Source organism: Zea mays, chromosome 7 (assembly GCF_902167145.1).
Source record: "Zea mays cultivar B73 chromosome 7, Zm-B73-REFERENCE-NAM-5.0, whole genome shotgun sequence".
Taxonomy (NCBI): Eukaryota; Viridiplantae; Streptophyta; class Magnoliopsida; order Poales; family Poaceae; genus Zea; species Zea mays.
The window spans coordinates 86927711-86999799 of NC_050102.1; the positions used below are offsets into that span (position 1 = coordinate 86927711).

The window sequence follows — 72089 nt, forward strand, 5'->3', positions numbered from 1 at the left end:
GACTTAAAGATGGAATGATCTTTTAGTCCATAAGGGTCTGAGTCATTGTTGTAAACTTTTATAAGGGGTATGATTGTAATTCCTTACAGGCTGTGTCCTGTGCATATAAATAGTGAACAATATTCCTTTACTATTCACACAATCCTGTAATTGCAAACACATTGTTCGGGAATTATTATTTTCTGCCAAGGTGAAGGTACAAATGTATCTAAACATTATGTTTTGATATTTAAGTTCATATAATAAAATATGTGAATAAAGTTATCTATTTTTGATACATCTTTCTCTAATGTTTCATGTTTTATATTTTATTTCATATTATTTTGTAAGTCTGATCACGAAGGTGTGACCTTCGTGATATTCTACTCATGGTCTTCGTCCGTAGTTCATTAAATCCTTGGGGAGATAATGCTTCAGCGGACGAAGGGCATTAATATTTAACATTTTATGTTGCCTTGTTCTTAATTCATAGCATTTGAGAACAAGTCCCCAACAGCGTCTTCAGCGCGCGATCCCTGGCGTTCCCGTCCCGGCGTGGCGCACGGCTCCCTGCGCGCATCTTCTTCACATTCGCGGCATGACGCAGCCTGCTGCTCGCGGACGCCCTCGCGCGGATGCCTGGCGCGGCCCGCCCGCGGCTGCTCGCGCGCCCTGCCTTCGGCGTGCCAGGTGCGGCTGACTCGGCGCGGACCCCTGGCCTACGCATGGTCCCTACCCTAGCTCCGTGCTCGCCCGTCCTCGCCCCGGCATGCTCGCCCTGGCGCGACGCGGCTTGGAGCTCGGCCCAGCGCGCTCATGGCGCATGGCCTGGAGCTCGGCCGACCTGCCCGCGGTTCTCCGGCCCCTTGCGCAGCCCTGGCGTTGTCCCTATTATCAGTATTATTATTTACTTGATGTGGTTTATGTCTTGCGAATGAAACACCGATGGACCACTTAAATGATTTAGTTCTTTTATATCTATAGTAAGAATAGCACTTGTACGTTCACAACATTAACCTGACCTGCTCTAACGCATTCTTCCACAAGTTATGTAATTACTTGTTCGTTCAATAAATAATTTGATAGAGACTAGCTTATGTGTAGTTAGATCCCCTCACGTGTTTTAACTTGATAAGATATGAATGTGTCGTCAAGCCGGAAGTTCCTTTACGTAGCACGTGTGGTCTCACAAGTCGTCGCGTGCCTTTCCGCTAACACTAATCTGGCGTGGTCATAAGCGCGAGCTCGCTGTCATGTGCGCGTGTAACTGATTTGTTTCCTTATATGGTGTACTATTCCTTTTCTGATTTAAGATGTAAATGTATGTTTGCACTCGCATAGAGAACAGTTTGGTTGAGGAATCCGAAGAACTCGCAGGAGAAGCCCCTGAGCAGCAGCTGGTTGGTGGAGGCAAGTGTCCCTTGACCTATCTCTGTCCTATACATTCTTTAATTCACCTCCCGCATTTCACAGTTATACCTAAGGATTGACTAGCTTTTGTTATCCATGTCCTTGTTTACCTATTTGAGTTGGATTATTATTGTTTAGCTTTATGCTACTGCTCAACTCTAATCAATGAACATGATGAGATTTATCAACGATACGATGTTCCCTTCTTTATTATTGATGTTATACTTGAGTCATTCAAGGGGGCTCGAGCGGTTTCTCGAGTGCCTCTCCGTAAGGACCTGTTCGTTGGATGACCGCCCAGGAAAACAGTGCAACCATGAGGGTGGAATGGGGTGCCCTTAGCTGAATAATTAGAGGATCCGTGGTGTAGTTCGCTTAGCAGTCGTGCCGTTAACGGGGCTCGGTGTATGCGGCTCGCTCTGCCAAGCTTGGGTTCGCCCTCTTGGGGAGGAGTGCGGTGCATTTAGGAAACCTAACGGGCGGCCACAACCTCGGGGAATCTTTGTAGTGATGCCCTGCTAGGCCACCTAGGTAGTGGTCAATGGGGAGTAGCTCTCTCCGGGTAGAAAGGGAATCACGGCTTGTGGGTAAAGTGCACAACCTCTGCAGAGTGTTTGAAACTGATATATCAGCCGTGCTCGCAGTTATGAGCGGCCAAGGGAGCTCCAGTGATTAGTGGTACTTGATCAGAGATGTTCGGATTTGTAGGTGGCAATGAGATTGATGGTTCTTGGTATTGACTCTGGTAATGGTAAGTGGTACTCTTTCCGTTTGGAAAAGAGTATGTTTGGGTTAATAACGTGGGTTAATTCTAAAACTTGGCCTTTTCTACTAGTAATAACAATCTGACCAACTAAAAGCAACTGCTTGACTTACCCCCACATAAAGCTAGTCCACTACAGCCAAACAGGACACTTGCTGAGTATGTTGATGTGTACTCACCCTTGCTCTACACACCAACCCCCCCTTCCCCAGGTTGTCCGCATTGCAACCACTGCTCAGGAGAAGATGAAGCCGTGGAAGGAGACTTCCAGGAGTTCCAAGACTACGACGAGTTCTAGGTGTGGGTTAGCGGCAACCCCCAGTCAGCTGCCTGTGAAGGCCGTGTTTATCTACGTTTCGTTTTCGCACTTTGATTATTGTAAAGACTATGTGGATGTCTTAGACATATGATGTAATCGACTATTTCCCCCTTTTTAATACTATTTGAGCACTGTGTGATGATGTCCATGTTATGCAACTGCTGTGTACGTGAATTGCTGATCCTGGCACGTACATGGTTCGCATTCGGTTTGCCTTCTAAAACCGGGTGTGACATAGGTGGTATCAAAGCCATGCTAACTGTAGGACCACTAACCTAGAGTAGAATGGTCGTTCTAAGGATTATAGACCTCTGTCCCTGCCTTGACTTTGGTATCCCTTCAAAAGTTGGTCACATCGACCAAACCTATGTTCTACTATATATTATACCTTGCTTAAAATTGTATTTTATTCTAATCCTTCATTTATTTGTGGTTCATTACTTGTTGGTCATAAGTTCTGTTTTCACTCTTATGCTTGCGGTGTCTTTTGTAGATGGCTCGTCTTAGGCACACTGCACGGAAGTCTGTCATCCCCTTCTTACCCTCCCGTCTCGCGGAGCGTATGCTTCGCCGTCCCGTGGCCGGTCAGACCAGCCACTTGGAGAGGCTGCACCACCGCCTGCATGAGGAGCAGGAGCGTCGACGATAGGAGTAGCAGGGCTCTTCTTTCTCGCTCCAGCAGGAGATAGAGTCCGTGAGGAGCTGCTCCCCGTACTTCCCCTGGAGGCGCCCCCTGCACCACCACTGAGCGCCCCAGCCGCTGGAGTAGCTGTTGGAGGAGACCCAGACGATGGAGGTGGCAACAGCAGCTCGAGCCACGACACCGACTTTTCTGCTGACCAGGAGCCGGAAGGATGGGTTGCTCGACCCATCACTCGTGACGCTGCTCGCGGGTGTCACTTCCATGATGCGCTCGACACCCTACTACGTCGAGTATCGCTGTGTGGTCTTCTAGCACAGTCGCGGGGTCTACCCGGACCGCTGGGAGGCGATCTGCTTGGTGCACCGTCCGGAGAACAGTCTCCAGGGTGCGGAGGTCTGCTTAGAGCACTATTCCATCTCTGAGCGGGACTCAGCTGAGGCGGCCATGCAAGATGCCGCACGGCGTGCGCTTTCGCACTACTGCTCAGTTTTCGGTGGGGTAGCTAACGGTCTCAACCTGAAGTATTACCCCCGCCGTCCATCTGGCAGCACAGGAGGCGTGATTGTTTCACCTATCGGTGAGGACAATCCTAGGTTGAGCAGCACAGTCAACCTAGCCGTCGTGCTAAACACGGAGCTGGACCATGCATTAGATGAGCTGAGTAGGGCTCGTGCTGAGATCGCCCTGCTGCGGGCTGAGCGCGCGGAACGTCGTCACCTGGATGATGGTTCCCCCGCTCCCGTCGGGACTCAGCACCCGTACCGCTCACCTCGGCGTGGACACCAGCCTTATGGCAATTCCGACTGCAAAACCAAGATAGACTTAGAACCATATATCGTCAGTGTTGAATCTTGTAATAAATGCTTAATATAGAAGTTTTAGTCTTAGTCTCAGTCTCCGTCTTAGCGTTAGTCTCGCTCTTAGTCAGTCTTAGTAGACAGGGTAGTTTGCTTATCCTGTTCATTTATGTTTGTCATGATGAACTATGTTTGATTTGGATCTTTGTAATGACTGTCACCAGAGTGTGGGTATCCCCTGCATTTTGGTTTACCTGTTATATGTTAATGAAGTTGGTTATCTAGTTGGGAAGCCTTTTATTCTACTTTCCTCTTTATCTGAGAAGCTGTGTTGGTCTGTGTTGGAGATCAGTGAAGATGTTCATCTGTTCAGTGTTGTGGAGAATTATATACTCTTTTCTTATGCTGCAAGATTTACAAGATCAGTTCTGATGTGTGGTTGCATTCTGCAGATGTCAGAAAACAGGCGCAGAGGAGGAAGGCGTGCTCAGCAGGAGTAGTCAGCTCAGCAGGATGAGGTACCCCAGCAACAGCAACTGCCGCCCCCGCCCCCGATGTCCATCGAGCAGATGTTCCTGATGCAGACCCAGGCAGTTCAAGCCATCGGTCAGACTCTGGCCGCCATTCAGCAGCAACAGCAGCAACAACCACCACCTCAACCTTAGATGCCTCAGATGCCCAGGGACAAGCGTGCTAAATTCATGAGAGGTCATCCCCCAATGTTTGCTCACTCTTCTGACCCCAGGGATGCTGAAGACGGGCTGCACGCAGTGGAGCGAGAGTTGCATACCGCTCAGTGCGATGACAGGGAGAAAGTTCTGTATGGTCCCCGTCTGTTGAGAGGAGCAGCCCAGTATTGGTGGGAGTCTTATCTCACCACTCATGGCAACCCCGACACCATCACCTGGGAAGAGTTCAGATGTAGCTTTCGTCAGTACTGTGTTCTTGCAGGTCTGATGACAGTGAAGAAGGAGGAGTTCCTGGCCCTCAAGCAAGGGTCATCGTCTGTCAGTGAGTACCAGGACAGATTTCTGCAGTTGTCTCGCTATGCTCCTGAAGATGTCAATACCAACGCCAAATGACAGTATCGTTTCTTGAGAGGCTTGGTTGACCCTCTGCAGTATCAACTGATGAATCATACCTTCCCGACGTTTCAGCACCTGATTGACAGAGCAATCATGACAGAGAGGAAGCGTAAGGAGATGGAGGATCGCAAGCGCAAGATCAGTGAACCCCAGTCTGGAAGCAGCAATCGTCCTTGTTTCTTAGGCAATCAACCTCAGCAGTTCAGGCAGAACCAGCGTCCACCTCAGCAGTAGCAGTTCCAAAGGCAGTATTCTCAACACCAGTATCAGAATCGCCAGAACAATCAGTCAGGAGGAGGTCAGTTCCAGAGGCAGAATCAGCAGGCACCTCGTCTTCCTGCCCCAGCAAGCCAGCAGAACAGTCAGGCAGCACCAGCTCAGGTTGGAAGCAGATCATGTTTCCACTGTGGAGAGCAAGGCCATTGGGTGATGCAATGTCCGAAGAAGGCAGCCCAGCAGCAGTCAGGCCCCAATGCCCCAGCAAAGCAGAATGTGTCCCAGCCTGGAGCAGGCAACCGCTCTCAGCCACGCTACAATCATGGAAGACTGAACCACTTGGAGGCTGAAGCAGTTCAGGAGACCCCCGACATGATAGTAGGTATGTTTCCAGTCGACTCCCATATTGCAGAAGTGTTATTTGATACTGGAGCAACACATTCATTCATTACTGCATCATGGGTAGAAGCACATAATCTTCCAATAACTACCATGTCAACCCCCATTCAAATTGACTCAGCCGGTGGTAGAATTCGAACCAATAACATTTGTTTGAATGTAAGTGTGGAAATAAGGGAGATAACATTTCTTGCTAACCTCATAGTAATGAGTACTCAGGGAATAGATGTCATCCTAGGGATGAATTAGCTAGATAAGTATCAGGCAGTTATCAGTTGTGATAAGAGGACAATCAAAGTGGTGTCTCCACTAGGAGAGGAAGTGGTGACCGAGTTAGTCCCGCCTGTGCCGAAGAAAGGAAGTTGTTATCAGATGGCTGTCGATGGCAGCGAAGCAGACCCAATTGAGAGTATCAAGGTTCTGTCCGAGTTCCCAAATGTGTTTCCAAAGGACTTACCAGGTATGCCACCAGAGCGGAAAGTTGAATTTGCCATAGAGCTTCTTCCTGGAACCACCCCCATCTTTAAGAGAGCTTACAGAATATCCGGACCAGAGTTGGTTGAGCTTAAGAAGCAGATTGATGAACTGTCAGAGAAAGGTTACATCCGTCCAAGCACCTCGCCTTGGGCCGCCCCTGTCTTATTCGTGGAGAAGAAAGATGGCACCAAAAGGATGTGTATCGATTATCGAGCTCTGAATGAGGTCACCATCAAGAACAAGTACACCTTGCCCAGAATAGAAGATCTGTTCGACCAAGTTGAGAGGAGCCAGTGTGTTCTCCAAGATAGATCTGAGGTCAGGTTATCATCAACTCAGGATCCGACCTTCAGACATTCCGAAGACGACATTCATTACCAAGTATGGGTTGTATGAGTTCACAGTGATGTCTTTCGGTCTAACAAATGCACCAGCCTTCTTCATGAATCTGATGAACAGTGTATTCATGGACTATCTTGACAAGTTTGTGGTGGTATTTATTGATGACATTCTGATATATTCTTAAAGCGAAGAAAAGCATGCAAGTCATTTGAGGATGGTATTGCAGAGATTGCGAGAGCACCAGCTGTATGCAAAGTTGAGCAAGTGCGAGTTCTAGATCAGTGAAGTCCTGTTCTTGGGTCACATAATCAACAAAGAAGGATTGGCTATGGATCCAAAGAAAGTGGCAGACATTCTGAACTGGAAAGCGCCAACAGATGCTCGAGGAATCAAGAGCTTCATTGAAATGGCTGGATATTATCGGCGATTCATTGAAGGGTTTTTGAAGATTGCGAAACCAATGACAGCTTTGCTAGGCAACAAGGTTGAGTTCAAGTGGACCCAGAAATGCCAAGAGGCCTTCGAAGCGCTGAAAGAGAAGTTGACTACAACGCCTGTCTTAGTCTTGACTGATGTGCACAAGCCCTTCTCGGTGTATTGTGATGCTTGTTACACAGGTTTGGGATGTGTGTTGATGCAAGAAGGAAGAGTTGTGGCTTACTCGTCCCGACAGCTGAAAGTTCATGAGAAGAATTACCCAATCCATGACCTAAAGTTGGCAGAGTGGTTCACGCATTGAAGACATGGAGGCACTATCTGTATGGACAGAAATGTGATGTTTACACAGACCATAAGAATCTGAAGTACATATTCACTCAGTCAGAACTGAATATGAGGCAACGAAGATGGTTAGAGTTGATCAAAGACTATGAGTTGGAGATTCATTACCATCCAGGCAAAGCGAACGTAGTGGCAGATGCTTTGAGCAGGAAGAGTCAAGTCAATCTGATGGTCGCTCTTCCGATGCATTGTGAGTTGGCCAAAGAGTTTGACAGGTTGAGTCTCGGATTTCTGAATAACACGCGAGGAGTCACAATTGAGTTGGAACCTACTCTGGAGCAGGAAATCAAAGAAGCGCAGAAGAATGATGAGAAGATCAGCGAGATCCGGCGACCGATTCTAGACGACAGAGGCAAAGATTTTCGGGAAGATGTAGAAGGTGTGATATGGTTCAAAGACCGCTTGTGTGTTCCTAATGTCCAGTCTATTCGGGAATTGATTCTCAAGGAAGCTCATGAGACAGCTTATTCGATTCACCCTGGAAGTGAGAAGATGTATCAGGATCTGAAGAAGAAATTCTGGTGGTACGGGATGAAGAGGGAAATCGCAGAGCATGTGGCTATGTGTGACAGTTGTCGATGGATCAAGGCAGAGCACTAGAGACCGGTTGGATTGTTGCAACCGTTGCAAATTCCTCAGTGGAAATGGGATGAAATCGGTATGGACTTCATAGTCGAATTGCCTCGCACTCGAGCCGGCTACGATTCCATTTGGGTAGTGGTGGACCGCTTAACCAAGTCAGCCCACTTCATACCTGTCAAGACCAACTACAGCAGTGCAGTATTGGTAGAATTGTACATGTCTCGGATTGTTTGTCTTCATGGTGTGCCAAAGAAGATAGTGTTAGACAGAGGAACGCAATTCACCTCTCATTTCTGGTAGTAGCTGCATGAAGCCTTGGGTACACATCTGAATTTCAGTTCAGCTTATCATCCGCAGATAGATGGTCAGACCGAAAGGACCAATCAAATCCTTGAAGACATGTTGAGAGCCTGTGCGTTGCAGGATCAGTCCGGATGGGACAAGAGGTTGCCTTATGCAGAGTTCTCCTATAACAACAGTTATCAGGCCAGATTGAAGATGTCACCATTTCAGGCGCTCTATGGAAGGAGTTGTAGAACTCCGTTGCAATGGGATCAGCCTGGAGAAAAGCAAGTGTTTGGGCCAGACATTCTGCTTGAAGCTGAAGAGAACATCAAGATGGTTCGAGAGAATCTGAAGATAGCGCAATCAAGGCAGCGAAGCTATGCAGACACAAGAAAAAGAGTGTTGAGTTTCGAGGTTGGAGATTTTGTCTATCTGAAAGTGTCACCGATTAGAGGAGTCAGTAGATTCGGAGTTAAAGGCAAGCTAGCACCTCGCTAAATTGGTCCGTATCAGATTCTCGCAAGGCATGGAGAAGTGGCCTATCAGCTTAGTCTGCCAGAGAATTTATCTGTTGTGCATGATGTCTTTCATGTGTCTCAGTTGAAGAAATGTCTGCGAGTGCCAGAAGAGCAGTTGCCAGTGGAAGGTCTTGAAGTATAGGAGGACTTGACCTACATTGAGAAGCCAACGTAGATCCTTGAGACTGCAGACAGAGTCACCCGAAGGAAGACCATCAGAATGTGCAAAGTCAGATGGAATCATCATTCTGAGGAAGAAGCAACCTGGGAGCGTGAAGATGATCTGATGGCTAAATACCCTGAGCTCTTTACTAGCCAACCCTGAATCTCGAGGGCGAGATTCTTTTAAGGGGGATAGGTTTGTAACGCCCCGATTTTTGGAGTTGAATTTTTTCTTTCCCCTTCACTCGCCAAATTCGGGTGTTACCTCTCTTTTCCCATTTCTTTCCACTACACCTTACCCATTCTCAAAATTCTAAAGAGAATTAACTTTATGTCGTATATTAATAAATCCTAGAAGTGGATTTTCCCTTTGGTTGTTGCATCATGCCGAGCCACACATCTTTTCTTTTGTGTGTATTTGCTTGGCCTTCGTGAAGTATTCATTTATTAAGAGAGTTTAGAGCTAATAGAAAACAAGAAAATCCCAAACCCCCCCTCTCTCTTGGGCCGGTTCCCCTGGCGCGGCCCAGCCGCGGCCTGCCCTTCCCCCTCCCCCCTTCTCTCTTGTTGTGGGCCAGCTCGGCGCCCTGCGGCCCAGCCACCTCTTTTTCCCCCTGGCCTCCCTTCCTTTTTCCCTTTTTTTCTTTCCTTTTCTCCACCGATTTTTCCTGCGCAGGCCCACCGGATTTCCTCCCCCGCGCGGCCCAGCTGGGCTCCTCCCGTGCCCCCACGCTTCCCCATCTTGGGCCGGTCGCCCGCGGCCCACTCGACGCGCACCCTTTTCTTTTTTGGAGCGGCCCAGCTCCTCCTTCCCAGCGCGGCAGCCAGGTGTGCTGGCTCGTGCCCTGCGCGCAGCGTACAGCCACCAGGCGCGGCGCGATGGCTCAGCCGCCATGCAATCCGGCGGCCGTTTCTCCAACTTCCGCCCGCATATCTTGCGCCCACATCGGGAGAATCGCCCACGACGCCCTAGTCCAAGAAACCGGCCTCCTCTCTCTCCCCTACTCAACCCAAAGCCTCTCTCTCGCTCGACACCGCACAGGAAGAAACCGAATCACCGATTGGAGCTCCTAGGGACCTCGCCGGCGACCGTCGAGGTAAAGCCCCCCACCCTCCTTTCTCCTTCCCTCCCTTAGCGTCTTTAGCGCGCAATCCCTGGCGTTCCCGTCCCGGCGCGGCGCACGGCTCCTTGCGCGTGCATCTTCTTCACGTTCGCGGCATGACACGGCCGGCTGCTCGCGGACGCCCTCACGCGGACGCCTGGCTCGGCCCGCCCGCGGCTGCCCGGCGCGGTCGGCTCGGCAGCCTGCCCGGGGCTACTCGCGCGCCGTGCCTTCGGCGTGCCCGGCGTGGCTGACTCGACGCAGACCCCTGGCCTGCGCATGGTCCCTGCCCTAGCTCCACGCTCGCCGGTCCTCGCCCCAGCATGCTCGCCCTGGCGCGACACAGCTTGGAGCTCGGCCCGGCGTGCTCATGGCGCACGGCCTGGAGCTCGGTCGGCCTGCCCGCGGTTCTCTGGCCCCTTGCGCAGCCCCGGCGTTGTCCCTATTATCAGTATTATTATTTACTTGACGTGGTTTATGTCTTGCGAATGAAACACCAATGGACCACTTAAATGATTTAGTTCTTTTATATCTATAGTAAGAATAGCACTTGTACGTTCACAACATTAAACTGACCTGCTCTAATGCATTCTTCCACAAGTTATGTAATTACTTGTTCGTTCAATAAGTAATTTGATAGAGACTAGCTTATGTGTAGTTAGATCCCCTCACGTGTTTTAACTTGATAAGATATGAATGTGTCGTCAAGCCGGAAGTTCCTTTACGTAGCACGTGTGGTCTCACACGTCGTCGCGTGCCTTTCCGCTAACACTAATCTGGCGTGGTCATTAGCGCGAGCTCGCTGTCATGTGCGTGTGTAACTGATTTGTTTCCTTATATGGTGTATTGTTCCTTTTCTGATTTAAGATGTAAATGTATGTTTGCACTCACATAGAGAACGGTTTGGTTGAGGAGTCCGAAGAACTCGTAGGAGAAGCCCCTAAGCAGCAGCTGGTTGGTGGAGGCAAGTGTCCCTTGACCTATCTTTGTCCTATACATTCTTTAATTCACCTCCCGCATTTCACAGTTATACCTAAGGATTGACTAGCTTTTGTTATCCATATCCTTGTTTACCTATTTGGGTTGGATTATTATTGTTTAGCTTTATGCTACTGCTCAACTCTAATCAATGAACATGATGAGATTTATCAACGATACGTTGTTTCCCTTCTTTATTATTGATGTTATACTTGAGTCATTCAAGGGGGCTCGAGCGGTTTCTCGAGTGCCTCTCCGTAAGGACCTGTTCATTGGATGACCGCCCGGGAAAACAGTGCAATCATGAGGGTGGAATGGGGTGCCCTTAGCTGAATAATTAGAGGATCTGGGGTGTAGTTCGCTTAGCCGTCGTGCCATTAATGGGGCTCGGTGTATGCGGCTCGCTCTGCCAAGTTTGGGTTCACCCCCTTGGGGAGGAGTGCGGTGCATTTAGGAAACCTAACGGGCGGCCACAGCCTCGGGGAATCTTTGTAAATGCTACGTAGTGATGCCCTGCTGGGCCACCTAGGTAGTGGTCAATGGGGAGTAGCTCTCTCCTAGCAGAAAGGGAATCACGACTTGTGGGTAAAGTGCACAACCTCTGCAGAGTGTTTGAAACTGATATATCAGTCGTGCTCGCGGTTATGAGCGGCCAAGGGAGCTCCAGTGATTAGTGGTACTTGATCAGAGATGTTCGGATTTGCAGGTGGCAATGAGATTGATGGTTCTTGGTATTGACTCTGGTAATGGTAAGTGGTACTCTTTCCGTTTGGAAAAGAGTACGTTTGGGTTAATAACATGGGTTAATTCTAAAACATGGCCTTTTCTACTAGTAATAACAATCTGACCAACTAAAAGCAACTGCTTGACTTACGCCCACATAAAGGTAGTCCACTACAGCCAAACAGGACACTTGCTGAGTATGTTGATGTGTACTCACCCTTGCTCTACACACCAACCCCCCTTCCCCAGGTTGTCCGCATTGCAACCACTGCTCAGGAGAAGATGAAGCTGTGGAAGGAGACTTCCAGGAGTTCCAAGACTACGACGAGTTCTAGGCGTGGGTTAGCGGCAACCCCCAGTCGGCTGCCTGTGAAGGCCGCGTTTATCTACGTTTCATTTTCGCACTTTGATTATTGTAAAGACTATGTGGATGTCTCAGACATATGATGTAATTGACTATTTCCCCCTTTTAATACTATTTGAGCACTGTGTGATGATGTCCATTTTATGTAACTGCTGTGTACGTGAATTGCTGATCCTGGCACGTACATGGTTCGCATTCGATTTGCCTTCTAAAACCGGGTGTGACATTAATAGAATCACTCGGTGGTTAGTGTAGGTGCTTTGCGAAGTGCTTTGGTTAGTTAGACCGCTTTAGCTCTTGCTCTAGGTGAATCCTAGTTAGTTGAGTGAGTTTAGAAAAACCACACAACCCCTCAGCTCTTACGCGAGCCGTTGTAATTGTACCGAGTGGGGCGAGAGTCTTGCGAGACCTTGACAACCGCATTTGTGTCACGACCGCCACCGTGTACCAGAGGGAACGAGGCCCGTAGCATTTTCAGCCGGAAGCTCGATAGTGGAAACGGCGGGGATCATCTGAGAGGAGCCGGAAGCGGAGCACCACTTGCGTGTGGAGAAGGCCTGTGTCTCTCTACGGAGTTACTCGACCGTGGTGCTTGGCCCTCGCGTGGGCTTCCCTTTGCATAGGGGCACCAACGAGGATTAGTCAGGACCTTGCTCGGTTCCGGATACCTCGGTAAAAATACCGGTGTCATCCACGAGAGTTTGCATCTCTACCTTGCTCTTTAGCTTCCGCATTTATATTAAGCATTTAAGTTTCAATCTTGTCTTTACACTTATATTGTTTTAGATTGAATCTTAGCCATTGCGATAGAGATAGCAACACTTAGACAAAACCTAGTTTGCACATTTTAGTTTGATTATTTGCAAAGGTTTTGCTCTAGGGATTTATTTGTGGCCTAGTTTAGAGAAAGTTTTAGAAGTCCTAATTCACCCCCTCTTAGGCGTCACCTGTTTCATTCATCAGGTGATGCTCAATAACTCTCTCCCATAGCTTCATAGTGTGGCTCATGAGCTTAATCCCTCGATAGTTGGTACAATTTTGAATATCTCCCTTCATAGTGTGGCTCAATAACTCTCTCCCATAGCTTCATAGTGATATGCGTCATTCCACTCATTGGGCATCCTGTTTGATCAAAAAATATGGTTGAACAACTTGGTTAGCCAAACGATAGTAATATCCCCAAGGCATTTCCACACCTCTATTGGGATACCATCCGGGCCTATCGCCTTGCCCTCTTTCATCCTCTTTAAAGCTTCTTTAACCCCTGATTCTTAGATCCTACGTACTAAGCATCTATTTAAATCATCAAAGGAGTCATCCAATTGGACATCCATAGTCTCATTCTCACCATTGAAAAGATTGTCAAAATACCTCTGCCACCTCTGTTTGATGTCTTGTCCTTTCACCAAGAGTTGATCCATCTCATCCTTAATGCATTTAACTTGGTTGAGGTACCTCGTCTTCCTTTCTCGAATCCTAGCTATCTTATATACATATTTCTCCCCTTCCTTTGTACTTAGTCTTCAGTAAAGATCATCGTTGGCTTGACCCTTTGCCTCACTCACAGCTCGCTTTGCAGTCTTCTTTGCCACCATATACCTCTCTATGTCGATCATGCTTCTGTCATGGAACAAGCTCCTGCAACATTCTTTCTTCTCCTTTATTGTCTTTTCAACATCCTCGGTCCACCACCAAGTATCCTTAGATTCACCACTGCTCCCTTTGGTCACTCCAAACACCTCTGATGCCACCTTCCTAATACAAGTTGCCATCTACACCCACATGTTGTTTGCATCTTCTTCTTCGGACCAAGCGCCCTCCACAAAAACTCTTCCCCTAAAAACTTTGGATGTCTCCCCTTTGAGTTTCCACCACTTCATCCTCACAATTTTGGCTTGTTTAACCCTATGTGTACTGATCCGAAAACGGAAGTCAGCCACCACAAGATTATGTTGGGGCACAACACTCTCTCCATGTATCACCTTACAATCCAAACAAGCTTGATTATGTTCTCTCCTTATGAGCACGAAGTCGATCTGGCTCGAACGATGGCCACTGCTAAAAGTCACGAAATGAGAATATCTCTTTCTGAAGAAAGTGTTGGCTATCACTAGGTTGTAGGCTACAGCAAAGTCCAAAATATCCTCTCCTTCTTGATGCCTACTACCATACCTGAAACCTCCACGAGCCAGCTCATAACCTACATTTGTTGAACATACATGACAATTGAGATCTGCTCCTATGAAAAGCTTGTCATTGGTGGGTACCGCTCTAACCATGCCATCTAAGTCTTCCAAGAACTTCCTCTTCTCGCTCTCACTGAGACCAACCTGAGGGGCATATGCACTTATAATGTTCAAGACTACATCCCCCATAACTAGCTTGACTAGGATAATCCTATCTCCTTGCCTTTTGACGTCCACCACTCCATCCTTGAGGGTCTTATCAATCAGGATACCTACTCCATTTTTGTTTGCCACTATTCCTGAGTACCATAGTTTGAAACCAGTGTTCTCCACCTCCTTCGCTTTTTGCCCTTTCCATTTTGTCTCCTGGACACATAGAATACTAACACGCCTACTTCTCGCTGCATCGACTAACTCTCTTAGCTTACATATAAGGTACCCTACGTTCCAACTACCTACACGGATCCTAGTCGGTCAACTAGCTTCCTTACCCCTCACACCCGTTGAGACAGATGCGAAGACCTTTGCACATTTGTCACTACACCGGGCGCTGATGTAGCGCACCACTAAGGAAGCGACTACTCGAACCTTGCTCACTTGACACCGTATCCAGATCACGACACGGCACGCCACCAAAAGGGTGGCATCTCGGCCCTTGCCCATTTAACACCATACCTGGGTTTTGATATGGCGCGTCGCTAAGAGGGTTATGCCCAACGGTTTTCTATTGGGTTTCATCTCCATTTTGAGTGGCTAAGTTTTTATAGCTAGCTTGCCACACCTAACGCAACCCTCCTCCTTATACCTAGACTTGGGACCAGGCTATGTTGCACCAACATATGCTGAGACAACATAGGCGGAGTTTGTAAGCTGCTGGAGATAGCATAAAGAACTCATCTATCCTAATAATAAAGTTATTTGACTTGAATGATCTTATAATAAGAGCAAAATTAGCTAAATGGATGGGGCATAATTATTATGGAAACTTATATGGCCTAATAATCTTGTATACAATTTTCAAGCAATAATTTTAGACCTATGAATGGTTGGTGACTCCTTTGAAAATATTACTTGAGTGGTACTTTCTCACATTTCAAATACTTTGCATAGTACAATAAGTCATTGGATGTTTTTTTAGACTATCTTCAGTGATTTACCCATCATATTGTCCATCTCATCTTCTATTTCAAACTCCACCCTGCGAACAGTTCAGTGTACAGTGCAAAACATTGCTTTAGGTATCCATATGAGTAACCTACTGGACAAGGTATTAATGGTTTCTATGCCAACATGCTTATTGATAGTACACTTTCTAAAGAATGTCAAATAAATTCTAAAATTCATCTCGTTGCCTAGCTACAATAGTTTTTTAACCGGTAATGCAATAGCTCTTTGGTTAGGTGTTTAAGCAACATTACCCATTAATAAAGGTTAGGGCGTTTTCGAGTTGATTCATTCTACCGTGAAGTCCCTTGCATGAGTATCTATGAAATAATTACTTCCAAGTTAATCTTTCCTAGATGCATAAAATTTATTTATTATGATCCATTTTGTGAAAATATAGATTGTGCCAAAGATGAAAAATCGCTTCCTTTTTTTCCTTTTATTCTAACTTAAAAAGAGAAATTTGCAATGATTTAATCCGAGAACTTGTTCTTAGGTAAATAAATTGGGAGATGCTTCTCTAGAGTGTCCCATATCGGTTTTCTATTTTCCATTCAAAAATCATTAAATACATATCACTCTTACCGAAAAGGTCCAATAGTGTATGTATATTGACCATTTTGTGAGAATTATACATTCTAGAAGGTAATTCTAATTGATCAATAAAAATACAATTCAATAGAATTCCTTTTTTGTTTTTCTTTAGATTAGTTAACCTTTTTAAAGGTTAAAAGGGTTGGAGTTAAACTGTTTTTTGAACGTGCATGAGAGTTGTACGTCATTTAATGTATGTCGATGGAATTTACTTTGGTAAAGTTTATAAGGAAAATGGACCTTAACCAATTTGATTTTGGGATCTCGGTGTTTTATGATCAACATAACATATGGACTAATGTGTTTGCTAGTGTTTATGTTTATAGTTCACATGATGCAAAGTGGTTTTGGGCTATGGCATTTAATGAGTAACACCTCAAAGAAAACATTAGAAGACTCATTGAAGACTTACCAATATCAAACAAAGTCCAAGATAGAAGACAAGAAAAGACTAAGTGAAGATACTTGAAAAAATGAAGATTGTGCTATTTTTGGGTGCACTGGACTGGGGACCGGACCAAGTGCGCAGAGAGCGCAAATTCGGCACCCTATGCATGCTAGCACACCAGACCAGTCTAGAGCGGCACATGTGGCATGACAGACTGAGTACGCAGAGAGTGTATTCTTCGGCATACTAAGCTTGGCGCATCAGACTAGCCCAGTGAGGCATCGGTGGCAGGATGGACAAAAGGCTCAACGATCGCCAATGGCTATCTGACGTGGCGGACTAGTCTAGATACACATTGGACCTCTAGCGTGAAGTAAAGAATATGCCAGAGCAGCAACAACTAGCTGACGTGAAAGGTCACCAGACCAGTCCGGTGTAACCCAAATGGCGACCTGAAAGTCACCTAGAGGGGGTGAATAGGCGAAACTGAAATTTATCACAAAAACTTTGATCCTCGATTAGGCATTAAAAAGAGAGGTAAAACAAATTGGAGTAAGGGAGATGAGTCCTTCTTGCTAGTGTTGCCCCTTTTATGATTGTGGAATTATCTTGGAGCAACACAAAATGATTCAGACGACAATCAAGCAAGAGAACTAAGAGAGGGAGAGGGGGAAATAAATCACAAACAAAACATCAAAAATGACATGACGATTTATTTACCGAAGTTTGGTTTCCAAATAAAACATATATCTTTGTTGAGGTGTCACAAATGATTAGGGTCTCTTTCAACCCTTTGAAGCCCCAACAACCAAAATAGTCATTGGTATTGAATGCCAAAATCTGCATTTTCTGCGTCTACACTAGACCTTGAATAGTACCGGTCCGATATACCACCAGACCTCTCTCAGACTGCTGTTGCAGGTGACCATTCTGATACAGAGAAATCTTGTCAGGGCCACTATAGACCGGTTCGGATAGCCACCGAACCCCTCCACATCAGCCACCACGTCAGCTAGCCGTTGGATCTAGAATTTCGACTGTTGAACTCTGACAGATCTGGTGCGCTACTAGACTAGTCCAGTGCACTAGCTCGTTCAAACCTCCAAAATAGCTTCTCTATGTAAGTGGTCTAGAAAGCCACCAGATTGGTCTAGTGCAGCAGCCGACCAATGCCCATTTTTAGTACTCTCTACGTACTCGGTCCGGATAGCCAACAGACCGGTCCAGTGCGCCATAGATCAGCACATTTAACTACATTTTGGGCAATTATTCTTCATTTTGATTTAGCTTTGTTTGAGGGGGTTTCTATGACTTAGAAAAACATATCTAGAGACTAGACAACTAGTCTAAGTCACGAAACTTGATCATTTTTATTTCTCTAACTCATATTCCAATTCTAGATTAAACTTAGCTCCAAGAGTACCGAAACTTAAACTTGAGCATTTCAGCTTCTCTAATTGAATATGTTCCAAGTGGTGTTTAGATCTTATCCAAGATGTTGAACTACCAATAGTTTGTCATATCCAAAATGTACCCCTTTCTGGTTGGGTTTGAATTATTTCTGACTTAGAATCTCAATTGTTGATCTTATGAAGATGTGATCATATACTTAGCAAACTAGTTAGTATATATGGTTGTGATGGTTGTCAAGAACCAAAACTAATCGAGAAATGGCTTGAAGCCCATTTTCCTTTCAATCTCCCCCTTTTTGGTGATTGATGCCAACACAACCAAAGCAAATATAAAACTAAGATCAATTCTAAGATGAATAAGATACTAAGCTAAGATCAATTCTAAGTTAAGATCAATCTCCCCCTTTCAGGTGTTCATAAGATACTAAACTAAGATCAGTTCTAAGCTGAATATAAGTTGTTTGTAATTTTAACATATTGGGCCACATTTGCACCACTTGATATTTGGATTTTGTAAGGTTTTGAAATTCTTTTGGAAGGTGTTCCTTATTAGCAAGCATTTAATAAGTTTGAAAACATTCCCCTCTTTTTTAAATGTTTTTGTTTTGCCCAAAACAGTTACCCCTTTGTCATGAAAGAGTTTTCCTCCTCTAAGCTGTCAAGAGGATTTTTCATGAGCCAATTGGAATGACAAAAAAATTAAAACTTGGTGGTGGTGCGGTCCGTTTACTTTGGCCTAATAATTTCTCCCCATTTAGCATCGAGCACCAAAGCGAAGACAATTTGTATGTCCTTTTCAACAAGGATATGACAATTTAAACTAAGTCAGAGCAAAAGATCTTTGATACTGGTCAAATATGCAGTGGAAGCGCTTTCCTTGCCCGAAACTTCATTTCCCTTTCAATTTGAGACTAAGCACAATATAGACTTGAAACAACATTTGTCTCAAAGATTTAAAGTGTATAGTATCATGCCCCCTAAATATGTGCATACAAGTGATGAATATTTATCTAAGTAATGCACTTGGACTTGCGAGGTCTGGGGAGACAACTTCTACAATTTAAACCTTGGTACAAGGAAGAATATGAAATAGGAATTTGTACCAATTGAAAGAGCCATGATTGATCAAAGGCATAACAAATACACAATGTGTACAAAATTTCAATCAATTGCAAGAATCAAGAACATTTAGTTCACTCATCTTCTCATAAAATATTTTATCATCTAAGGGCTTGGTGAAGATAATGGCTAACTATTTACAGGTGCTTACATGGTCAATTATGATATCTCCCCTTTGTGCGTGATCTCTCAGAAAGTGATACCAGATGTCTATGTGTTTAGTGCTGTCGTGAATAACAAGATTATTCGTCATGAGGATTGCACTCTCATTATCACATAGGAAGGGGACTTTGCTCAGATTGTAGTCAAGGTCCTTGAGGGTTTGCCTTATCCAAAGTAATTGTGCATAATAATATCCTGCAACAATATAACCAGCCTCAGCAGTGGATAGAGCAACATAATTTTCTTACTTTGAAGCCCATGAAACTAGGGATCTTCCCAAAATTAGCAAGTCTCGGATATGCTCTTCCTATCTACCTTACATCTAGCAAAAATCGACATTAGAATAACCAATGAGATCTGAAAGCATCTAGGCCCCTAGTTGGTTTTAGTGATAAATGACAACGTAAGATTATTGTGACTAACGTGTGTCTTGTAGAGTATATGGTAAGTGCGATAACCTAGAGAGGGGGTGAATGATCCTGCAAAACTTGCTTCAAACACACAAACTTGGTCTAATAAATGAGTTAGAGTGAAGTAAAGCCAAGTTCGGATGAGAAGAGAAGATAGAAGAGAACTCTTCAGTTGATTGCTCTCTTAATATGAGTATTAAACTAGAGCAATATCACAAGTGAATATGAGCACTAAGAAAGACAAGAATCACAATAAAGTAAAGTGGACAAGAGACACAACAATTGTTCCTGTGGTTCGGCCAATGCCTACTCCACGTTGTGGTGACCTCCTTTGGTCAAGGGTTGCACTCAACCCTTCTCAAGTGATCCAAAGATCAAACTTGAGTGCCACATATGTCTTCCTTATATCTTGATCCTGTTTGTGAGGAATCTTCACAAGTTGGAGAATCTCACGCCTTACACAAATGATCACAATCAAAACTGGAGTAAGGAAGGGAGTAAGAATACACACACAAGAGCACAATCGTAGCAACAACACGCACACAAGCAAAGAAGTGAGTGCAAGAACAAAATGACAGAGTGACAGCTTAGAAACACGCTAAAATCTCTCTCAAACACTTCGAAGGCGTGGTCGCAGAGTCTCAAAGTTGTAGTGTGCTCTTAGAAAGCTTGGTGTACTGGTAGAGTCGCCTAGGGGCCTCTTTTATAGCCCCAAGGGGCCAAGGAGCCGTTGCTCGTTCATTTTCGGTGGAACGAGTGATTGACCGCCTTCCTTTTTGGGTGGGCATCAGACTGTCCGGTGACCCCTCCCGATCACTAGCACGCTGTTGTGGCCGGCGAGCCGACCGTTACGTCGCCTAGAGAGCCGTTGGCCGCTTGGCACACCGGACTGTCTTGTGAACACAGGACTGTCTGGTGAACACCAGGTTGTCGGGTGATTTTTAGCTAGTGAGCCCGCCAAAAACCAGAGTGTCCAGCTGACCAGGCTGGGTATCGGATTGCTCGGTGCAGCCCACACTGGCCCATGTTTAGCTTTTTTGAGCCAAACTCCTTCCCTTTTTCTCGACTCTTTTTGAGAGGTTCCCTAACATTTAGACAAACATAGTTAGCGATTAAAACAATTGACTAAGTGGTAGAGTCATTACCTTTTTCATCTCTTTTAAAAAGGATTTGCAATATGCCCAAACTCAAGCCCAAAAAGTGCTTTTCTCTACAAAATAGGTTAGATCCCTGTAAGGCCCAAAATGTGTATAAGAAAAAAAAATATAAAAATAAAATAAATATACGAAGAAATAAAATAGCGAATTCAGAAATCTCAAATTATACTTTAGTGTTGAAAATTTAAGGACTGAATTTTGAAAACTAAGAATTATATTAGAAATGAAGTAATAGAAAAGTTTTCTATTCAACTAAATGATTTTGCATAACATTAAATGATGCACCATAAGCATTTCTTTACATGAATATTTAATTTTCAAGTAACTTTTAATTCTTATCCCACTTTCAAAATATTATATTTCTAAAAAGAAAGTAATGTGAGTGTGTCACATAATTCAAACATCTACCAAACAAATAAAATAATTAAAATAAATATATAACTATTGCATCATAATTGTTTTTGGAGTGGGTATTAAATTTGAAGTCTTAAAACTTTATCTTGGATTGGGATTTGAATTTTGTAAATCAAAAAGGGAATAATATGGGAATATTTCATTGACTAAGTAAATACTGGATATATAAAATAAAATAAAATAAACCAAATGTAACAGGTTGGAGTGTTTGTTAGAGCACTTAAAAAAATACTTTAAATTTGAACTACGTTTGGATTTAATTTGAATCTGAGTTTGAATCAAAAAGGGAATTAAATCGAGCCGTGCTGCCGCCCTTACCCCCTTCCCTACTCGTCCAGTTGTGTCCAGAGGGAGAAGAGGAACCCTCGTCGCCATTAGCACTCGACGGAGATAGAGAGAGAGATTAAGGGGAGGGTCTGAGGATTGGTGCGGCCGTCGAAGCGCGGGGTACACGGGGAATCCGAGAGCGAAAGTCAGGCAGGGACGCTCCGCGGCGGCCCCCTTCGACGGTGGTCGTCTGAGCGCCGGTGCGTCGGGGAGCTGACACACCGCCGGGGCGCTCCATCGCGCTGATCTTCCGTGGGCGACTCGACCTACGCTGCTGTCGGCGGTATGATTATTGGATTTCGCCGTCTTTCCTATGTTGCGTGGATTCGGGTCGTGCTCCAAACGGTAGACTAGATTTCCGCCCGATCGCCGCTCGTCGGGCCTAACCGGCTTTCGACCATGGCGCGAGCTCGGGGAAGAAGAAGATGGTGCATCCATTGATCTTCGCGCGTACGGGCGAGATTAGAAGTAGGGTAGCGATTCACTCAGTTAAATCCCAGTCGTCCGATGGTGGATGGACGTATGTGATGGGATCACGTAGTATTGAACTCGTGGCCGTTAGATCTGGATCCTAAGGTTTAGATCATGTACCAGTTCGGTTGATTGCGGATCTAATCCTAGCGGCCGGATGTTTATCGGATGGCTTAGATCCTCTGGTACCCCTTCGCCACGACAGAATAGCATAAGAGACCCTGGAAAATGTATGACTCAACCCGCGGTCCAGTGACTAGCGTCCTATGTCTTCGAACATTTTCTGTGATTGCCCCTAGTCTTTCTAGGATTTGTGGCGCAGTCCACAGAGTTAGAAAAATCAGGAAAATGTTATAGGAATGGAATTTTAGGTAAAAATAAATACTAGAATGTGTTTAATTCATAAAAATGCATACTTAGTCCAATTTCTATAATTTTATAAAATTGTTGTTTATCATTTAGTGTCACTGCTTTGACACGAAAACTATATTAAAATCCATCTCTTAATTAATCTTGTATCAAATACGTAAAACCTTAGAAAATTCATAACTTTCCCGTTTTAACTCCGATTTGACCCGTTCGAGTTGCGTTAGTCTCGTATAAATATTTACTACGCAGTAACAACATTTATTATACCATGTCTTGTTATTTTATAAATTAGATCTGTATTTAACTTATGTTGGTTAGTCTTGTTAATTTGTTTATCATTATAATTTACTAAAATATGATCTAAGATCAATTTATCACTTAGATTAAAGTTGAGATAATTATTTATAGAATAACCTCTTATATGATTTATATTAACCAATTTATAATATAGTTTAACATTTTAATCACATAAATCCTCTATAAAATACTAGCTCCTTCATCGTAACTCCGACCTTAGTAGTTCTCGATCCCGCGATCTCGTAGCTTCACGTAGATCATTATTGTTCAGTTTGTTCTTATGTTTGGTGTGATGTTAATTTTATCTATACCATGTTTGTTTGTATTGCTACGACTAGCGCGAGGTTTTGAGGATCTGAAGTTTCACCCTGGTAACTGGAATCTCAAGTGCCAGGCAAGTTATGCCCTTGATCCACTTTTGTTTTCCAATAATGTTCTTTATTATCATTATTCAATGCATAGGTTTAATTTTGATGGGACCCATTAGGTCACCCTAGTCTGTTTATCCTTTTTACCTTGTTACCCCTGAATCACTTGGGTAGTTTTTGCTATTGCTTTAAATGGTTTTGGGACTAATATTTCATTATATCCATGTTCCAATTATTCTGTTATTTTATTTATGTTCATGACAAGATCATTATCTTTAATTGGAACATGGAGCTTAACTTGAGAAACACGTGCCACCACAAGGGTTTAATGGGACGCCCTTGGCTAACTAACTAGGAAAGCTAGTGGAAGACTACCTTACCCGAAAGGGGCAAGGGCAGTAGGGGATTGCATGCAAGGAGGTTCTTGGGTTGATTTTGCTGCGATGGCGGTCAGACGGGGGATTCTTGCAAGTGCTCTTCCCATAAACTGTAGCGGGTTTTCGGAAGCTAGTGGAACTTTGTAAAGGCCTCGTAGTGGATCCCTAGCCATTCACCTCGGTAGTGTCTAAGGGCCTTGCAAACCCTGGCGACATGGGATACACGACTTGTGGGTACAGGGTACAACCTCTGCGGAGTGTACAACTGGTATACTAGCCGAGCTCACGGTCATGAGCAGCTCAGGACTCTCGCATGATTAAATATGGAACCTAAACTCAATTTGTCATTTGCATTTGCATGGGATTTACTTATTAATTTTGTTCTATTATTATTTATTATGGTTTGGTATTTACTTACATTTAGTAATTGCTAATAAAATTTTGACCAACTTTAAAAGCAATGCTCAGCTTTAACCATCCTCTTTGGTAAGCCTTACACTTCACATGAACTCCCACCTTTGATGAGTTCATGCACATTATTCCCCACAACTTGTTGAGCTATGATCATGTGTGAGCTCACCCTTGCTGTCTCACATCCCCCACAGGAGAAGAACAGGTGGTTCAATATATGAGCCACTCATCAAGGAGTTCGATTCGATCTAGGTGGCGTCTCCCAGTTGACTTTCTGGCGCCAAGGATGGATTTTAGATCCTGTTATATTTGTCTTTTATTTTGTAAGACTTCCGCTATGTAATAAATACTCTGATTATATTGTGACATTTATCTCTATACACTCTGATTATTTTGTAAGACCAAATTGTTTTTTACTCTAATTTGGCATATTTGGATCATTCTTTGCCACCACTTGGTTTGTTTTTGCAAATCAAATTCATTTTCCTATCTCTAAGTCAAACTCACTTGTTTGGAAATAAAGAGAGATATTCCAAGAGTGAAATTGATCAAGATCCAAAAACTCCCCCTTTTTCCCATAACCGTAAATTCTCCCCGCAAGAGACCAAATTTTGAGATAAGTGTATTTTGGACAAATCAAAAGTTCTAACTCTACTATTTTCAAAATTCTCAAGTGGTAGCTGATCCATTTGCTTTGGCCTTAATTTCTCCCCATTTGGCATTAAGCACCAAAACGGGATCATTTTTGGCCCTTTAACCCCATTGCCTCACCAAAAATGTCAATTAAGAGCACAAAGGCAATAAGAGCATAAGAATGAACTTGGAGGTGAGTACACTAATACCGGAGTGCAGTGGAAGTCTTTGCATGGTCCAAGTTCACCTTTTCCCTTTCAATGCACCTTTGAGACTACATCAAGTACACTTAAACACAAATGTTAATCTCAAAGGGTCAAGTTGTGGCACATCTCCCCCTAAATATGTGCATCATTCACACATGGACTTTTGAGGTCCAGGGATCCCTTGCACAACTTGAGCACCATAAATAAGCAACAAATTGCATAAATGTATAAAGTAACATGATCAAAGGCATAAAACACATGTATGTTATAGATCAATCCAAGTTACGTGAATCTAAGACATTTAGCTCACTATGCAGCCTGCAAAAGGTTTTCTCATCTAAAGGCTTGGTAAAGATATCGGCTAGCTGGTTCTCGGTGCTAATATGGAACACCTCGATATCTCCCTTTTGCTGGTGGTCTCTTAGAAAGTGATGTCGGATGTCTATGTGCTTAGTGTGGCTGTGTTCAACAAGATTATCTGCCATGTGGATTACACTCTCATTGTCACATAGGAGTGGGACTTCGCTCAGATTGTAGCCAAAGTCCCAGAGGGTTTGTCGCATCCAAAGTAGTTGCGCACAACACTGTCCTGCGGCAACATACTCGGCCTCAACGGTGGATAGGGCAACGGAGTTTTGTTTCTTTGAGCTCCAAGACACCAGGGACCTTCCTAGGAATTGGCACGTCCATGATGTACTCTTCCTATCAACCTTGCATCCAGCATAATCGGAGTATGAATATACAATTAAGTCAAAGGTAGACCCCTTTGGATACCAGATCCCGAAGTAAGACATAGAAACTAAATATCTCAGAATCCGCTTAACGACCACAAGGTGACACTCCCTTGGGTCGGATTGAAATCTAGCACACATGCATACGCTAAGCATAATATCCGGTCTACTAGCACATAAATAAAGTAATGACCCTATCATAGACCGGTATGCCTTTTGATCAACGGACTTACCTCCTTTATTGAGGTCAACATGTCTGTCGGTTCCCATAGGTGTCTTTGCGGGCTTGGCGTCCTTCATCCCAAACCGCTTGAGGATATCTTGAGTGTACTTCATTTGGGAGATGAAGGTGCCATCCTTGAGTTGCTTCACTTGGAACCCAAGGAAGTAGTTCAACTTGCCCATCATCGACATCTCAAACTTTTGAGTCATCACCCTGCTAAACTCCTCACAAGGCTTTTGGTTAGTAGAACCAAATATTATGTCATCGACATAAATTTGGCACACAAAAAGATCACTGTTACAAGTCTTAGTGAAAAGAGTGGGATCGGCTTTCCCAACCTTGAAAGAATTAGCAATTAAGAAATCTCTAAGGCATTCATACCATGCTCTTGGGGCTTGCTTAAGTCCACAGAGCGCCTTAGAGAGCTTACACACATGGTGGGGGTACCTGTCATCCTCAAAGCCAGGGGGTTGTTCCACGTACACCTCCTCCTTTATTGGCCCGTTGAGGAAAGCGCTCTTCACATCCATTTGAAACAACCTGAAAGAGTGGTGAGCGGCATAGGCTAATAATATTCTAATTGAAAGGGAAATGTGCCTTTGGGCCATTTCTAAGTATTTTGGTGATTGAGTGCAAACACAAGTGCTTAAATGTGAAAATGTGCCCATGGTTGAACAAAGTGCAAATCACAAGTAAAGGTATGTTTCTAAGCCTTAGTACATTAGTTTTGTGTACTAATATCTTGTCTAAGTGTTAGAAACAGGAAGAAGAAGAAAAGAAAAGAAGTGGAGAGTGGCTGTGTACAGGCAAAGGCTGTTTCGGGCTGGGGCACCGGACTGTCCGGTGTGCACCGGACAGTGTCCGGTGCGCCAGACCAGCGCGGGGCAAACCAGCCGCTCTCGGGTTTTTCTCCGGCGACTTCGGCTAAAATTCACCGGACTGTCCGGTGTGCACCGGACTGTCCGGTGAGCCAACGGTGGGCCGGGCCAACGGTCGGCCGCGCGATCGGCGCGCGACACGTGGCCGAGCCAACGGTCGGAAAGGTACACCGGACTGTCCGGTGTGCACCGGACATGTCCGGTGCGCCAACTGTGCGCAGATCTGCATCAGAAAGCAACGGTCTGATGAGCTTTTTATGGAAACAAATCGGGCACCGGACAGTGTCCGGTGTGCACCGGACTGTCCGGTGCGCCACGAGACAGAAGGCAAAGATGGCCTTCCAGATTTGTTCCCAACGGCTCCTAGCTGCCTTGGGGCTATAAAAGGGACCCCTTGGCGCATGGAGGAAGATACCAAGCAACCTTAGAGCAATCTTGATCATCCACACTCAGTCTTTGCGCATTTGTTTGTCATTCTAAGTGATTCGAGCTCCGTTCTAGTGAGAATTTGGAGATAGTCTTTTGAGCTCGATTCTTGGCCGTGTGTGTGCGCAATTTGCTGTGGATTTGTGTGTGTTGCTAATCCCTCCCTTGCTCCGTGATTCTCTGTGAACATCTTTTGTAAGGGCGAGAGGCTCCAAGTTGTGGAGATTCCTCGCAAACGGGATTGAGAAAAGAAAAGCAAGAACACCGTGGTATTCAAGTTGATCATTGGATCACTTGAGAGGAGTTGAGTGCAACTCTCGTCCGTTGGGATGCCACAACGTGGAGTAGGCAAGTTTTGTACTTGGCCGAACCACGGGATAACCACCGTGTCATCTCTGTGATTGATTTCTTGTGGTTATTGTGTTTTGACTCCACTCTAGCCACTTGGCCATAATTGTGCTAACACTTAACAAGTTTTTGTGGCTTAAGTTTTGAAGTTTTACAGGATCACCTATTCACCCCCCCTCTAGGTGCTCTCAATTGGTATCGGAGCTGTTCTCTTCAAGAAAGGGACTAACCGCCCGAAGAGATGGATCCTAAGGGGAAGGGAATCGTGATCAACGACAAGGAGAAGGAGTCCTTCGTCAACGAGCCCAAAGATGACAAGCCTACCGACTCCGGCTCGGGTCATAGACGAAAGGAAGGGAAGAAGAAGAAGACGAGGCGCATCAAGGAGATCGTCTACTACGACGACAGTGATGAGTCTACTTCTTCCAAAAAGGACGACGACAACGACTACAGGAAGACGGTCAATTCGAACTTCTCATTTGATTATTCGCGTATTCCACATAGTTCGAATTCGCATTTGCTTTCCATTCCTCTTGGCAAACCTCCACACTTTGATGGGGAGGACTACGGATTTTGGAGTCACAAAATGCGTAGTCACTTATTCTCTCTCCATCCAAGCATATGGGAGATAGTAGAGAATGGAATGAAATTTGATAGCTCGGATAGCCCTATGCTTATAAATGAACAAATTCATAGAAATGCACAAGCTACTACTGTTCTCTTAGCATCTTTGTGCAGGGAAGAGTACAATAAGGTGAGCGGCTTGGACAATGCCAAGCAGATATGGGACACCCTCAAGATCTCTCACGAGGGGAACGACATCACCATGCTCACCAAGATGGAGTTGGTGGAGGGCGAGCTTGGACGATTCGCCATGATAAGGGGAGAAGAGCCTACTCAAACTTACAACCGGCTCAAGACCCTTATCAACAAAATAAGGAGCTACGGAAGCACGCGTTGGACGGATCACGACGTCGTCCGCCTAATGCTCAGGTCCTTTACCGTTCTTGATCCTCATCTCGTGAACAATATTCGTGAGAATCCCAGGTACACGATGATGACGCCCGAGGAAGTACTTGGAAAATTCGTGAGCGGGCGGATGATGATCAAGGAGGCAAGATACGTCGACGACGCGTTGAACGGTCCACTCCACGAGCCTCAACCCATTGCTCTAAAGGCAACAAGGAACAAGGAGTCGCTACCTAGCAAGGTGGCACAAGTTGAGGCGGCCGGGCTCAATGATGAAGAGATGGCACTCATCATCAAGAGATTCAAGACGGTGCTGAAGGGTCACAAGGGGCAGCCAAGCAAGAACAAGACAAAGGGGAAACGCTCATGCTTCAAGTGCGGTAAGATTGGTCATTTTATCGCTAACTGCCCCGATAACGATAGTGACCAGGAACAGGGAAACAAGAGGGAAAAGAAGAAGAATTACAAGAAGGCCAAGGGCGAGGCGCATCTAGGCAAGGAGTGGGATTCGGATTGCTCCTCCTCCGACTCCGACAATGAGGGACTCGCCGCCACTGCCTTCAACAAATCGGCCCTCTTCCCCAACGAGCATCACACTTGCCTCATGGCAAGGGAAAAGAAGGTAATCACTCGTAATGCTAATACTTATGATTCTTCTAGTGATGATGAATCTAGTGAGGATGAAATTGATTACTCTAGTTTATTCAAGGGATTGGATAGAACTAAGATAGCTAAGATTAATGAGTTGATTGATGCCTTAAATGAAAAGGATAGAATCTTAGAGAAACAAGAAGACCTTTTATATGAAGAACATGATAAATTTGTTAGTGCACAAAATTCACTTGCTCTAGAAGTTAAAAGAAATGGAATACTTTCTTGTGAACTTTCTACTTGTAATGAAACCATTTCTTCTTTAAAAGGTGAAATTAATGTTTTAACTGCTAAACTAGAAGTAGCAAGTAACTCTTGTGTTGAAAATATTACAATTTGCACTAGGTGTAAGGATTTTGATGTTAATGCTTGTAGTGAACACTTAGTTTCAATTTCTAAACTAAATGATGAAGTGGCTAGTCTTAATGCTCAACTTAAGACTAGCAAAAGTGATTTTGAAAAACTAAAATTTGCTAGGGATGCCTACACGGTTGGTAGACACCCCTCAATTAAGGATGGGCTTGGCTTCAAGAGGGAAGCCAAGAACTTAACAAGCCATAAGGCTCCCATTCCCGCCAAGGAGAAAGGGAAGGCCCCTATGGCTAGTAGTGCAAAAAGGAACCATGCCTTTATGTACCATGATAGGAGACATGCTAGAAATGCTTGTAATGATTTTGATTCATATGTTTATGATTCTCATGCCATGTTTGCTCCTAGTTCTTCATATGTGTATGATAGAAATGTTACTAGGAAAAATGTTGCTCCTAAAAAGAATGTTATTCATGCTCCTAGGAAAGTAGCAAATGAACCTTCTACCATTTATTATACTTGCAATGCTCCCTTTGCTATTTGTAGAAAGGGCAAGAAGGTAATTGCTAGGAAGTTAGGGACAAGATGCAAGGGAGATAAAACTTGCATTTGGGTCCCTAAGGATATTTGCACTAACCTTGTAGGACCCAACATGAGTTGGGTACCTAAGACCCAAGCCTAAATTTGCCTTGCAGGTTTATGCATCCGGGGGTTCAAGCTGGATTATCGACAGCGGATGCACAAACCATATGACGGGGGAGAAGAAAATGTTCACCTCCTACGTCAAAAATAAGGATTCCCAAGATTCAATTATATTCGGTGATGGGAATCAAGGCAAGGTAAAAGGGTTAGGTAAAATTGCAATTTCAAATGAGCACTCTATCTCTAATGTGTTTTTAGTAGAGTCTCTTGGTTATAATTTGCTATCTGTTAGTCAACTATGCAACATGGGGTATAACTGTCTATTTACAAATGTAGATGTGTCTGTCTTTAGAAGAAGTGATGGTTCACTAGCTTTTAAGGGTGTATTAGACGGCAAACTTTATTTAGTTGATTTTGCAAAAGAAGAGGCCGGTCTAGATGCATGCTTAATAGCTAAGACTAGCATGGGCTGGCTGTGGCATCGCCGCTTAGCACATGTGGGGATGAAGAACCTCCATAAGCTTCTAAAGGGAGAACACGTGATAGGTCTAACTAATGTTCAATTCGAAAAAGATAGACCTTGTGCAGCTTGTCAAGCAGGGAAACAGGTGGGAGGCTCTCATCACACCAAAAATGTGATGACGACATCAAGACCCTTGGAGATGCTGCATATGGACCTCTTCGGACCCGTCGCCTATCTGAGCATAGGAGGAAGTAAGTATGGTTTAGTTATTGTTGATGACTTTTCCCGCTTCACTTGGGTGTTCTTTTTGCAGGAAAAGTCCGAAACCCAAGGGACCCTCAAACGCTTCCTCAGGAGAGCTCAAAATGAGTTTGAGCTCAAAGTGAAGAAGATAAGGAGCGACAACGGATCCGAGTTCAAGAACCTTCAAGTGGAGGAGCTCCTTGAAGAGGAAGGGATCAAGCACGAGTTCTCCGCTCCCTACACACCACAGCAAAATGGTGTGGTAGAGAGGAAGAACAGGACGCTCATCGACATGGCGAGGACGATGCTAGGAGAGTTCAAGACCCCCGAGTGCTTTTGGACGGAAGCCGTGAACACGGCTTGCCACGCCACCAACAGGGTCTACCTTCATCGCCTCCTCAAGAAGACGTCGTATGAGCTACTAACCGGTAACAAACCCAATGTATCGTACTTTCGTGTATTTGGGAGTAAATGCTACATTCTAGTGAAGAAGGGTACAAATTCTAAGTTTGCTCCCAAAGCTGTAGAAGGGTTTTTATTAGGTTATGATTCAAATACAAAGGCGTATAGAGTCTTCAACAAATCATCAGGTTTGGTTGAAGTCTCTAGCGACGTTGTATTTGATGAGACTAATGGCTCTCCAAGAGAGCAAGTTGTTGATTGTGATGATGTAGATGAAGAAGATGTTCCGACGGCTGCTATACGAACGATGGCGATTGGAGAAGTTCGGCCACGGGAACATGATGAACAAGAACAACCTTCTTCCTCAATTATGGTGCATCCCCCAACTCAAGACGATGAACAGGTTCATCAACAGGAGGTGTGTGATCAAGGGGGAGCACAAGATGATCACGTGGTGGAGGAAGAAGCGCAACCTGCACCTCCAACCCAAGTTCGAGCGATGATTCAAAGGGATCATCCCGTCGACCAGATTCTGGGTGACATCAGCAAGGGAGTAACTACTCGATCTCGATTAGTTAATTTTTGTGAGCATTACTCCTTTGTCTCTTCTATTGAGCCTTTCAGGGTAGAAGAGGCCTTGCTAGATCCGGACTGGGTGTTGGCCATGCAAGAGGAGCTCAACAACTTCAAAAGGAATGAAGTTTGGACACTGGTGCCTCGTCCCAAGCAGAATGTTGTGGGAACCAAGTGGGTGTTCCGCAACAAACAGGACGAGCACGGGGTGGTGACGAGAAACAAGGCTCGACTTGTGGCAAAAGGTTATGCCCAAGTCGCAGGTTTGGATTTCGAGGAGACTTTTGCTCCTGTGGCTAGGCTAGAATCAATTCGTATCTTGCTAGCATATGCCGCTCACCATTCTTTCAGGTTGTACCAAATGGATGTGAAGAGCGCTTTCCTCAATGGGCCAATCAAGGAGGAGGTGTACGTGGAGCAACCCCCTGGCTTCGAGGATGAACGGTACCCCGACCATGTGTGTAAGCTCTCTAAGGCGCTCTATGGACTTAAACAAGCCCCAAGAGCATGGTATGAATGCCTTAGAGACTTTCTAATTGTTAATGCTTTCAAGGTTGGGAAAGCCGATCCAACTCTTTTTACAAAGACATGTGATGGTGATTTGTTTGTGTGCCAAATTTATGTCGATGACATAATATTTGGTTCTACTAACCAAAAGTCTTGTGAAGAGTTTAGCAGGGTAATGACACAGAAATTCGAGATGTCGATGATGGGCGAGTTGAACTACTTCCTTGGGTTCCAAGTGAAGCAACTCAAGGATGGCACCTTCATCTCTCAAACGAAGTACACGCAAGATCTGCTAAAGCGGTTTGGGATGAAGGACGCCAAGCCCGCAAAGACGCCGATGGGAACCGACGGACACACCGACCTCAACAAAGGAGGTAAGTCCGTTGATCAAAAAGCATACCGGTCAATGATAGGGTCATTACTTTACTTATGTGCAAGTAGACCGGATATTATGCTTAGCGTATGCATGTGTGCTAGATTTCAATCCGACCCTAAGGAGTGTCACTTAGTGGCGGTGAAGCGAATTTTGAGATATTTAGTTGCTACACCTTGCTTCGGGCTCTGGTATCCAAAGGGGTCTACCTTTGACTTGGTTGGATACTCAGATTCCGACTATGCTGGATGTAAGGTCGATAGGAAGAGCACATCGGGGACGTGCCAATTCTTAGGAAGGTCCCTGGTGTCGTGGAACTCTAAGAAACAAACTTCCGTTGCCCTATCCACCGCTGAGGCCGAGTACGTTGCCGCAGGACAGTGTTGCGCGCAACTACTTTGGATGAGGCAAACCCTCAGGGACTTTGGCTACAATCTGAGCAAAGTCCCACTCCTATGTGATAATGAGAGTGCTATCCGCATGGCGGAAAATCCTGTTGAACACAGCCGCACAAAGCACATAGACATCCGGCATCACTTTTTGAGAGACCACCAGCAAAAGGGGGATATCGAAGTGTTTCATGTTAGCACCGAGAACCAGCTAGCCGATATCTTTACCAAGCCTCTAGATGAGAAGACCTTTTGCAGGCTGCGTAGTGAGCTAAATGTCTTAGATTCGCGGAACTTGGATTGAATTGTAGCATACATGTGTTTATGCCTTTGATAAAGTTCATTCTACATTATGTTGCTTATTGTGGTGCTCAAGTTGTACAAACACTCCCTGGACCTTACAAGTCCGTTGCAAAGTGATGCACATGTTCAGGGGGAGATGTGTTACAACTTGACCCTTTGAGACTAACCATATGCTTGAGTTGGCTTGATTTAGTCTCGAAGGAGAATTGAAAGGGAAAAGGTGGACTTGGACCACGAAAGACTTCCACTGCACTCCGATGAGAGGGTAACTTATTCCAAGTTCATCTCATGAACTCTTATTGCCATTTGCTCTTAATTGAAGATTTTGGTGAGGCAATGGGGTTAAGGGGTCAAGATTGATCCCATTTTGGTGCTTGATGCCAAAGGGGGAGAAAATAAAGGCCAAAGAAATAGATGGATCAGCTACCACTTGAGAAACTTTGAAAATAGTAGAATAGAGCTTTTGGTTTATTCAAAACTCTTGCATTGTTTCTTTCGTCAAAAGTTGGCTTCTTGTGGGGAGAAGTATTTATTATGAGAAATAGGGGGAGTTTTTGAAATCTTTGATAAATCTCTTTTGAATGACTCTCTTTATGCTTCAACATGTGTGTTTGACTTAAAGATAGAGATTTGAGTTTGATTTACAAAAACAAACCAAGTGGTGGCAAAAGATGATCCATATATGCCAAAATTGGATAAAACTCAAAATTAGTTTTTATTTGAAGTGATTTTGCACTTGTTCTAGTTGCTTTATGTTGTGTTGGCATAAATCACCAAAAAGGGGGAGATTGAAAGGGAAATGTGCCTTTGGGCCATTTCTAAGTATTTTGGTGATTGAGTGCAAACACAAGTGCTTAAATGTGAAAATGTGCCCATGGTTGAACAAAGTGCAAATCACAAGTAAAGGTATGTTTCTAAGCCTTAGTACATTAGTTTTGTGTACTAATATCTTGTCTAAGTGTTAGAAACAGGAAGAAGAAGAAAAGAAAAGAAGTGGAGAGTGGCTGTGTACAGGCAAAGGCTGTTTCGGGCTGAGGCACCGGACTGTCCGGTGTGCACCGGACAGTGTCCGGTGCGCCAGACCAGCGCGGGGCAAACCACCCGCTCTCGGGTTTTTCTCCGGCGACTTCGGCTAAAATTCACCGGACTGTCCGGTGTGCACCGGACTGTCCGGTGAGCCAACGGTGGGCCGGGCCAACGGTCGGCCGCGCGATCGGCGCGCGACACGTGGCCGAGCCAACGGTCGGAAAGGTACACCGGACTGTCCGGTGTGCACCGGACATGTCCGGTGCGCCAACTGTGCGCAGATCTGCATCAGAAAGCAACGGTCTGATGAGCTTTTTATGGAAACAAATCGGGCACCGGACAGTGTCCGGTGTGCACCGGACTGTCCGGTGCGCCACGAGACAGAAGGCAAAGATGGCCTTCCAGATTTGTTCCCAACGGCTCCTAGCTGCCTTGGGGCTATAAAAGGGACCCCTTGGCGCATGGAGGAAGATACCAAGCAACCTTAGAGCAATCTTGATCATCCACACTCAGTCTTTGCGCATTTGTTTGTCATTCTAAGTGATTCGAGCTCCGTTCTAGTGAGAATTTGGAGATAGTCTTTTGAGCTCGATTCTTGGCCGTGTGTGTGCGCAATTTGCTGTGGATTTGTGTGTGTTGCTAATCCCTCCCTTGCTCCGTGATTCTCTGTGAACATCTTTTGTAAGGGCGAGAGGCTCCAAGTTGTGGAGATTCCTCGCAAACGGGATTGAGAAAAGAAAAGCAAGAACACCGTGGTATTCAAGTTGATCATTGGATCACTTGAGAGGAGTTGAGTGCAACTCTCGTCCGTTGGGACGCCACAACGTGGAGTAGGCAAGTTTTGTACTTGGCCGAACCACGGGATAACCACCGTGTCATCTCTGTGATTGATTTCTTGTGGTTATTGTGTTTTGACTCCACTCTAGCCACTTGGCCATAATTGTGCTAACACTTAACAAGTTTTTGTGGCTTAAGTTTTGAAGTTTTACAGGATCACCTATTCACCCCCCCTCTAGGTGCTCTCACTAATAGACTCTAGCCTAGCCACAGGAGCAAAGGTCTCCTCGAAATCCAAACATGTGACTTGGGCATAACCTTTTGCCACAAGTCGAGCTGTGTTTCTTGTCACCACTCTGTGCTCGTCTTGCTTGTTGCGGAACACCCACTTGGTTCCCACAACGTTTTGCTTTGGACGTGGCACCAGGCTCCAAACTTCATTCCTCTTGAAGTTGTTGAGTTCTTCCTGCATGGCCAACACCCAATCCGGATCTTGCAAGGCCTCTTCTACCCTGAAAGGCTCAATAGAAGAGAAAAACGAGTAATGCTCACAAAAATTAGCTAATCTTGAGCGAGTGGTTACTCCCTTGCTTATGTCACCCAGAATCTGATCGACGAGGTGATTTCTTTGAATCGTCGCTCGGACTTGAGTTGGAGGGGCCGGTGGAGCTTCTTCCTCCATAGCTTGTTCTTATTGTGCTCCCCCTTGATCACACGCCTCTTCTTGATGAACCTGTCCATCATCTTGAGTTGGGGGATGCACCATTGTTGAGGAAGAAGGTTGATCTTGCTCTTGTTGTTCCTGTGGTCTCACATCTCCAATTGCCAAGGTGCGTATTGCGGCCATCGGAACATCATCTTCATCTATATCATCAAGATCAACTTGCACTCTTGGAGAGCCATTAGTCTCATCAAATACAACGTCGCTAGAGATTTCAACCAAACCCAATGATTTGTTGAAGACTATACGCCTTTGTATTTGAGTCATACCCTAGTAAAAACCCTTCTACAGCTTTGGGAGCAAATTTGGAATGTCTACCTTTCTTCACCAAAATGTATCATTTGCTCCCAAATACACGAAAGTAAGAGACATTGGGTTTGTTACCGGTAAGGAGTTTGTAGGAGGTCTTCTTGAGGAGACGATGCAAATAGAGCCGGTTTATGGCATGGCAAACTGTGTTCACAGCTTCCGACCAAAACCGCTCGGGCGTCTTGAACTCTCCAAGCATCGTCCTCGCCATGTCGATAAGCGTCCTATTCTTCCTCTCTACCACACCATTTTGCTATGGTGTGTAGGGAGCGGAGAACTCATGCTTGACACCTTCCTCCTCAAGATACTCCTCAACTTGTAAGTTCTTGAACTCGGACCCGTTGTCGCTCCTTATCTTTTTCACCTTGAGCTCAAATTCGTTTTGAGCCCTCCTTAGAAAGTGCTTTAGGGACCCTTGGGAATCTGATTTATCCTGCAAAAGGAACACCCAAGTGAAGCGGAAAAGTCATCTACAATTACAAGACCATACTTACTTTCCCCGATGCTAAGGTAGGCAACGGGTCCGAAGAGGTCCATGTGAAGAAGCTCCAGTGGTCTTGATGTAGTCATCACATTCTTGTTGTGATGAGTGCTTCCCACCTGTTTCCCTGCCTGACAAGCTGCACAAGGTCTGTCTTTCTCGAAGCAGACATTGGTTAGTCCTAACACATGTTCTCCCTTTAGAAGTTTATGAAGGTTCTTCATCCCAACATGTGCTAGACGGCGATGCCACAACCAGCCCATACTAGTCTTAGCTATTAAGCATGCATCTAGATCGGCCTCCTCTTTCGAAAAATCAACTAAGTAGAGTTTGTCGTCTAATGCACCCTTAAATGCTAATGAACCATCACTCCTTCTAAAGACAGAGACATCAACATTTGTAAACAAACAATTGTAGCCCATGTGGCACAATTGACTTACAGACAGGAGGTTGTAACCAAGCGACTCTACTAGAAATATGTTTGAAATAGAGTGCTCGTTGGTGATGGTTATCTTGCCCAAGCCTTTGACCTTGCCTTGATTCCCATCTCCAAAGATGATCGTATCCTGGGAATCCTTGTTCTTGACGTAGGAGGTGAACATCTTCTTCTCCCCCATCATGTGGTTTGTGCATCCGCTGTCGATAATCCAGCTTGAGCCCCCGGATGCATAAACCTGCAAGACAATTTATGCTTGGGTTTTAGGTACCCAACTCTTGTTGGGTCCTACAAGTTTAGTTACAATAGCCTTTGGAACCCAAATACAAGTCTTGTCTCCCTTGCATTTGGATCCCATTTTTCTAGCAACTACTTTTTCATTCTTACATACAAGTGCAAACAAAGTATTGCAAGCATGGTAAATAGTAGAAGGTTCATTACATACTCTCCTAGGCACATGATGCATAACATGATTTCTCCTAGGCCTACTTCTATCATGCACAAAAGTAGAGCTAGAGGCAAACATAGCATGTGAATCAAAAGCATCATAACTCTTATTGTAATGAGCATTCCTAGAAAATTTTCTGTTATAAATGTAAGCATGACATTTTTTAGAACTATTAGCCATAGGCGCCTTCCTTTCTCCTTGTTGAGAACGGGAGCCTTTTGGCTTGTTAAGGTCTTGGTTTCCTTTCGAAAACCAAGTCCATCCTTAATAGAGGGGTGTCTACCCATGGTGTAGGCATCCCTAGCAAATTTTAATTGATCAAAATTAATTTTGCAAGTCTTAAGTTGAGCATTAAGACTTGCCACCTCATCATTTAATTTGGTAATAGACATAAGGTGTTCATTACAAGCATCAACATCAAAATCATTACATCTATTACAAATACTAACATGCTCTACACATGAACAAGATTTATTTGCTTCCTCTAGCTTAGCATTTAAATCATCATTTACACTCTTTAAGCTAGATACAGTTTCATGGCAAGCAGATAATTCAGAAGATAGCATTTCATTCCTTTTAATCTCTAAAGCAAGAGATTTTTGAACACTAATGAACTTATCATGCTCTTCATACAAAATATCCTCTTGCTTTTATAAAGTCTATCCTTTTCATTTAAAGCATCAATTAGTTCATTAATCTTTTCTACTTTAGTTCTATCTGATCCTTTGAACAAGCTAGAGTAATCTACTTCATCGTCACTAGAATCCTCATCACTAGAAGTAGAGTACTTGGGGGAATCTCGAACACTCACCTTCTTTTCCTTGGCCATGAGGCAGGTGTGGCGTTCGTTGGGGAAGAGCGAAGACTTGTTGAAAGCCGAGGCTGCCAGTCCTTCATCGTCGGAGTCGGATGAAGAGCAGTCTGAATCCCATTCTTTACCAAGGTGCGCCTCACCCTTTGCCTTCTTGTAGACCTTCTTTTTCTCCCTCTTCCCATGCTTATCTTGTTCCTGGTCATCATTATTATCGGGGCATTGTGCTATGAAATGACCAGTCTTACCGCATTTGAAGCAGGAGCGCTTTCCCTTTGCTTTGTTCTTGTTGGGGTACTCCTTGTGTCCTTTCAATGCGGTCTTGAAGCGCTTGATGATAAGTGTCATCTCATCTTCATTGAGGCCCGCGGCCTCCACTTGTGCCACCTTGCTTGGTAGCGTCTCCCTACTGCTAGTAGCCTTGAGAGCAATGGTTTGAGACTCGTGGATGGTTAGTGGACCGTTTAGAGAATCGTCCACATATCAAGCCTCTTTCACCATCATGCGCCCGCTTACAAACTTCCCAAGAATCTCCTCGGGCGTCATCTTGGTGTACCTAGGATTCTCACGAATAAGGTTGACAAGATGGGGGTCAATTACCGTAAACGACCTTAGCATTAGTCGGATGACGTTGTGGTCCATCCATCTTGTGCTTCCATAGCTCCTAATCTTGTTGACCAGGGTCTTGAGCCTGTTATATGTTTGTGTTGGCTCCTCTCCCCTGATCATAGCGAATCTTTCTAATTCGCCTTCCACCAACTCCATTTTGGTGATCATGGTGGTGTCGTTTCCCTCGTGTGATATCTTGAGGGTATCCCAAATTTGCTAGGCGTTGTCCAAGCCACTCACCTTGTGGTATTCGTCCCTGCACAAAGATGCTAACAAAACAGTGGTAGCTTGTGCATTCTTATGAATTTGTTCATTAATAAACACCGGGTTATCCATACTATCGAAATGCATTCCATTTTCAACTATCTCCCAAATACTAGGATGGAGAGAAATTAAGTGACTATGCATTTTGTGACTCCAAAAAGAGTAGTCTTCTCCATCAAAGTGTGGCGGTTTACCAAGAGGAATTGAAAGCAAATGAGCATTGGAATTGAATGGAATACGAGAATAATCAAATGAATAGTTTTGATTAACCGGTTTCTTTTTAGACGAGTCCTCGTCGTCTCTTGGTGAAGAAGAGGAGGCGTCGCTGTCGTAGTAAATGATCTTCTTGATCCACCTCTTCTTCTTCCCGTCCCACTTCTTGTGACTCGATCCTGAGTCAGTGGGCGTGTCATCCCTTGGCTCGTTAAAGACGGACTCCTTCTCCTTGTCGTTGACCACCATCCCCTTTCCCTTCGGATCCATCTCTTCGAGCGATTAGTCCCTTACGTGAAGAGAACGGCTCTGATACCAATTGAGAGCACCTAGAGGGGGGTGAATAGGTGATCCTGTAAAATTCAACACTAATAGCCACAAAACTTTGTTATGTAAGTTAGAACGGCTAAGTAGCTTGAAACGAGTTCTTGTGAACACAGATAATCAAAGGTAAAGCACACAAGAGACACGATTTTATCCCGTGGTTTGGCCAAGTAACACTTGCCTACTTCCACGTTGTGGCATCCCAATGGACGAGGGTTGCACTCAACCCCTTTCAAGTGATCTGATGATCAACTTGAATACCACAGTTTTTCCTTTCTTTGTCTTTCTCCCGTTTGCGAGGAATCTCCACAACTTGGAGTCTCTCGCCCTTACAATGAAGATCACAAAAGATGTACGGAAGTAAGGGAGGGGAGAGCAACACACACAAGACTCAAATCACAGCACAATCACGCACGCAAGTCACAACTTGAGCTCAAAACACAACCCACGGAGTTCACAACTCAAATGGAGCTCAAGTAACTATATGAAAGAATCAAATGCGCAAAGTTGGAGTATTGGAGGCTTAGAATGTTTCTTGAATGCTTGGATGCCTCCTCCATGCGCCTAGGGGTCCCTTTTATAGCCCCAAGGCAGCTAGCAGCCGTTGGAGGCCAACAAGGAAGGCTATCCTTGCCTTCTGTCGGGTGGCGCACCGGACAGTCCGGTGCACCACCGGACAACCACTGTTCATGTCAGGTGCGCGATCTCCTTCCTATTCTGGCACAGACGATCATTGCAGATTCGTGGCAGTTGGCGCACCGGACACTGTTCGGTGCACACCGGACAGTCTGGTGCCCCCTGCCGACCGTTGGCGCGGGCCACACGTTGCCCGCGGATTGAGCGGCCGACCGTTGCGCTGGCAGCCGTTGGCACACTGGACAGTCTGGCGCACCACCGGACAGTCCGGTGAATTATAGTCGTACACCGCCAAACTTTCCCGAGAGCGGCGTGTTCACCGGAGGCCAGCCTGCACGACCGGACATTGTCCGGTGTGCCAGACTGAGCTGGACTTTGGCTGTAGACAGCCAAGTCACTTGCAATCCTTTTCTTCTTTTCTTTTCTCTGTTTCTAGCACTTAGACAGAATATGTTAGTACTCAAAACAATATACTAAGTCTAGAAATGTACCTTGTTACATGATTTGCACTTTTTGCTTGTTTGGCACATAATATCTTACTCACTATGTGTTGGACACTTAATCACCAAAACATTATAGAAATGGCCCAAGGGCACATCTCCCTTTCAGGAGGCACCTGGCAGCAGGCATGGCGGTCTATGGAGGCACCTGACCTGGCACGATGCAGCGGCGGAAGCACCTGGCAGGCTAGCACGACACGGCGGCGTCAAATTGTCGACCAGGGAGGCCTTCGTGGCTTCGTCCGTTGGTTCTTCTGTGGGGCGTGGGCTGGCCGCTAGCGGGTCACGAGTGGGCGGGTGGTGGCTGACTGCCTACCTCTACCATGTGATTATGTGAAACTGAAGCCACGCCTAACACTAGCTAGAATGAAATCGTTAATGGGCTGGGCGGCTGGCTTGCCTAATGGGTGGAACAACACACGAAAATGGTGATTTCGGATTAGGTTCAGGAACCGGGGACCCAACCGCAAGATACCCGTATCCTACCCGGTATTTTCAAGTATTTACCGGGTATTAGTGATTCCGTATCCTACCCGTATCCGGGAGTTCAGTATCTGGGTAGTACCCGTATCCGTCCCGGCGCAAAAAAAAATACCCATATTCGTATCCGAAAATATGTCCCGTTTTGATACCCGTATCCGATACCTGTCCCGGGTACTTGTCCCATTTTCATCCCTATGTCCATTAGCCCAATTTTCTATCTTTTGTCCAATTCTTCTCCAAATCTTTTTAACTATATTTGAGGGTGTTTCTATGACTTAGACAAACATATGTGGTGACAATCCAACTAGTATAAATCATGATTCTTGGACTTTTTCTTCTCTTTTCTCACAAACTTGTTTTTGCTCAAACTAGCTTCAAATGGGTGATTTTGCGAATCTGAGCTAACCAACTTCCTTAGATATATCAAATAGGTTTCTATGGGTGTATGTAACTTATGCAAGATGTGAAACTAGGCGTTCTTCATATTTTCCAAGTTTTACCCTTTGTGGTTGGTTTTGACCTATTTCTGACTTAGAACTGAGTTGAGTGGACTTATGCTCCTGTGAATCAACGCCTAGGCAAATTAGTTAGTCCATAAGATTGTGATAGTTATCAAACACCAAAATCAACAGAAAATGGTTCACCTCATTTCCCTTTCACATTCATATCATACTCTTGGTGCTTGCTTAAACCCATAAAGTATCTTATTGAGCTTAAAGACATGGTTACGATACTTACCATACTCGAAGCCAGGAGATTGATCAACATTGATCTCTTCCTCGAAGATCTTTGCTGAGTGTAAAAACACTCAACAAAGAAGCTTTTACTAAGGATAAAAACACTTGGTAAAGCTCTTATTTGTTGATTGTTTTTTCGAACGTTTTTTGTTTGGCACTGGACATACATTCACCTAAAATATTTTCTCCGGTAGTGAATGGATGTGCCTCCCGTCACATGCACAACACATTTTTTCGGGCTTGCTACTGAGCATGGGCCAGAGCGCCAGACCGTGTCAAGACCACGACTCAAGCGTCCCTTGTCGCTAAGTGCGTGACGCTTGCCCATTCCTGTTATCCAAGTGTGACGCTTCCGTGCCGTAGCAGTTGCTCCTCCTCGAAGACTTTGAACTTGGCTCGTCCGACCTCCTGTAGTCCTGCTCTTTGAAACTGGTGGTGACGACAGCGGTAGTTTTTTTGTTTTTAGATTTGTATATAGGTGTCCAAACGTGCTGCCCGGCCCGGCACGTGCTCGGCCCACCCCAATAGAGGCGTTCCAGGCACGACACGGGCAACCTACGGGGTCATGCCAGGCTTACCTGGTGTGCCGACCCTTAGGCCCAGGCACGGCCCGATAGGTACTCGTGTGGGCCGGGTCGTACCATTGTACTGGACAGTCCAGTGGTACAAGGCCGGACCTAGTCCGAAAATCACAGAAATCACATATATAATTATATATAACATAAATTACGACAACCACAAAAGACGACACAAGAAATATATTCTTGAGTTGTTCGTGCAATGCTGTCTCATTAAAAACCTTCCTAGGTAAAAACTCACACCTCCTGAGAAAACCCTAAGAAGGAAAAAAGAGTGCAACCAGCTCTAATTTATAATGTATGCAGGCATGCAACCATGTTCATAGTTCAATACAACAATTCACAAGAGATAGAGACAAAGGATAAGATTACAAGTTACAATAATTCACTCTTGAGCCCTTGACTGATTCCTTGTTGTCCTCCATCATTGTTTAAGCTTTCAAGGACAGATTCTATTTCTATTGTGTCCTTCTCAAGATTGTGTTGCATGTGTAAATCTGCTAACTCCCGGTCTTTGATACATGATAGAACCTCCACCATGTACGGTGTGAGCCGTCGACGACGTTCCTCGATCACCCTGCTAACCAAACTAAAAGTAGATTCTGAAGATATAGTGATATAGTAGAAGCAGGAACTGTCATGACATCCTTAGCTAGTATAGATAGCACGGGGTAAGTAAGTTTATGTCCATGCCACCAACCCAAAATGTTGAAACTGTCATCAAATTGATTGACAATATCACTATCAAGGTATGCAGACAGCTCAGACTGAGCAGTAGTAGGCCAGGAAGAAATAGATGCAACATTACTACCAGAACCAGATCCAGATCTCCTACCACTACCAGACTGAGAAGCATATCCCTCGATACCAATATCATCATCACCATATATGTCATCCATGGCAGATTTGTTCTTACCCTCAGTTGTGGATGATGGTTCATGTACACGTAAGCGCACATCACCAAACTTTGTTTCATAAACCTGAAAAAGTTTAGTTAACCCTTTCCTCGCATCTTGAGGAAGTCTAGAATAATTTGTACCAGTAAAACCTGATAGGCGCAGTAGAGCTTTATGAAAACCTCTCATCTTAGCTCTAGGATCTAGTATGAAAGCAAAAGCATATAGAATGGGTATATTATTCATCTTTCATATGAACAACAACTTGCCTCAGTAGTGTATCATTTTCAAAAACATTCAAGTGTCTAGCAATTTTAAGTATTTGATGCAACATTAATGGAGCAGTTGAGTAATAAACACCAGACAAAATAACAGTAGAATCATAGAACAATTGAAGAAATGATAACAGTTTCTCAGCAACATCATAAGGCGTTTCAGCATTAAAAAAGTTGAGTTCCACCTAACATCCATATCTACACCAAACTTTCTAGGATCAATACCCATGCTTAAACAGTAACTCTTGTATGCAGCAATTCTTTGGTTTGATGAATTCAAAAAGTTTATGGCAGCTCTAAAGTCCTCAAGATAATGTTTTACTCTTTTCAAACCTGACTTTACTATTAGATTAATAATGTGACATGCACAACGCTGATGCAAAAGAATGGAAGACAATTCATCTTCATCAACATCAGTTAGAGCTCCAAGATAACCAGAAAACAATGGTTTAAGATAATGCGTAACAGTTTGATTAGAGGAAGCATTGTCTGGAGTAATAGCAAATATTTTATCACTTAAACCATACTCATCAGCAACCATGTTAACACGTTCTGCTATATTATTTCTAGAATGTTTCACATCTATGAGCCTAAGACCAATCAACCTTTTTTCTAGCTCCCAATTCAAATTCACAAAGCGAGCAACAACAGAAATGTAGTCTTCTTCAGCTTTACCATTCCAGATATCAGAAGTTAGAGCAACTGATGAAATAGATTTAAATGACTCAATAAGCTTAAGCACATGTTCATTGTAAAGCTTAATTAGATCCCTAGTTGTTGTTTGCCTAGAAGACTTCACAAATTTAGGATTATGTGCTTTAGTAATGTACTCTTGAAAAGCATCAGATTCACCAAACCATAAAGGAAAATCCTCTCTATCTATCAAACGACATAATTTAGTTCTAGCAACAGCAGGAGAGTATTCCCATCGAATTAGAGAACCATCAGGATTGTACTTAAGAAGAGACTGAACAATGCCACTACTTTGTTGTTCCTTTTTAGCAGTGCAATTATGCCGAAGCAAATGGCCAGTCCCACAACTAGATTTAGCACTGAAGGTCTGCTTACAATATTTGCAAAGGGCACCATACCTTACCCTCTTACCATTGACGAGATTAGTCAGCTCCTCAAAGTCATTCCAGACTTTGGATCTCTTCCTTGAGGCATTGGCACCGATGCTACCACTAGTACCAGTACCAATACTGCTTCCATCAGCAGCAGTGGGGCTAGTTGAGCCTATCCCTGTACCGGCACTAGGAGCATCATCGTTGCCAATGCCGATAAAGGCCCTTGCATCCTACTCCTCGTTATGTGCCTCAAGTCGGTACTCCTCCTCAGCGACCGGATCCAGTTCCATGGCGACATAGGCTCCTCAACGACTGCGCGGCACCGGAACAAGACCGATACCTCCATTCAAACATCAAACACAATGAGAATGACCTCAAGTCCTCAACATACTAACATCAATCAACAAAACATATATTTATTTTCCTACCAAACACAATCAGAGCACTGGAGTCACCTACTGATCGCTAGCCGAGGATGAGGAACACCAGGGCATATGAGGTAGCAACTGAGGGGGATTTAGGGTTAGGTAGGAACGCCAAAGCAGGGAGTATCACATATTTAGGGTTAGGTAGGATTAGGGATACCAGAGCAGGGAGCACCAGAGTCACCAACCTAGGAGTGGATCGAGCACGGGAAGCCAAAACCAGGGGTCAGTAGGGCAGATCGAGCACGGGACTTACCGGATTTCAGATCTAGGGAGTGGGGAGCACCGCCACGGCGCCACCAACACCGAGCGAGTTCCGGAGGTCCGAGAAGCGAGCGAAGGAAGAAGCGCAGAAGGGGAGCGGGACTGGTGAGCAGGGCGGATCGAGCACGGGACTTACCGGTGAGGCGGTGGCCCACGTCAGCGACTTACCGGTGAGTAGGGTGGATTGAGCACGGGAGCACGAGAGGCCGGAGGGGATTTCAGATCTGGGGCGTGGCCACGTGGGGAGCACCACCACGGCGCCACCGACACCGCCCCTTGTGCGAAGCGAGCGAAGGAAAAAGGGGAACGGCGGACGGGCGGAGTGACTAGGGAGTGGGCGAGTGGGACTGGGGAGGCATTTTTGCCTCTGGGCTCGGGCGAGGCTTTTTTGCCTCTCGGGCTGCGGTCGTGCCAGCCGCTAAAACAGGCCGGGCCGGGCCAAACCCGGCGTGCCGAGGGGGCGGCCCAAACACGGCCCGGCCGTCGGGCCGGGCCAGCCCGGGCACGGTGGAGAACGGGTCGGATTGGGTTGGTACCGGGTTAAAATCATGTCAGGCCTCGGGTCTAGCGGGCGGCCCATACCATTTGGACATCTATAGATTTGTACTTTTCAATATTTTTTTATGGAGTATGTACCATACAACCAGGATTTGTACTGTTCAATTTTTTATGTTTGCATATATATTAGGTAACATATCCAGTACAAAAATGTCGAGGCCGAACAAACATGTGCATGCCTTTATATATATATAGGCTATTTAAAAACTAGCTCAGGCTCTCTATGAATCCTAGATCCACGTTCCTTTCAAAGTTTAATGAGCACAACTGGAGAGAACACATGCTAAACTCAACTATGCAAGCACAGTAGCATTACAACTTCGAAAGAATAATTCTTTAACTCCCTGGCTTCCAAATTTGCAAGCTCAATCAAATAATATTTCTAGTTTTGCTGCTTTTTTTTCTCCAGTATGATCTGTTCACGTTCAGATTCACACAACACAAGCAGATTTTGTCAGACAGAACCCACACATTTCATGCAAAAAGAGAAAGAGAGAGAGATCTTACAGGGATTCAGATCCACAACAAAAGAAGCCAAAAAGCAGACACCAAACCTAGATGCTTGCAGGAATGGGGAAAAAAAGAGAGAAAAGAAACCAACAAGACTCATATTTCGCAGCAGCTGACGATCAAGCTCTTCTACTCAGGCCCTGTACACGTTGAAATGCTTCGCCCATCGCCGTGCCATGAACGGGTCATGGTAGTCCCGCCTCTCGGCGCAGCAGCTCCTCCTCTCGCCGCCAATGCTCAGCCCCATCTCTCTCATTCCACAGTACCCGTTGTCACCTTTCTCTTCGAACCCGACGGCGATCTCACCTGTCCTCAGCTGCTCCTCTCTTCCACCCTCCAGGTAACTGTAACCAACGAGTATGAAGCCACAATCTGCCGCAAGGTCGAGCGGTATCCTCCGCTCCTCACCACCCCTCAGCTCTCCAAGCCTGACCATTCCGCCATGCTCCCCTATCCTCAGCTGGGTGTCGCCTATCACGCCGCCAAGCAACCGCGCGAGGAGCTCCTCAAACTCATGCATGATAAATCCACTCCGCACACCGAACCCGAGCCCGACATGGAACTGGTGGACTGGGATGCTGGAGTGGTTCATGTCCACACCACCAACACAGTTGCGGACTGGATGATCAGACAAGTGAAGGATGCAGTTGCTCGGGTTCCGATGCGCCCGGTCCTCCAATATCTTGAGGCCCTTGTGCAGAGCCCCTACTGGATCAGTCCCACCAACACAGCAAAGGTGTTCGATAACCTGCAGCGCCATTCTTTTTGCATGGGACGTCATCCGGCGCAAGGGGAAAGCACGGGTTGCAGTGGTGGCATTCGTGACGATGGCTAACCGGTCAATTGCCCTCATGGAGAAGACAACAAGCGCCATTGCCTGCTTCAAGAGCCTCAGATGTGGTCCGTTAGGGCTGGCAACCAGGACCAGGTCCATGGCTGGCTGTGGAGCAAGACTGACAGAGAGGTAGGCTCGCCTTTGACCACTTGGCGAAGCAATCTGCGGTGGTGAAAGCATGGAGGAGCCGCTGTACTGGCATGGCTGTTGCAGTGGCAACATGCGTCCACAGGGGTAATGCCCGAGGACGTGATGGTGAGCTGACACCGGTGCCGGGATGAGGACAAAGCGGAGACATGGATCCACATGCTCAGCCAAGGTGAAAGGCTCTACCGGGTCATCATCGTTGTAGCGAGCAGCACGGATGGAGGACCTTCGGTTCACACGGGATGACGCAATGTTGTCGTCCAGGATGCGAAGGATTGGGTCTGACTGGTTGTGCAGCAATGGTGGAACCTTCAGGTCACGTGGTAGCTCAGACCATTGTGCACGGCAGATAGGGCAGCTGACGTTGCCATGCCGGATGTTGGAGGCGATGCATAGGAAGTGGAATGAGTGGGAGCACTGCGCTGTGTAGATTGCTGCCGCCTCACCACTGTCAACATCGCTGCTGATGCTCGTGCTGAGGAGTTCCAAACATATTGCACATAGATTCTGAAAATTGAAAGCACAACATATTGCATGATTAGAAAGTAAACTCCATGTCCATGAAACGCATAATTAAATACGTACAATCAATTTAAAACAATAAGGTCCTCATCTGGAGAAAAATCCTTGATATTTCTTTCTTCACTTGATCATCATTTAGCCTGAGACCTACTTCCATAGCGTCTAAATCTAACCAGACTTGAATCCTCTTCACAGACATCGATAGAGATGGTGACAGAACAATAAAGCAATTGTTGCACGCATTGCAAGCTAGCATATGTTCCCATCAACAAAAAGAAAAAAAAAAGACTTTGCGAAACTCTAAATTCCCTGTTAATTCAGATGCGGCTTGTTGTAGGAGAATTTGTTTGGAACAAATTTTACTTTAATACAAACTTTGTAATGTCATTGCAGCCTACCTGGCAAACACATGTACATTGCACACACATAAAAAAATCATTGCAAACGTCTTTTCTGATCTTCCATTATAACTTATAAATATTAGTTGAAAATCCCAAAAGCCTTAAGAGGGTTTTGGAACTGCTCGAGGTTCCAGCTGGTTCCAGCTCCAACGTGGAGTTATAGTTCATAATATAAATTTAAAATGGTTTTAAAAATATTTTTAATCTAAATAATAAATAAAATAACTTATCTAAATGTCTTCTAAAGGTTTACAACTCTAGCTCCACAATTTTCTAAAGCATCCAATTACATGCTCTACCAACTCCACTAGATTTTTGTGGAGCTGAAGCAGTCTCAAACAAGATCTAATTATGTTAACAATAAGGACAGACCTACCAGAGGGCAGAGGCTCCCAGATAGTGAGATCTGAAAAGGAATAAACTGAGGCAAGTCTTACTTCGCAAATATGGAGGGACTACTTCAAAGGCATGACCTGGTGACTCGATCTGACCACTTAACAAACCTACCCTTTCTATTGTATTAATAATAGTGATTATAAAATGATTTCAAAAGTCATTAGTTTTCTTTTGGAGAACGGGCTTTGCTATAGTACTCTCCTTACCTAGTAAGAGGTAAGAGTTCATATAAATTCAAGTCCTTGAATATTAAGAAAGATAAAGTAATTAATAAAAAGAAAAAAACAAATAACCAATTGCTTCCTTTTATCTGAATGTGTAGCAATTTGTTTCCTTTTGTTGCAACCAACAGCTACACACATCATGGAAGGCCATCAGACAAGAGATAATTTTGGAGCCAGAAATCACCTTTCCATGACTTGCCATTTTATGTTTCTTAATTGGGCATGATCAGGTTACAACAAAAAATGTTACAATACAAGCACACTATAAATTGAATCAGCTTTAGGGGGTGTTTGGTTCCTTTAGTCACCCTCCTAAACTTTAGAAACTAAACTTCCCTAAAATTTATATTTGATAGGCCTTCTTTAGTCATACTGTTGGTAGTTTAGTGGCTAAAAATAACTTCACTAAAGTTTAGGAGATGGGAACCAAACACCCCCTTACTTTTTCATGTTGAAAATGAAACAAGTTTCTATTTCCAGTTCACTCGTCACATTCCAACAAATAAAATAAATTTTATAAAATCATGTTAGACCACATTTTATATTTTTAGTTACAAAATAATGTTACACCAATGTCATTTTACATTAGGTATGAAAGTTAGTCATCTGCGCAACTATTACGTACCTCTCATTATATCATGATTTCAGTTTGTCACGTTATATAAATGTGTACAAGTACCATGAAATTGCCCTATAACATTCCAAGACTAAGAATTATAATAGGATAGATAAAAATATGGGTCCATGTCCATGTTATTAAACACTTAAGGTCATGTTAGGAAAGTTAGATCATGCATGCATATTAGATCTAGTAGGATTAGGCATGAAAAAGAACAAAAACAAACATAAAAACCCCTCTCTTGTTTCCGTTTCCGCATTTTATCACTAGAAACGGAACCAGGTCCGAAATAGTCAGGAACGAAAATGGGAGCGGGATAAACAGGTGTACAAAAACGAACGGGAACGGCAATATTAAGCGGAAACTCGCAATTTAATACAAAGTTACAAACAGTCAAACACACATAATATTGATGGCAAACGGGTGATTGACTGGCAAGACAACAACATGAAACAAATAGATACAGAGGGGCAACACTCTATTGTTGTTTGCTTGCTAGTGGTGTACATATAGCTATGGGTGATGGTGTTTGAGCTTTTAGGCCACTTGTCATTGAGGAGACAGTGGCTAGAATGGGCTAGAATGGTCCATTGTGATATAATTTGTTATCTAAAGGTATGAAGCTTTCGTTAACACACTAATGCATGTTGGGACGATCCTGGATTTCTTAGATACGGAATAAATACGGGTTCAACCTAGATAAAAACGGGATCACGTAAAAACGGACGTGATAGACACCATCACCCACAAATGGTCAGGTCAAATGTAGAAAACGGTATGGGTCGGAACAGGATTTTACCTATCCGTTTTCAACCCTAAGTGGGATGATATTTTTCTTATATATCTGAAAGTGCATCATCCCTTTTGTGGGTTTTGCTGATTTGGATAACAACACGTTTAAAGGTCTAACAAGTTTGTTAAGTGTTGAACAGGAAATTCAGTATGATGAACATACTTGAATAATGTATAATGATCAGTGAACAAAGGTTCAACACAAAGTTAAATAACCAATGAGACAATGCAAAAGGATACAATATGGTCTCTATATTGGTTTGAATATATGGACAAGACCTAAGAAATCACTACACATAAATATGATCAGAATAGAGGTTGAAGTGATTAAGAGGATTGGTCAAGCCAAAGTGAATAAGATATGAGGAATCGTGAATTGACTTGACCATATTACTATTAGTCCATATATGCTTCTATGAGAATTAAACTAGACCTTAATTGATCTTAGCATTTATATCTAGATGACATTCAAGTAAGGTTCACAATATTAAATAAATGATTCTCTCAATGGATGCTCAATATGATGTGACTCAAGAATGACTTGATAGGGTGAAGATAGCAAGGTAAGGTCTTCGAGGGACTAAACGAAGGTGATGGCCAAGCGACGACTTGTGGACCGAAGTACCATGGCTAAGGTAAAGAAGAGAGTAATTGCACTAAGTCAACGAACTAATCAGATATGAAGAGTTAAATTGTGTTGATGCATCATTAAGGTGACTTGAAGCCATGAGTTGAGCTCATATATGGTGAAATGGTTCAAGTCACAGGCTCGATTTATGTTTGCTTCAAAAGGTGAAACAAAGATGTTTGTGATCCTTATGAAGTAACACCATAGAGAGATCACCAGGAGACACCAATGACTCAAAGAGTTTACTTAATTATATTTTATTTAACTTGAGTATAAGAATCGTCGTACTATCAAGGGGGATCCAAAAAGAAGGTTGGTGTTTAACAAAGCTCAAGCTTCTAAGATTCAAAAGCTATTTCGAAAATAAAATCTTTTGGGCACTCTATGAGTTCAACTGGAGTGAGGTTTGGGAGATGAAGATCCTTCCTTTTGAAAAGCGGTTGAACTTTTTCAGCTGAGTTGAGCTTCTTCAGCTGAGTTGAGCTTTCTCAGCTGAGTTGAGCTTCTTCAGCTGAGTTGAACTTAACTTCAAACAGAGTCTAGGCAAGTTCAACCGGGGTCCAGGCAGGTTCAACCGGGGTCCAGGGCAAGTTCAACCAGGGTTTTTTCCCCGGACCTCTCTAGTCAAAACCGGTTGAACCGGCCCTGGGGGAGGTTCAACCGGTGTCAAGGTTAGCTGACCAGTCTGACTGGCAGACTAACTGCCCAGGCGATTGAACCGGCCCTAGGGGCGATTCAACAGGCCCTACGCAGAAAAGTTCAACCCAACGGCTAGTTTTGGATCCCCACCTATATATACTCTTCCTACATCTCTCCCCACAGAAGAGCACACGCCAAACTCCATTTCTAACTTGAGAAACACCTCTCACTCTCTCTCTCTCACATATCTTGCCTCTCCCATTTCAAATCTTTGAGTGAGATTGAGATCTACGGGTTTTTGTGCTTCATCTCCAAATCCTTCTTGTTCTCCTTAATTCGAGCTTTGGTACTACATCGAGTTCTTTGTGGATTCATTACTATTGGAGCTTCTAGCTCCTAGACGACTAGATATCTCTTGTGTGTCTCCAAATATTGTGGAAGACCATAAGAAAGTTTGTATTAACAACTCGTTTGAGGAAAGATTAGTGTGTGGGCTTGACCTTTGTCGTCGGCAAAGGGAGGATTAGGGTTGAAAGAGACCCGGCTCTTTGTGGGCGCCTCAACGAGGAAGTAGGGCACCTTTGTGGTGTGACCGAATCTCGGGATAAATCTTGTGTTCTTGCTCATTGTGTTTGTTCGTGTTCTTCGTTCTCTCAACATTCTGTGGAAGAATTGTTCATATCTTTTTGGTGTGTGAATTTTGAGAAGTGCTCTTTTTAGATCTATTACTTTGAACTTGTGGATTATTTAGGACATCCCATTTTCAAAATTAATTGGGTGAATTTCGAGATCATTTTAGTTTTATATCTCATTTTTAGTTGGACTAGTGCAAACCGGTTGAACTGGTTTTGACACCGGTTGAACCGGTTTTACCCAGTTTGTTTCTAGACTTCTAGTTTTTGTTAAAAAAATTCACTTGCCTATTCACCCCCCTCTAGACAACTTTTAATATCCTATTATCTCTTTAGACCGGGTACAATGCTAGGCAACGTCGACCATAGAATTGAAGACGATACTAACCCTCACGCTCCCAACGCGTGTCAGTTCGCTGCACCGATTGGTGGCTGAATTGACAGTTTGGACCGATCATTAGCGTCCACATTTAAGGCTAGAATCGTCGGTACCGACCAGTGCACTGGAGAACCGGTCAATACCGACTGCATGCTACCATATGTCGTCTTTTTATTGTTCCACGCCTTCAATTTTTTTAAAAAAAATATAAAAACTTGATTATGAATTATGTAACTTTTATTTCACATATTAAGTATATTTTTGTTTCATGAATTATGTCAATCTTATTTATGGTTTATAAACTATATAATTTGTATTTGCTCAGTAATATACTTAAATGAACTTTTATTTCAATAAAACGACGTGTTTCGTTTCAAATAAGAGTAAGCTTAGGTAGTTGTAAGCTGACGGTAGAAAATGTGCACTAAAGCAGTAGATATAAGGTGGAGATGGTAGATACGGACGATAGCTGATGTGGCGGTAGATATAGACTAGTAGCATTGGATCCGGCCTTAGGAGGTAATATGTGATAATTGCTATTTAGACCAACCGTACACTATTATTATACCAAAACCCTTGAAAAAAAGAGTAATATCAGGATATTCCCCGCTGGTTACTGGCTACCATGATAAGGTGCTCATGGTGACTGTTCTTACTTTTATGTGATGGCTCCGCTGCAGGCTGTCACCGATGAATGCATCTTGTGGTGCTCTGCTGGAACAAAGGCGTTGCAGGAGCTGCTGGTCAAGTCATTTGTTGGGGGATAAGGATAAATTCCTGGTCTTGGTAGCTAGTTGGTCACCTGCTGTTGAAATGGGCCATCTGTTTCTTGTTTTATCCTATTTGTGGTGGTTGTGTCAACATGAGTTTTGGGTGTGTCAGTGTGTTTTTTTGGGGACTTTGTCCCTCTTATGTACTCTTTTTTTTCTTTTGTCTCTTGTTTTCTAAATCATCTGTTCTTCTCTTGCTACCTTAATCATTCTTAGGCAAGGATGCTACTGATATCTTGGTGATCTCGTTTGTTAGACAAAAGTTTCTTATTTTTTAATTAAATAAATTCTATTATTGAGATTGTCTAGTAAGAACAGTCGGTGGTGGTCCAAATAGAATTCGTACGCTTAGAAAGAAAATAGAAAAGGGAGATGTAAGTGGACATATAGCTGGTACCTTGTCAGCCACTCTGGTGCTGGTGGGTTCCTCCATCTTTTGCTGCTCTCCATCAGGCGCATTCAGTGCGGAGTGGGAGATCTGCATATCGACACACAAATGTGTTTATGGAGTAGGATACATTTGTACACTGCCGGCAATACAGCTGCATTCAAGATACTGTTCTGATGGCAAACAGCATTTAATACGCTTCACGAGGAAAACGAAAAAATAAGAAAGAAAGAAAGGCAACTCTTATATTTGTGTACTACCAAAATAATTGATGCCAAGTGCCAACAGTCAATTTACTGCATAACAGGTCGATCTACAGTTCCCAGGGAAATAAAAAATAAACAATTTTTAAAGGGGAAAAAAGGGGCAAATTTAAGGGAACACAAACTACCCCCCATAAAAATAGGTGCCCTATGTAGAGCAACTTGCAGCCACTAGCAATCCTGAAATTGGGGGAGAAAGGGCCCCAATAGGACCCAAGACAACGCAGAACAAGATAGCCTTAGAGAAAATATATTCATAGGTCATATTTTGAGGTTGAAATCTGAGTATATACAATATATTCGAAATGTAACATGCGCAGAGTTTTCAACCATGTATAGATGCCCGGATCAAAAGTCATATTTTGAGGGAAAATAAATGACCGTAAACATGGTACATCGAAATTTGAAAATTATGCTCAAGAAGGTAGTACCCAGTACCAGGGGAGAATTATCAGCACCAAATCATTGCACTGACGCCCCTCATTCATGGATGAAGAGTACGAAGAAATACAGACCGAAATCAGGTAGGTCGACGAACTGCTACCAATATTTTTAGCAAGGAACACCTACGGGAGAATAAAGGCAAAAGGATTGTCCAAGCCAAAAAAAAACCAAAATGCGCATAGGGGGGTGGTTCTTGTTAAAATCCGAATCTAATCACTAGTAGTTAGCATTTATAGTTTGTTTGCAGTAAAACACACGCACACACCAAAACTAACCAGGAAGTAGGGCATTTGGATGAGATGAAATGTAAAAGAAGCAAGGAGGCGAAGGAACTTGTGCTTTCGATGTAAGCGGTTAAGAAAGGGACGAAAGGAAAAACAAAATGCAGTTGAGAAAAGGGGTGAAAGGGACAGAGGGAAACGAGCGAGCCAGAACAGGACATGGACAGATGCATTGATTTTGCGGGTGGGAAATTAAAATTAACTCAATCCAATAGAATGGTGCCTTTTTTATAATGCCACTGCAATCAACCAGGAACTTGCACATAATCTTGTTTTCGTGAGGATAAAACAGAGGGAACCCGAGAAAGAAAGACAGCAGGTCTGATAAGACCGAACAATGCAGTAAAAACGAGCTGCTTCTTGGAACTTTTTTCGCCACGAACAGCTGCCCCCAAAGCACATAAATCCTCGGAAGCAAGAGGGGAGACTGGAGAGAGTGAGAGAGGCACGTACGATCTTGGAAGGAGGCGGGGAGGGAGAGGCGGCGTAGGAGAAGAAGGAGGCGCATGAGAGGCCGATCCGCTTGGCCGCCGCCCTCCGCCACCTCGCGAGCGTCCCTTCGGCGGCGCCGTCGCCGCTGGCACAGCCCCCCACCATTGCTCCACTCTTTCCCACTCAGCTGATAGACTACACCGCCATGACCTCTTCTTTCTTGCTCCACTCAGCTGCTTCTTTCTCTCTCCAATCTCTGGCCTTAGGTGTCAAGGTGTAATCGCTACCCCGCGCTCTGGCTGCCTTGTGGGCTTGGCTTTGTACAAGGAGCTAGCTGGGCAAGCCGCACGCGAAGCGACGACGCATTTCTCTCTCTCTCTTTGCTATGTAGTGGGGTGAGGTGAGCAGTGCAATGTAGCCCTTGTCATTTTGTCATTTGGATTTCGGACCCACTCTCTCATGAAAACAAATGGACAAATGGTGATTTATCACTGGACTGGATTGGAGTAGTGTAAGGGCCTGTTCGTTTCTGCAGGATTACACCAAGAATTATTCCCGTTGATCAAAACTTATACAAATTAGAGAAGCAATCCAGGCCGGAACAGTTCCGGTCTTCTATTCCCTATCAACCGAACGGAGTCTAATGGGGTAGGCCATGTATTTTAAAATATAGGATTAATCCTAACCCAGGATTAACTCACAAACGTTGGTATGGATCAAGCATCTCTAAAAGTCTCGATCTCTAAAACTTATCTTTTAAATAGTTATTTAGATAATTAATTGTATAAAAAAGTTTCTACACTTTTGGTTTCCAATGATTTTTCTACCACTTATAGGTACTCTAAAGAACTATTGTCGTTATCTATCTTTGGTTAACGAAAATCAGGAACAGATATTTATTGTATTTGAACAACCAATAGAAAAGGATATTAATGGGTGTGTTTTTCTTTTACAAAGTCTCCATTTCTAATAATTAAAAAGAATATAGATAATCTCTTAAAACACATGTTAGCTATGCCTTCCGTCCTAAAATAATTCTAGCACGAAAGCAAGTTTTGAGGTTGACTAAGTTTGTATATAAAAATATTAATATTTATTTGATCGGTGTCCAAACTATGATTACTATTATAATGATTTTCAATTGCAATGGTCCAAACTTACCAGAATATAATTTTATCTTTCAAAATCAGCCCTCCATTAATTTTGAGCATTCCAAGGGTCCGCATGGAAATAGAGACCTTTGCTTGCAGAATGCTACCGGCAAGCAAGAAGCAAGTGAGCTGCTATTTCACCGTGGTCCCACCCTTGTGCTGTGGCCTTTTCCCCTATTTGGGCACGGGAACAGCAATTTTAAAACCTGCTCATACTACCGTACGGACACGGAGCGTCACATCTGATCTGAGCCATTGGTTGGCCGACATGCTTGCCGATCGCAGCCGCTCATCATACCGCAACGGCCAGTGAGAGACTGACTGGCCAGCGGTCGGTCAGTCAGTCAGTCAGTCAGCAGCGGCACAACGCCCAAAATGTTCAGTTGAGGGCTTTTGTTTTCCTTCATCTTTTGTTCCTCTCTTTATTTATTACTAGGAGTATTTTATGCCAAGAGCTAGAAGGAAGGTTGTGTCCAACTCTAATATAATCTATCTCCTCCTTCCTATCTATTTTTACACTTTAAACAACAGATTAAAAAAATATAAGATATTTAAGGGTACAATAAATACATAAGCACAAAAATCTAGAGTAAAATATGTTCTTAATACAAGTCTTTGATACCTAGATATAGAGGACACTATTAGAGAGAATAAGATATAGATGAGCAAATTTTAAAGAAGTCTATAACCAATAAACATAGAGAAGATATATAGACAAAACCGTGAGAAAGACTAAGGACGTGTTTGGTTTCAACGTATACTCATAATATTTTATACAATATTTACTGAAGGAGCCAAACGGTACTCATTTTTAGTACAATTCTTTCATAGAATCTAAGTATCTAGTTGAACTTAGATAACGTGGGATATGGACATGTTACCCAATGCTAAAATCTAAGGCTTCCCGAACGATTCTTAAACTTTAGTCCTGTCATATCGTACGGTTGAATACTAGTTAGAAGTATTAAATATAGTCTAATTACAAAATTAATTATATAGATAAGATTACAAGTCTATTAAACCTAATTAGTCCATGATTCGCTCATGTGAGGTACAATAAACATTTGTTAATCATAGATTAATTATGTTTAATAAATCATCTCCTTGTTTAGTTTTCATCTGTATAATTAGTTTTATAATTGGACTATATTTAATAGTCGTAATTGATATTCAAACATTTAATGTGACACGTACTAAACTTTAGTAATGAGAACCAAACATAGATTAAGCTTCATATGATATTGAAATGTACAGTATAGTGGTGTGACCATGTTAAAGGAAGGAGACTCCAACACAGCAGTTGTTGGATTAGTTGCAATCGGTTACAAAAAGGCGTGGATTAGTACTGCACTACTGCTAACCCAAAAGGTGATAGGACTACTGGTATTTGGTTAGAAATTAGTAGGTGGGTTTCAGTTTAGAAACAAATAAAAGACGTTGGACGGAGATGTGTATGTTGTGAGGACGTGGATTCAATTAATTGGTCTCAGCTTCTCAAGTCGCTGGGTCATCATTTTCTAGATCAGTGGGTGAAGCCTCCGTAAAGAAAGTGTTATTGCCATATTGTTTTGTTATTCAATGGTAATCAAGTGTTTGGCGGTGATTATTTAACTTAACTAGTCGGTTGCCCGTGCGTTGCGACGGCTTACAACAATACCCACGTAAACTATTCATCAAAAAATTTAAGATTTTTTATTGATTGTCTCCGCTCTCTGTATAATATCTTTTTGATTTTAGCTAAATTATGCTATTGTTTACTACATGCAATGCCTCTGGGTACAACACGACCAATGAAGTGAGCTATTAGAAGAGATTCACAACGACTGACTGAACGAACAGAGATTATAAAATGACATAATTTCATCATACAGAGACCAAATAATAGAAAATTTGTGAGCTCAAGTTTCTAAAATAAGTCACATGAAGTCAAACTTATAAAAAAGATCAAAATATGAAGTGATCGCTAAAGTCAGACATCAATAAAAATTGGATGTGCTCCATATAAATTATGTTATTTCGTAACAATTACTAACGTTTAAAACCAACAAATAACCTTTTATTTTGTTGTTAGTGTGACAAATCATTGTTGCTCCATCTAATTCAGCAACCTTAAACACCATATAGTCCATTGCGCCAATGTGGTCTCAGAAACGACCTAATGCTTGCAAGAGCCAAGAAAGTTGTGCCGCGCTTAGGTTGTAGCCTTGGCCCGTAGTGCTGGCCCGGGCCGACACGATTATTTTTTTTATTTTACAAAAAACGTATATATATGTATACAATTTATATTCAATATTAAAAACATCTTAGGATAATGTTCTACTGGTTAGACAACTTCACCCAGTGTCTCCTGCCCTTCTTCAATCAGGGCATGGGTTTAAACCCCACCTCTTGCACTATTTTTTAACATTTTAAGTTGAATTAATTAAATGGGCTGACGGGTTAACGGGCTAGCCCGGCACAGTCAACAGGCCGGCATAACCTGTCTGGGCCATAATTGTGGCCCGCGTGCGTCTGGCCCGTGCCGGGCACCGTTTGGCCATCTATAGACGTGCAGCAGATTAATTTGAGAGAACTGTGAGGGGTTATTTGTAAAAAAATGACGTACGACGACCGTTGAAACTGGTGCTTTAAGTATAGTATAGACTTGTTTACGCACGTACTGGTCTCTTATCTTACTAGTATTATGTTTTAGTTCTAATATATACTCCCGCGTGTAACTGTAATGGCATGTACAACCTCATTTGATATAGGATCTCTTGAGGGGTTTCTAGTAGGGGTTAACTAGAAAAAAAATATAAGAGATGAGCTCTACACAACTCTCATACATATTGTCTCTTAACTGTATTTATGATCTAAAGGTTCAAAATTGTATCATGCAGTCTCTTACCTATCTCTTGCAATTGAAAAATTGATTCATGGTCTCTAGGTTGTATATGCCCTAAGGGTTTGTTCCGTTTGAAAAGACTAAGGACATAATTAGTAGTTCGTTTCCCCTATACATAGTGTCTTCTTGATCTCTAAGAGAAAGGTTAAATTGAGTATTTTTATTGACGTCGAATTGATTTTTGTAAAGTCCAAAATTGGTAGAAAAAATAATAAAATAAAGAAATAAAAATATTTATAATAGTGTTTTGAGAATTTTTTTAAACATTTGGAATCTAAGAGTAGACATTCCTTGTTCATAATCAACTTAAAATATTAAAATAGTCATCTCATACTTATGGATTTGAGGTGGCACATTTTATTGAAATAAGGAGTCATAAATTAAACTTAACCTCAAAACTTTAAATGAAAATATAAAATAGAAAATGAGATAAGGGATTCTAATGCAACCATTTATTTCTTCTATAAATAAATGACAAGGAAAATAATAAATAATAATATTGGAAATAGTAGTGGTTATATTTTTGTTAGGGATAAGTTTGAAATTTCGAAAATTGAATCTGAAATGAATTGGGAATTAGGAAAGGAAAATAGGAAAAGAAATTAAAATATTGCAAATAGTGGTACTGATAATCACATTAGGATCATGTTGATTGGAAATCCGAAATTCAAAACAAAAATTTGAATTTGGCTTGTACATTTGAAATTTGGGAAAAGAAAGAAAATAGAAGAAGAAAAAATGAAAATCGGCTTCATGGGCCAAAACTCGTCGCATCTGGCCCATCTAAGCCCATGCTGCCCAGCTTCACCTTTGTGCCGGCGACCTGGCCCCACCTGGTAGACTCACTTCACGCCTGCGCCCGTGTGTTGGTCACTGATCGATGGGCCCTACTGGTCGGACTGACCCCTTCCTCGCATGTGCGGCTGTAGCAATCCTCCAAGCAAATGCCGCGTGGTGATCTCGCTGACCCGGCCAACGGAGTCCGCGACCCGACCTCCAACCCCGCCGAGATTTTTGCAAGACCAGCTATAAGACCCGGCCGCAAGTATCCCTCCCCTTACTCTAGCCTCTCCTATGTGTCGTCGTAAAAAACCGAAGCCACTACCATCGCCGTGAACCAGTGTGTGTGGGGTGGGGGCCGCCGCCGATGATCCCCTCCTCTATTGGCGCATCATCTTCGGAGTTTGGGTCTGGGGCTTCACTGGGTGCCCTGGGACATACTCGTTGCAGCGCTGGGATCAGGGACTGGCTGGTTGTCGGGGAATTTCTCACCGTCGTTCATATGCTGCCATAGATCCGCCATGCTGCGTGGTCGGACTAGCCGCTGCCTCGATCGCCGGTAAGGACTACTCCCTACGTTTCACCTTAACCTACACATAGTTTAGCACTAAGTGATTTAGGGTATGACGCGTCAGGGCGCTGGATTGGGGCCGCTCCAACAATGCGCCATCGGGAGCTCGGGCGCCGCCGCTCGGTCAGTGTCGGGGGGGAAGAAGAAATGTGGGTCGTCGGATCGGCAATGCAGGGTTGAGATTATGTCATCGAATACCCCTTCGCCCGATCGGATCTGGGCTGTAGATCGGTGGATGTGCGGTGTAGAGCAGAGCGTGCGACTTAAAAATCTGAATCATTGGATGAAGATCCAGCTGTCGGTGTTTTGGGTCCGACCGCGCACCCGGGGTTACCCCTCAAGGTGCTTTTTGGAGTAGGACGGTGTTACCGACTGTAGCTCGATGGTTCGTGCTAGATGCACGAGAGACAGTGGACAGTTGTGTACAGGTTCGGGCCGCTTTGAGATGCGTAAAACCCTACGTCCTAGCGTGAGTACTTTATGTGGTGGGTTACAAGGAAGTTCTCTAGTGTTGGAGACGTAGAGAACCGGGTGGGTGGCTAAGTAGTAAGGTAGATGTCTTTGAAGGGGTGCCCCCTAGGCCTTATATACTCGACTGTGGGGCATTACATGTGGATATGATAACAACGTGTGCCTAAGAAATAGTGAACTGGCTGAGTCTATCTTTCTATAATTCAGCCGATCCATCCTCGCTCAGTTCCGATGTACGGGGCTCCTGTGCGGGAAGGTCGGGTCACTGCTGTGATTACTGCTCAAATTCATCGGGTCGTCTGGGCTTGCGTCGATCCACTTCACTAGGCGCTCTTCCCCAGGCCCACGAAGGGATGATCTCGCGAATTATTGGGCCCACGGGCCTTTCGTGAGGTCTTTTATCCTTCTGGTGGACCCGGGGGATATCCGTCCCCGACAAGCCCCGATCTTTGGGTTTATTTTGAAATAACCGGCCCAAAGATCCAAGGTCCAGCTTGCAGTTTTTTAATTTTGATAAGGAATAATTCGAAAGTAAGTCTGCTGGGCCATTGCTCCTGAACTCTGAGTGACCCAGTAAAAACGATCTTTTACTGTCTTCTTCCGTTATTACTCTTCAAAACTTGGTGTTCTGCCTTGAGTTTATGCTTTAGAGGTCAGCATTTTGATTTTTTAGGACTCGAATTTCATTGGGTGCACCTTCGGTGCACCCAATGGGTGTAGCCCTAGAGCTTCGAGTGGATTTTTGTAAATAATCCACTCGAAGGTCTTCAAAAATCACTTTTATCTTCCCTTTGTGCTTTTTCAGAAGTTAGCCTTGTCTTAATTTCGCCCTATGCTTTAGAGGTCAGCATTCTGCCTCTCGGGTTAGATGATTCATTGGGTGCACCAGGGTGTAGCCCACGAGCTTTGAGTGGATTTTTGAAAATAATCCGCTCGAAGGTCTTCACTGCCACATTGGAATTCACATAATGCTTTAGAGATCAGCATTATATCATCAACATTATGCTTTAGAGGTCAGCATTCGTTTTTGTCTTCAAAATCAAGCACGAGATCTGTCCATATCTTGCTAGGTCCTGCAATTTATTTGATCTGCGACTGATTGGACGTTTGATAGATAGCCTTTGGCCAGTCTTCATATCACTTCGTGCTTCAATGCTTCTGTCGATTAGACTTGTACCTCATCAGCTATATTTGGCTTTCCTTTGATCCTTGTTTGATATCTTCCTTCTGTCTTGAGGTATTCATTGCGTATACTGTATGGATGTGACTGCTTGGGAAAATCTATTGAAAATTCCTGGACGTCCCCCCCAATGGGTGTAGGCAAGGGACGGCTTGGTGCGCTGAGCGTTTAGCAAACTGCTTCTGAGTAGTAACTTGACGTGACTGCGGGTGTAATCATATCGCCCGAGCAGTTGACTGGAGTCCTAATGGGTGTCGTGTTACGTGGAACGGCGTCAGCCGCCTAACGTGTCTCGAGACGGTTTGAATTGCATATTGAATTTTTGTGACTGTTCGGTGGCCGTGGTAGGAGGTGAGCGGTTGCCTTCTTCTTCTATAAATAGTGTTCTTGCTTCTCCGGCGTCTTCACATCTCTTACCGCTGCTTGTTGCTTATTCTCTTCACTTTCCTTCTACTCCACCATGGGCAAGAGCAAGAAAGGTGGTAGTTCTTCGCATCATTCTGGTGATAAGCGGAAGCGTGAGCCGACTCCTCCCTTGGAGGAGGAGTTCTCCTCCGAGTCAGAGGGCTCACTGGTCCATGCCTCTCCCCTGGCGTCGTCTGATGACTCAGACGACTCCCAGGGGATCGCCGCAGAGGTGTGGACCTACATCCGGGCCGTCGAGCACGCCGGGCTCGAGGGCTCGGATGAGTCGGAGTACTCCTTGGACGAGGAGAACTCCTCGGACTCATCCGAGGAGAGCGGCGGTGACAGCGACGGCGGTGACGACGATGACGACGGAGGCGATGGTGATGACGGAGGTGAAGGCGGCGAAGGTGACGGCAAGGGCGGTGACGGTAGCGGCAAGGGTGGCAGCGGCGACGGCGGCGATGGCAGCAAGGGCAGCAGCAGGGGCAGCAACAAGGCCAGTGGCTAGATGCCACTGGTTTTAAATGTTAGTATAGATTAGTAGTAGAAGTAGTATTAGTGAAATAATGTAGTAGTAGTTAGTAGTATAGTGTAGTGAAATATGATGTAGTAGTGGGGAGGACATCAGCTCATAATGAGTTGATTTGTAAGTTCGGTAATGCTTCCCTTTTATAATGAAGAAGGATTTCGTCCAATTCTGTGTGCACCATTTTGCCTTTCTATCAATCGTCGACCGTATTTATGCTTACTGCAGATGTGGTTTTTGGATGTAACGCTTGAGTAGCGACTTAGAATCGTCGAGTTGCATTTCAGACGGCCTTCTTCGTGATGTCAGCGCTTTAGTGGTAGCGGCCGAGTCCTTTGGAGTCACGTTGTCGCTTTAGGAATAACAGCCGAGTGATTACCGGCGATGTCAGTGCTTTTAGAAGTAACAGCCGAGTGATAACGGGCCACATCGGTGTTTTAGAAATAACGACCGAGCGGTTACTGGTGATGTCGGTGTTTTAGAGGTAACAGTCGAATCCTTTGGAGCCACGTCACCGCTTTAGGAATCACAGCCGAGTGACTACTGGCGATGCCAGCGTTTTAGAAGTAACAACCGAGTGATAATGGGCCACGTCGGCCGCTTTGGAAATAGTGGCCGAGTGAAGTCTGGTAACGTCAGCGTTTTTATAAATAACCGCTGAGTTATATTGGGCTGCGCCGGCCGTTTTGGAAATAATAGCCGAGTGATGACATGGCACGCCAACATTTTAGAAATAACAGCTAGGTGATGACTGGGCGCTTTTTAGAAATGGCGTCTGGCCCGGGAAAACCCCATATGTACTGCACTATCGCATGCCTCTGCATTCTGTGCCCTAGTTTTGCTTTTCTGCATCCATGCCTTCTCTGCTCTCTTGCAATATTGCCTCCGCTCCGTTCGCCAGCAAGGTTGAGATGGCGCCCAAGCGGAAGACTCAAAGTTCGTCTGTTGCAATCATTCCTCCCATCGATCCCAACAACCAGTTGCCTTTCGCAGGTAACCACATGTCTGTTGTTTTTGAATCCGATCTTCTCCATCTCGTGTCTGTCGGAGTCCTTCCTCCGAAGGAACTCTGTTCTTGGCGGATCTGTTGTGGGGTCACTGTTCCAACAGAGGACACTCACGAATCCGTTATTTACATTCCTTTTCTCATCCGTTGCCTTGCTCTTCTCATTTCTCCTTTCTTCCGCGTTCTCCTTGATTTCTATCACCTGAATCTAACCCATCTGAATCCCAATTCCATTCTGCAAGTTTCCGTTTTTGTTCATTTGTGTGAAGCCTTCCTTGGTAATCTGCCACACTTTGGGTTATGGAAGTATTTGTATCACTGTCGGCTTGGGATGGCCGGGGGCAGCACCAGCTCGTGGGGGGTGCGAGTTTGGAGATGCGTCGTGGGAGGAAAACCTAGTATCTCGACATCCCACTTAAGGACAGCATCAAAGGATGGCGCTTGGAATGGTTTATCGTGGAGAATCACGGGAACTCCCTCCCCCCTCGGTCAGGGAGACAACCAGATGTCCGCACTCCAAGTTGGACTGAATCCCTCGCAGACCTGGAGGTAGCTGAGGCCGGGGCTCTGCTTGCTGAGGTTGGATTGTTGAAGGAGAGGGGTCTGACTGTCGAGGCTGTGGTTGCCGATTTTGTTTTCAAGAACATTCAACCACTAAAAGACAGAGCGTATCCAACTTATCTGTATCGAGGCCTTGCTGATTCAACCCGGGTTACCAACAGAAGGATTCTTGCTGTGGATTTGGTGAGCCGGCTTGAGATGATACTCAGAGGCAAGGTGTCTAATGTCGGTGCTCCTATTGCATACTCAACATGGAATTTGCCTCCTTCCAAGGCCTTTCATCAGTTTTGTGTCAAATCCTCCTACTGGTGATAGCGGTTTGGGTCTTAGAGTGCGACCTTCTCCCGAGGAGGTTAAGGCTTTGGTTGCTTCACTTGGTGGAATCCCCAACGACGAGAGGCACGTTCATTTTGAGGTGCCTTTGAATCCGAGTGATGCAGAAATAAGTGCCATGTTGGACATGTTGGCTGAAGATTCCTCTGATGCAGCCCCTGCTGAAACACTGGCTGTAGCACCCATCCCCGAGTGTGGCAAAGCTGTGGATGCTCAGAGATCTGATAGTATTCGCCCGAAGCGTCCTCTTCGAACCAATCATCCAACTTCTCCTGCTGAGGGGAAGAAAAAGAAAAAGAGACATCTTCGTCGAGTGTCATGCTTGAATCAGGATGCCGGCCCTTCTGCTCCTGCTGCTGAGGAAGTGCCAGTGCCGGCTTTTGCTGAAGCTGATCCCAATGGGTGTGACCCGACTGATGCTGGGCCCAATGGGTGTGACCTTGATGATGTTGAGCTCAATGGGTGTAATCCGGCCAAAGTTGATCCCAATGGGTGTACCGTCCGCATTATTGATGAAGATGAGGAAGAGGAGGATGAAATCCCTCTAATTCGGAAGAACAGCCGATGCTACATAGCTAGCGGAGAGAGTAGTGGTGTTCCTTCTCCAGCTTTGTCTGCCCTCGTTGGTCTGCAAGAATTGTCTCTAGCAAATTTTGATCAGACTCTCGAAGATATGGTCCCAGAGGATCTGTTGTCGGAGCCGGTAGATGGTGGGATGATGGATATTTGTGCTGATGTGCCTGATGCCGGGTTGGAGTTATCCCGAGCGGCATCCCGTGCCTCATCGACCTTGGAGCACGGTCTTAAGGGTCAGGAAGCTGGTCTGGCTTGCTCTACTCCCATGGAAGTGGTTGAAGGTCCTTCAGCCTTAGAGGTGGCTGTTACAGAGGGCTCGACCCTCAAGGATGGCGCTAGCGCTTGCCGAGTCCCCGAGGGTGTTGCCGGAGATGATTCGGCTCGGATGGGTAGCGTGAGCTATGACCCAGCACCCGAGGGTGTCCGAGTGGGTTCTCCCTCTCATACTTCCATGGATGTTCATGTAGGATCTTCTCCTCTGCATTCTGGTTGTATGGCAGCAGCACGAGCTTCGGGTCAGGGAGTCGCCTTAGAGGCCGGCGCTCCTGATGACAGAGTTTTGATTTCTGCTGATGACACTGACTTGGTCCCCACTGATGCATTGCGGGTTGTTCCGGTTGGTGATCCTTCATCGAGCCATCAATTGACTTCCCATGACTTGGGAGTTCCTTCGTTTTTCTCCAACCTTCAGGTAATTTGGTTTCTTCTGGTCTGACTTTACTCCAGGTAGCCTACTGTTCTTATACTCATCTGTTTTTAATGTCAGGCATTGGTTGACGAGATGGCTGGTCAGCTGAGATTGTAGGGTGCCTCTGTCCCAGAAGGAGCTTTGTCTCTGACACATTGGAATCCAGTGCTGCTTCGGCAACAGGTATCTGATTTGGAGATGGCAAATGCTGGTTAGTGCCCTTTGTTTCTTCTTTGTCTGCTTGACTGATCTGCTCTTTAGATGAACACCCTTGTGTGACCGTTTCTTGATAGATATGGTCCGGCGGTATTCTGATCTTAAAGAAAAGTATTCTCAAGGTCAGACTGAATTGGCCCAGGTTTCTACTTGTCTGAATGATGCCAACGCGCTGAACTCCACTCTCCATGCTCAGCTCGATTCTGAAAAGGTGACCAATGAATTAAGCTTTACTTGGCTTTATCTGCTGTGTTCTTAGTGCTTGCTTGACGTTGGAGAAACTGATTCTTGTCTGCAGGAGGAAAAACGTGCCCTTGCAACTTCCCGTGATAACCTTGACAAGTTATATCGCGACGCTAGCAATTCGTTGACTATCTTGGAGAGGAGCCATCGTTTCACCATGGAAGACTTGGATAACCATCATTATAAGCTGCAAGAGTCCCTGGATGATATGATTCGCCTTAGGCAATTGGTGTCGAGCAAGGATACTATCATCAAGGATTTGCGCGCTTCAAAGAGATCAGTTGTCCAGAAGCTAGAAGCTACTCGGTTGGCTGTCAAGGCTGCTGAAGATACTTCCGCTACTCTGAGGGCCCAGCGCAACAAAGCTATGGACAAATCCATTCGCGCGGGGCGGATCCTGATGAGGAGACCCGGCGTGATTGTTCCTGACGACATAGTGGCAGACGTGAATGCCGCTCCTGATTCTTCGAGTCGCCCCTCTTCGTCGGTTGCTCCTGAGAAGAACATTACCAAATAGAAACACTGAATGCTTTGAATATGTGGTTAGTGTGCTCGAATATTTTGTTAGAAAACACTTTTTAGTACTGAATGTCGTTATTGTTTTCCCGTTGTTAGAATACAACAGTATCTACAATCGCAGAAGTAAATGCAGTACGAGGGTTTTGAAATTTCTTCGTATTTCGCGGGGCATAGAGGTCGCCCTAAGTTGAGTAATTGCAAACGTGCTTGTGTTGGATTAAGTAGGCGCGAGTGTGTCGTACCGATTTAAGTCATTACCGACTTAAACCGACTGTTCTGTTAGTAGGGTATAGTGATCACCCCAAGTTAAGTGAGTGTGAGCATGTCGCACTGCCTTAAGCCATTGCCGACTTAGGCCAATTGCTCCGTTAGTAGGGTATAATGATCACCCCGAGTTAAGTAAGCGTGAGCATGTCGCACCGCCTTAAGTCGTTGCCGAATTAAGTCGATTGCTCCGTTAGTAGGGTATAGTGGTCACACCGAGTTCAGTAAGCGTGAGCATGTCGCACCGCCTTAAGTCATTGCCGACTTAAGTCGATTGATCCGTTAGTAGGGTATAGTGGTCACCCCGTGTTAAGTAAGCGTGAGCATGTCGCACCGCCTTAAGTCGTTGCCGACTTAAGTCGATTGCTCCGTTAGTAGGGTATAGTGGTCAACCCGAGTTCAGTAAGCGTGAGCATGTCGCACCGCCTTAAGTCATTGCCGACTTAAGTCGATTGCTCCGTTAGTAGGGTATAGTGGTCACCCCGAGTTAAGTAAGCGTGAGCATGTCGCACCGCCTTAAGTCATTGCCGACTTAAGCCGATTGCTCTGTTAGTAGGGTATAGTGGTCACCCCGAGTTAAGTAAGCACGCAGGTTGACAGTGAACAATTCGGGTGCCTTTGAAGTCTTTTTATTGATGATATATTTCCCAGTTTACAGAATACATCGTCGTCCCAATAGCTTTTGAGATATAGCTAGGGGTAAAACTTTCTGAGATGTTCTATGTTCCATGAGTTCCCAATTTCCGTGCCATCCATTTGAGTGAGACGATATGATCCAGGCCGAGTGACTTCTGCTACTATGAATGGTCCTTCCCATAGTGGTGACAGTTTGTGTCGTCCTTCCCCCATAAGAATTCGTCAGAGGATGAGGTCTCCCACTGTGAAGGATCGATGTCGTATGGCCTTGTCGTGATAGTGCCTCAGAGTTTGCTGATACCATGCTGACTGAATCACTGTGTTCAATCGTTCTTCTTCCAGTATATCAACATCCTCCAGTCTGGTAGCCTCAGCTTCCGCTATGTTTTCAAAGATCAGCCTCGGTGCCCCAAACTTGAGATCAGCGGGTAGCACTGCCTCTGAACCGTAGACCATGAAGAAAGGAGTATTTCCATGCAGAGCTCGGCTAGGTTGAGTTCTCAGGCTCCAAACAACATATGGAACTCTCTAATCCACTTTCCTGCGAACTTCTCATTCTTGTCGAAAACTTTCTTTCTGAGCGCTTCCAATATCATCCCGTTGGCTCTTTCTACCTGCCCGTTGGCTCTTGGATGCGCCACCGAGGCATATTTCATCTGAATACTTTTTTGTTCGCAGAAATCAAAAAATTCTGAGCTTGTGAAATTGGATCCCAGGTCGGTTATGATACTATTCGGTATTCCGAACCTGAATATTATGTCTTGTATAAATTCCACCGCCTTAGCTGAGGTTAGAGAAGCAATGGGTTTGAAATCTATCCATTTAGTGAATTTGTCAATAGCGACCAGTACATGAGTGTATCCTCCCTGAGCTTTCTTGAAAGGTCCAATCATATCCAGTCCACAGCACGCGAACGACCAGGTTACAAGTATGGTTTGCAGTTGCTGTGTTGGTAGATGCTGTTGTTTCGACAAGTACTGGCAGGCTTCGCACCTCTGGACTAACTCGGTTGCGTCACTCTTTGCTGTTGGCCAGTAGAAACCCGACCTAAAAACCTTCCCAACCAGGGTCCTGGGTGCTGCATGTATCCCACATTGTCCAGCATGGACCTCTTCCAGCAGCTCCTTCCCTATATCTGAGAGAATGCAATTCATGAGGACTCCTGACGCGCCCCTTCTGTATAGTGTTTCCCCAATGATAGTATAATGAGCTAACTGCCTTGCGATGCGTTCTACTACATTTTTGTCATCTGGTTCCTCCTCATTTTTTATGTACCTGATAATCGGCCCTCTCCAGTCATCAGAATCTGACTCTGGTTGGCTCAGAGTATTGCATTCCTCTACCCGATCTAGTGAAATGCTCGGGTGCAGTACTTCTTGGACAAAAACTCCAGGTGGGACCTGAGTCTGACTGGATCCTAGCTTGGACAATGCATCAACTATCGTGTTGCGGTCTCTCTCCACATGATGAAATTCCAGACCCTCAAATTTGTCTTCTAGTTTTTGGACAGTGGTGCAGTATTTTCCCATGGAATCGTTCGAGCAATCCCATTCTTTATTTATCTGACTTATGACCAACGGAGAATCTCCATATACCATCAGTCTCTTGATGCCCAGTGATATGGCAATGTTTAGTCCATGAATCAGAGCTTCGTATTCTGCCGCATTGTTGGATGCTGGAAATAACAATTGAAGAGCATATTTGAGTTGTTCACCTCTAGGTGCAATAAAGAGGATCCCTGTGCCTGCTCCCTGCAGCTTCAACGAGCCATCAAAATACATTCGCCATACTTCTGCCGTTTTCGGGTTATCCGGCACCTGTTGCTCGGTCCACTCTGATACGAAGTCAACCAGTGCTTGTGTTTTGATGGCAGTGCGAGGTCGGAATTCAATGTCATGAGATCCCAGTTCACAGGCCCACTTGGCTATTCTTCTGATTGCTTCTTTATTGTGAAGAATATCCCCTATCGGAAATCCAGTGACTACTATGACTTTGTGGTCGTCGAAGTAGTGACGGAGCTTGCGTGCAGTTAGAAGTACTGCATATAATAATTTTTGAACTTGAGGGTATTAATTTTTCGAGGGACCCAGGACTTCACTGATGAAATAGACCGGATGTTGTACTGGGTATGCATGTCCTTCCTCTGCTCGCTCGACTACCAACGCGGTGCTCACCACGTGAGTCGTGCAAGAGATGTATAATAGAAGGTCTTCAGCCGGTTGAGTCGGTGTGGCTCGGCGAGGTGGTTTTAGCACTGGTGGTGTTGTCAAGAATTTCTTCAACGCATCTAGAGCTTCCTGTGCTTCTGAAGTCCACTGGAATTTGTCTACCTTCTTGAGCAACTTATAGAACGGTAAGCCTTTTTCCCCCAGCCTTGATATGAATCTGCTTAGAGCTGTCATGCATCTGATAAGTCTTTATACTTTCTTCTGTGATCGTGGTGCTTCCATTCTCATGATAGCCTCGATCTTTTCTGGATTGGCCTCAATTCCCCGGTGGCTGACAATAAACCCGAGCAACTTTCCTGTCGGTACTCCGAAGACACATTTTTCGGGATTAAGCTTCCATCGATATCGTCGTAGACTGTTGAAGACCACCTGTAAATCTTCAATGAAATTTTCTGAATTCTCCGTCTTAATCACCACATCATCCACATAAGCTTCCACAGGCTTGCCCCAGTGGTCGGCTAAGCATGTCTGAATAGCTCTATGATAAGTCGCTCCAGCGTTTTTTAGGCCGAACGACATGGAGGTATAGCAGAAAGCTCCGAACGGGGTGATGAATGCTGTTTTTTCCTCGTCTTCTTTTGCCAAGCTAATCTGATGATACCCGGAGTAGCAATCCAAGAAAGACAACACAGAACATCCGGCGGTCAAGTCCACCACCTGGTCTATCCTATGAAGTCCAAAGGGATCCTTCGGGCAATGCTTGTTGAGATCCGTATAGTCGACGCACATGCGCCAATCCACTTTATTCTTTTTGAGTACAAGAACAGGGTTGGCTAGCCACTCAGGATGTAACACTTCTCTAATGAATCCGGCCGCGACCAAGCGAGCCAGCTCAGCACGGATGGCTTCTCTCTTGTCGGGCGTGAAGCGTCGTAATTTTTGTCGGATTGGCCTCGCCTGGGGTAGACCTTCAATTTGTGCTCGGATAGTTCTCTCAGGACTCCCGGCATATCCGCAGGTTGCCATGCGAATACGTCTCGGTTATCTTGCAAAAACTGGACGAGCGTGCCTTCCTATTTGTCATTCAAGCTGGAACTGATGATAGCCGTTTTGTGTTCGTCGGCGAACCCCAGGTTGATTCTCTTGGTTTCTTCAGTTGGCCGTATAGAGGTCACGGCTTGAGCTTCATTCGTTGGTACCGCGAGGTCTTCCTCAGGCTTTGAGTTCGCCTGCGCAGGAGAAGTCACTGATGGTTTGGTGGTGAGGGCCGCTTGAATGGCCACTCAAAAACATTCTGTGGCGCCTTGGAAGTCAGCGCGCACAGTTATGATTCCTTGTGGTCCTGGCATCTTCAATATCATGTATGTATAATGTGGAATGGCCATGAACTTCGCCAATCCAGGCCTCCCGATGATGGCATTGTATCCGCAGTCGAAGTTTGCCACCTCGAACCTCAGGAACTCGGTTCTGTAGTTCTCCGGAGTTTCGAAGGTGACCGGCATGTAGATGTGGCCCAGCGGATATTCTCCTTCAGTCGGCACGATGTCGAAGAATGGTGTGTCCGACTCGTGGAGGTCTTTGAGGGGAACTCCCAAGCCTTGAAGCGTCCGGGGGAAGGTGACGATGATGTTGCTTCCCCCATCCACTAATACCTTCTTTACCCTGCTCTCTTGGATCACCGGATCAACGAGGAGCGGGTATTTGCCTGGGTGGTCGAAGTTGAGCCACTCATCTACCCGGGTGAAGGTGATCGAGTGCTCAGACCATCGGTACGGGGCGGGAGGACCGGTAGCCACCACCAGTATCTGATGATCGTTGAGCTTTTGTTGTCTCTTGCTTTCTTGCGACCCATGTCCGCCGAAGATGACGTTGACTTCTCTGTCAACGCGCGGGAAGGCTCCACCTCCTCCCTCCTCCTGCTGCTGGGGTTGTCGCGGTTCTCCTGGCC

At 44.7% G+C, this 72089-nt stretch overlaps 1 protein-coding gene across 1 annotated transcript; it reads right to left on the minus strand.

Annotated features, from left to right (window-relative positions):
* Nucleotides 1–45972: 45972 nt before the first annotated feature.
* On the minus strand, nucleotides 45973–55242 carry LOC100191467 (uncharacterized). The gene is made up of 3 exons (NM_001136900.1): nucleotides 54982–55242; nucleotides 53550–53630; nucleotides 45973–47657 (listed from the first exon to the last, which is right to left on the minus strand). Exons 1-3 carry the CDS (start codon nucleotides 55123–55125, stop codon nucleotides 46302–46304), a joined length of 1581 nt encoding a protein of 526 aa, NP_001130372.1. The 5' UTR covers nucleotides 55126–55242; the 3' UTR covers nucleotides 45973–46301.
* Between the last annotated feature and the right edge of the window lie 16847 nt (nucleotides 55243–72089).

Coding starts and splice junctions, on each gene's coding strand:
- LOC100191467 (NM_001136900.1), bottom strand. CDS start 55,125: ATGGTGGGGGGCTGTGCCAGCGGCGACGGCGCCGCCGAAGGGACGCTC. Junction 53,631..54,981: donor CCCCGCCTCCTTCCAAGATC/GTACGTGCCTCT, acceptor GTCGATATGCAG/ATCTCCCACTCCGCACTGAA. Junction 47,658..53,549: donor GCACCAGAGTGGCTGACAAG/GTACCAGCTATA, acceptor TTCAATTTTCAG/AATCTATGTGCAATATGTTT.